Below are 72,089 nucleotides of genomic sequence, written 5' to 3'. Positions count from 1 at the left end.
TAACTGACCTAAGACAGGGAATTTTTACAAGGATTAAATGTCAGGAATTGTGAAAAACTGAGTTTAAATGTATTTGGCTAAGGTGTATGTAAACTTCCGACTTTAACTGTAGAAAAGGGAGGTTGGAAATAGGCCTGTAGTTAGAGAGGTCTTGATCAAGGAATGGTTTCTTGAGCAAGGGGGTGATTGCAGCGATGTTGAACAGTGACGGCACCTGCCCAGTGTGGAGAGAATTGTTGAACAGGTTGAGAGCAACTGAGCATGTTTTGAACAGTGATGTTACAATAGGGTCGTGGGGGCCACTGGTAGTCTTCCTTTTTTAGATGATTTCTAACACAGCAGCAGGTGAGACCAGAGCTAAATCACTTAGAGGAGGGTCAGATATGGGTTGTGGGGTAGGAGCCAGAGTGGGGTTGAGGTTGGAGGATACAATGTTCTGTCGAATGGTGTTGATTTTAGCCTTGAAGAACTCAGCAAAATCGGTTGCATTGTTCTGTACTTCCTGAAGAAGTGAAAGAGAAGACGGTTAAATTTTTTTGCAATGGTGAAACCACCTAGCAGCATAACCTGATCAAGTGATAGTTCTCTAGTCTAGTTAATTATGTTGTGCAATGATACTGACATGATCATTTTACCATATAGAAAACTTAAAAGATTGGTTCTCTGTTTTGGTTTCAGTTGTTATTCCAATCTCTCTACCTGTGCTGTTGTGTGCAAATAAATCAGCTAAAAAATCGAATAGACTTCTGAAACTGATTTCCAGAAATCTGCAATTGATTGAATACCGGCCTAAGTGTATGTTTTGTTTGGATTGACATGACACAATTTGTGCATGCTTTGTCTCTGTGTATTCAGGAAGAGGAGGCAGAAGAGGAGGAATACCCAGGAGAGGAGGATGAGGGAAACAGTAGCAGGGAGGGCAGAGAGAAGGGCCACTCAAACGGAGAGTGTGATGGGGACGAGCTAGAGGACCTTCCCAGCTACCGGGGCCGGATGGCCGGGGGCCGATGGAAGGGGCCCATCTCCCGTAAGGCCAGCCAGACCAGTGTGTACCTGCAGGAGTGGGACATCCCCTACGAGCAGCTGGAGCTGGGGGAGCTCATTGGCAAGGTGAATGACTACAGCTTTACATAGTGCTAAATATACACTCAGTGGTCAGTTTATTAGGTACACCACCTCATTCATGAAAATGGTTAGCTCCTACAGACAGTGAGTCACGTGGCCGTGGCTTGCTATATAACGCAGGCAGACAGGCATCGAGTATATCTACAAATAGGTGGGGTAGTAGGGCTCATATTCAAAGTGAATTGGTATCTGCATGTCTCCTTTAAAAATAAAGGCCAATGGACTCAATTAGAGTTCCTTGAACAGGAACAGAAAAAAATAGGCTACAAGGTAGCTAATAACACAAGTACCCATACTGTACCTCCCTATTCCAGGGCCGTTGGGGGAAGGTGCATAAGGGGCGCTGGCATGGAGAGGTGGCCATCCGGCTGCTGGAGATAGATGGTAATAACCAGGACCACCTGAAGCTGTTTAAGAAGGAGGTGATGAACTACAGACAGACCCGCCACGAGAACGTGGTCCTCTTCATGGGGGCCTGCATGGCCCCACCACACCTCGCCATCATCACCAGGTTAGGGGGAGGGAAGGGGAAAAGGGAGGTGGGGATGGTTAGAGGAGTTGAGTAGGGAAAAGCTGGAACCCGTGAATCAATCTATGAGAGGTATTAAATGTGTCTTGGTTTAACAGACGAGGAAACCAGGAAAGGCTTTGTTTTGAAAAACGAGTTGATCCAGTGTTATATTTTTACTCCCTTTCCCCCCTGACATTTCCTCTTGTTTCTTTCAGTTTCTGCAAAGGTCGGACACTATTCTCTGTTGTAAGAGATGCCAAAAACACGCTAGACATCAACAAGACAAGGCAGATCGCTCAGGAAATTGTTAAGGTGTGGTACTACTCGACTTCTCTTGAATTGTAAGTAGCTTACATTTCCTTTCACTGAAAGAGACTCAACTCTGACCTCTTCCTCAGGGTATGGGCTACCTTCATGCTAAAGGAATCGTTCACAAGGACCTGAAGTCCAAGAATGTGTTCTATGACACAAACAAAGTGGTAATCACAGACTTTGGTCTTTTTGGAATATCCGGAGTGGTACAAGAGTACCACAAGAGGTAAGCAAAAACACACTTTTTAAAAAGTTAAACACTGAGGAGTATACTTCTACACCTTTTGAGTCCATCTGTGGGTGTCTGTTTGTGTGTCTGGATCTGTGTCTGTGTGTGTGTCCAGGCGAGAGAACGAGCTGAGGCTCCCTCATGGCTGGATCTACTACCTGGCCCCTGAGGTCGTCCGCAGGATGGGCACTGGGAACCATGAGGACCGCCTGCCTTTCTCCAACACTGCAGACGTCTACGCCTTTGGGTGCACACCACTTATCTTACATCCTGCCATAATAATACTGCATTTACTTAAATATAGGACATCTGAATGCTTTTAGAAAATTTAGCTCAAAACAAACAATACTGGATTTTTGGGGAGACATACAGTGGGGAGAACAAGTATTTGATACACTGCCGATTTTGCAGGTTTTCCTACTTACAAAGCATCTAGAGGTCTGTAATTTTTATCATAGGTACACTTCAACTGTGAGAGACGTAATCTAAAACAAAAATCCAGAAAATCACATTGTATGATTTTTAAGTAATTCATTTGCATTTTATTGCATGACATAAGTATTTGATACTTATGTCATGCAATTCCGTCTCTCACAGTTGAAGTGTACCTATGATAAAAATTACAGACCTCTACATGCTTTGTAAGTAGGAAAACCTGCAAAATCGGCAGTGTATCAAATACTTGTTCTCCCCACTGTACATTAATCGGTTGAAATGTGGCTCCCCATGAAATGAATGTGTGAGTAGGTGTATGCTGTTTGTATAAAGGGTTAGGACTGAGGGGCTAACATACAGTATATTTCAATCCCCAGCACCATTTGGTACGAGCTGCAGGCCCGTGGCTGGCCACTCACCAACCAGCCGGCAGAGGCCACCATCTGGCAGGTGGGCAGCGGAGAGGGCATCAAGAAGGTCCTGGCAAAGGTCAGCCTGGGAAAGGAGGTCACGGTAAGGTTAAAGGTCAAAAAGCAGTTTGCGACAGTGTGATGTCCTCTGGGAAGCTTAGTGTACTGTATTGACATGATAATAAACCAAACAATATTATTCTCAGTGTGCGAGTGATATCATAAAACAGACTGACACCAGTGCCAAAACCTTTGAATGGATTATTATCTACATTGTGTGTATAGCTATAATGATGGATGTAGGATTAGATAAATACCCCCCCCACCACCTGTCCTGTAGGAGATTCTGTCTGCCTGTTGGTCCTTCAAGCCGGAAGAGCGTCCCTCCTTCACCCAGCTGACTGACATGCTGGAGAAGCTGCCAAAGCTCAACCGCAGGCTCTCCCACCCAGGACACTTCTGGAAGTCAGCCGAGTATGTATCCTAAAGACCAGGATCCCATTCGAGATATACTGTATATACTCACTGTATATATTTATGATACTTCTCCTACGTCTATGGGGATGCCACTCTGATGGCTTTGGGTTCACTCATGGCTCACAATGTACCTGTTGATCCCTGTCCCTCCAGTGATGTCACATTGGATGGAGCCAGGAGAACATGGGGTGTTTGTATGAGTGTGTGAATAATGTGTTTATGGTGGAGGGGGGTAGCCCTCTGACAACCCTGGGCCTACTGTATGTTTTCTTGATTTAAATAACTAAAAGGGATGACTGTGATGCAAATCACCAGCTTTATACAGTGAGAAGAAATGTTGTCTTCAATAGAGAATCTTTGCTAAAAGATAGAAATGTGATCATTTTTAAGTAAAGGTTGAACAGGACAAAAGGTGAAATAGCCTGTTGAAACTGTTTGGTTTGTGACTGTTCATTTCAGAGCTGATTGTTTTGGTTCCCTAAATCTGTCCATGTTTTAAAAGAGAGGATACTTTATAATAGCACCACCCACTACCCTTCTCCCTGTCTCCATGCTGTCCATCTCTGTGGGCAGTGATTGGAGGCTTGAGTGTCCCACCTCTCCTGTGTCCCCCTTTCTGTGAATATTTCTGTCATACCTCTCTCTTGACATCTCTGTTTGGGTCTCACTCACTCCCTCCCTCCCTCTCGTCTTCTCTGGGTGCTGCTGCTCTCTCCTGGATGACCACTGACTGACTTCACCTGTTCCTGCTCCTCTTCACCCTCCCTGTCTCCCTTGGACCCCTCCTCCTCCTTCTCCACCTCCTCTTTACTGCCAACCCCCTCAAACCCCCTCCCCAACACCAATGTTTATTTCCCCATATTATTTTTTCCATCCTCCGTGCACATCTTCTCCTGTTGAATCATCCCTCCTCCGCTCCTCTCCTTGATCTGTCCCATCATCCTTCACTCCTTTCTCTCCGTGTGAAGGCCCTGGGTTCATCATCATTGCCTGCGGGACCATTGCAGTCAGGGCCTGCAGTCTCGCTGCCCCTACATATACAAATAACACATCTCTCAGTGGCTACTTGTGCTTATCAATCATCAGGAATAGCCTGTTTGGTATTAGATTCAGAGGAATGGACTACCCTGCAGAAGGACATCAACTGGTATCACAGCCAATAGAGTAACCAATATATAGAGTCATGTATCTTTGTCAACTTGCTTAATGTACCATAATGGGTTGTTTGTTAGTTTCTTGTTCTTGGACTAACTGCAGTTCATGTATTGACATTTTGGTAGTAGTAGTGGCTAATGCAAACAGTCTAGTCTAACCGCTTTCTTTAAATTTTCCTCTCTCACGCTCTCTTTCCCTCTCTCTCTCTCGCTCACTCTACAACTTAGGTTCTAGCATTCAGTATGCAAGAGGAAGTAATAATATGAGGTTCAATGTAAAATGTTGATTTGCCTCATATGCACTCTTTGTGTGCCTGTGTCAGCATGCCCTGTGTGTGTGTATAGGGACATGTGTGCATGCTTGTTTGATTGGTAGCTGAATGTAATGTGCTGGACATCCAGAGGTTAACCCTGTGAAAGACTGCAGTGATTGAATGTTAGCAGTGATAACAAAGAAATGTATCTGATATATACGTATATATAGAATTGTTTTATTTAATGTACAGATAACATTTATTTTACTATGTGTACAAAGTCTTTATATTACATTGTACGTTACATTATAGGTACTTCACATCTAATTATGTAGAGCTTTAAAACACTTTTTTCCCCCACAAACACTGTGTAAACAAATTGTACATTAAAGATGGGTTGGTGTTTTTTATGTCATAAGAATTTATATTTTTGTACAGATTGTGGCTACACTAAAAGTGTTTCTGGTTTCCTCAGTGAAAGCCAATAAAACTAAACTCAAGTAATTTGGTTCAGTGTCTTGTTTTGGAATGCTTACAACAGTTTGAATGTAATATAAGTTAGATCAAAAAAGGGATCACTTTACATTAAGGATTCAAGCAGCTAAATAACAAGCACACAATTTCTACTAGACACCATTTATACAGTTGATTTATTTCCAAGTGTTTGATTTGATTTAAAGGGGCAATCTGGGTTTCAAAACTTTGACCTCAAATATGTGTGTCACCTGACTCACCAGTTCCCAGGAGCAAGAGGAAATGCAGAGAACAGACATGTTCATGACTCCCATGATGACCGAGACAATGGTGGTCTTCTGGTGGTCCCAATACACTTCTGCTACCTATATGCAGGATTACATCAAAAAGTGTGTAGTGCAATATACAGTATGTGCAAAATGTCAGTACAAACGTAATACATGGTTATTTCTCTTCTAGAACATTTTGAGACAAATACAAATACATGTGTGTCTATTTAAGGCATTATTACTAAAACACCAAAATTAGAAAGATCCTCACCGAATCCAGGAGAGACAAATGTAAGTGTCTAAAGCAGGGTTCTTCAATTCCGGTCCTGGAGGGCCGAAACACTTCTGTTTTTTATTTCTACCTGGTAGTTAATTACACTCACCTGGTGTCCCAGGTCTGAATTAGCCCCTGATTAGAAGGAGAGGATGAAAAACAGAGGTGTTTCGGCCCTCCAGGACTGGAATTGAAGAACCCTGGTCTAAAGGACAGTGGTAGCTTACAGTTAGTTGTCTCGGTTTGAGGTGACAGTCGGGCAATTAATTAGGATATGGAATAAGAAATGATTAGAAATTAAAAAGGCGCCATTAGGATTACATTTTACATGGTGATGTTAGCGTGCGTGCGTGGAGACAAACTGACCTCTATACACAGCAAACTCTGTCCAACTCTGAGTCAACTTCGATAACGTCACCTGACTGTTGAGTGATTGCTGGTTAATTATTGAAAAAGCATAAAAATATATCGGCGCGCATCGTCTCTTGATAAGTTTATGTGTAGGCCTACCAATTAGGGCAAGACCGATATTGCGCAAATGCAGCAGATATATTTCGAGAGAGATAACGTTATTCCCTAGGGGAAAAAACTCAATTTAATCAGGGCATTGTAAACTAGGCTACATTGTAACTTCCTCCGCCGTCCCCTTCAATGCACGAAAAAACGAAACTAAACTTCTCTGAAATTCACTCAGAGGAGAGAGTTGAGCAACTGAGAAGACGCTTCGATTTACAGTGAGATTTGTCGAAATGGCATTTTATAACCAGGAGCCTTTTTATAATCCGGTACGTTTATTATAACCATTTATGTGATTTGTTGTGTTATTTAAAATGTAGGAGAGTTGGCCGTCTACTTACGGTCAAATATGGTAATCAAAATGCGCTCCCATCTGCTTCTCAGTAATATTATATTTTCACAGTTATAGTCTGCCTTTTTCTGTTCACAGATTTAATGCTAAAATCAATAGATCCATAGCTAGACATTCATAGTATGAATTCATGCTATGCTATTGTGCCAATTTAACATTTATGTTATAAGGCTACCTAGGCCTATTACCACACAAGCAGTTATAGTGGATGTATTAAAGAGGAAAGAGTCAATGGCCTCCATCCTACATAATAGTTGTTTTCATTTCATTTATCCATTCATATTCAATTCAGTTTATCATCAATGATTCTGCTCAATATCTGTCCCAGAGACTCCCTTTCACCGGCTCTATCCAAGGTGGGCTTCAGGAGGGGAAGACCATCACTATTACTGGGAGAGTTCACCATGGGGCGGACAGGTGGGTCACCACTCACCTATATAAGATTTGATAACACATTTCCTTATTCTGTCTTCGAGAGATTCAGTGGGTGATTTCCAGTCCAGATAATTCCTACTATACATTTTCTGCCCAGATTCAAAACTTTGGAGAACTGTTTAACATCTCTGGAACCACATGATCTCTCTCTCTCTCTCTTGCACTCTCACTTTCTCAGGTTCCATGTGAATTTGAAGTGTGGTTCTAGGGCAGGGGCCGACATTGCCCTTCACTTCAACCCACGCTATGACAGTCACCCTGGATATGTGGTGGCCAACACCTTGCAGCAGTCCAGATGGGGGACAGAGGAGCGAAAGCAGCAGTCCCCCTTCCAGCATGGCTCCGGCTTCAGCCTCGTGATCACCGTCCAGAGGGACGCCTTCCAGGTCACCCAAACCCTCCCCTATGATCGTATATGGAGGATACAGATGTAGGATCTTAATTTGAGCCAGTTTGTTACAGCAGGAAAATAATCCTGCAGCAACAGGAAATGTGAATTATTATAATTAATGGGCTTGATACATTTTTCGTTAGGGCAAATTAAGTCTGACATTTTTAAAGGGGAAATTACAAACAGAAGCCTTTTTAAACCTTGAATACACTTTGAATCTGCGCAGAAAAGTTAACATTTCCTGTAAGCAGGAAAATTCTCAGCAACAAAATAGTGATCAAATTAAGATCCTACATATGTACATTCCGACTACACAAGAACCTTTTCAGTCTGTGACTGTAAAAGATTATGCTTACAGAGCTCCCCCATGATTCCAATGAAGTCCGTGACTCATGATCTAACATGGTGGTTCACTCTTGTTTTCTTGAAATTATATGTTATGTATTGTATCTTTATTCTCTTTTTATCTATTTTACAGTGTGACTCTATTTATTCTAGTCTGTTTAGGAGTTAAAATGGATTTCAATTCATTGGCTGGAAAATAACTTAAATAGTTGTGAGTGACACTTGTTCTCTCATTCACTGTCCTCAGGTCAATAATGACTCTGCTCATGGTCGTTCTCTATTCTCTGTCTTCAGTTGAATGCGAATGGGAACCATTTCATGACCTTCAAGCACCGTATCCCGTTTTACGCCGTGGACACCATCTCAGTCGAGGGGAAAGTGGAGGTGACCTCCATCGCCTTTCAGAACCCTGCGGTGAGTAGTACCTAACATATTAGATGGACAGAGAATTTGAAGACAGTTCAACTGATATTAAGTGATGTAATGTCCTTCAGCCCGCCTTTCCTGCACAGCTAGGATTTCCGGCACAAGCTGGATTCCCTTATATGGGATTTCCGGCACAACCAGGATTACCTTATCCGGGATTTCCGGCACAACCAGGATTTCCAGCACAACCAGGATTTCCAGCACAACCAGGATTCCCTCCTCACCCGGGATTCCCTCCTCACCCGGGATTTCCTTCTCATCTGGGATTTCCCGCACAACCAGGACGTCCAGTGAGTTAATCTGGATCTGAATCAATAATGATAATTTATTGGCCAACCACTTCTTGGTTATCGGACTCATTTACATTTTTTTTGTCAGATCTGTGATTTGTATTCCTTTCACTGTCTTTCAGAGTCTCTAGATGTTGGTGCTCTTTCAGTCGACTTGGTTCGAACATCTCACTATGGGACATGCCCTCTTTTGTCGGTCATTGGTTAAAGCCTTATTCAATCACGCCTAACAGGCCAATCAGAGTTTTGTGGGTGTACACCCCCCGTGTCTATATAACACCCTGCACTGCTCTGGTTTCCTCATTCTTCACATCTTCATGAGTCTATCTGGTTACTTGCCTGTTAAGCAGTTACCACCCCACCACAGAGCGTTGAATGGCTTATTTTCAGTAAGTCTGCTAACTTCAGCAGTTAGCTGTTACCTCTGTTAGCTTGTTAGCAGTGATTTTTGTCGTTGGCTAGCTACAGTACACCTGTTGCCTGGCCTACACACAATTGCTGTTGTTAGCTAGCTAGCTCCACTGCTTTAGCATCCCGCTAAAAGCAAGTTCCCACAAATTTTAGCTAGTCACATCGCAATTGTAGCTAGTCACCTTCACACAGGAGATATCTAAGGTTCGCCTTTGAGGGCATAGCCTGCGACTATCTCACCTTACCGTTCGGTCTGTCCCTTGCCCCACTGACATTCACGAAGTGTGCCGAAGCTGCCCTAGCCCCCCTTCATACATTTTATATTTTAGTCATTTAGCAGACGCTCTTATCCAGAGCGACTTACAGTTAGTGAGTGCATACATTATTTTAATTTTATTTTTTTCATACTGGCCCCCCGTGGGAATCAAACCCACAACCCTGGCGTTGCAAGCGCCATGCTCTACCAACTGAGCTATATCCCTGCCGGCCATTCCCTCCCCTACCCTGGGCCAATTGTGCGCCGCCCCATGGGTCTCCCGGTCGCGGCCGGCTACGACAGAGCCTGGATTCCAACCAGGATATCTAGTGGCACAGCTAGCAATGCGATGCAGTGCCTTAGACCACTGCGCCACTCGGGAGATAAATGAGAGCGGCTTAAGAGTCCTGACGTACATCAACGACTGGTTGATCTGCACGGACACCCTGGCTCAGGCAGCGGAGCACACAGCCTAGCTGTTTGCTCTAGGCTTCAGGATAAATTGTGCCAAAAGCTCGCTCTTACCGACCCAGCAGAAAATATTTTTGGGATTGTCTCTGGACTCTGTAGCCTGTCGAGCATCCCTCACCATGGAGAGAGCGACAGATTTTCGCCACTGCCTCAGTGTTTTGCCCGGCAACATCAGTCACGTACTGGATGTGTCTGAGGCTTCTTGGGCTCATGACCTCCATGATTGTGGTAGTTCTGCTTGGTCTCCTCCTCATGAGAGGCTTCCAGCGTTGGGTGACCTCACTCCGCTTGGACCAGTCTCTCCCCACAGGCGCGTGCTTCTTTCTGCAAAGTGTCTATCGGCACTTCAATGCTGGAGAGACCATCCCTCTTGATGCGGGGCTGCCCTACTGGGAGAGTCTTCATGTGCAAAGTACAGACAACGGATGCATCACTACAGGGATGGGGGGGCAGTCCACGAAGGGCGTAAGGTGAACAGACTCTGAGTACAGCCCATATCAACATTCTCGAGCTCTACACTGTGTTACTAGCCCTTCCTACAGGGCCAACATGTCCTGGTCAGGTCGGACAATACGTCATGGTGGCGTATGTCAACCGCCAAGGAGGAACGCGCTCCTGTCAACTTCACTCTCTGGCGAGAGAGATCTTGCTATGGAGCAGCGAACATCTGTCTCTCAGAGCAATACATGTGCCAGGCAGACTAAACTCCGCCGTGGATTTACTGTTGCGGGGTAACCCCCAACCAGGGGAGTGGCGACTTCATCTCGAAGTCGTCAAGGAGGTGTGGGGGCATTACGGCAGGCCTGCTGTCGATCTGTACGCATCGCAGGACAACACGATCTATACGCATGAGATCACAATGCTCCTCTAGGCATGGACGTGCTGGCCCACAAGTGGCCAGACGTGCTTCTGTACGCCTTCCCTCCAGTGGGCCTGATCCTCCCCCTACTTTGGATAGAGTGAGAGCGAACGGTCTATCCCTCATCCTGATACCTCTCCTGGAGGGCTGGACGATATGGCCAAATTATGATATCACAGTATTTTTAAAAATTGGACGGTATGACAGTATTTTATGGTATTTTATGTTTTTTAATAATTAAAGTTCAAAATTTGCTTTATGTGTAGTGCGTGACACTAGGGTGGCAAAACATACATTCTAAGTGATTTCAATGGGTCTTTCTCCATTCTGATTGTTTTAAACTGTTAAATACAACAAATTTAACAATTTCTGCATTTCCTGCACTCATTTGAGATAATTTCCACACTGCCACATAGGGTTGCATGATATGGGCAAACAATTTAGGCTTTATTTTTAACCAAATGTTGCAATTGCTATTTGACTTTTAGAGCAAAACACTTGGGTGAACTGTTGGAATCATGGAAATATAAGGATTATTCTAATTCTATAGTTAGAATATAATATTCGGCACTTTGAATACAGTGTTGTTTGACATGACAACGAATGAAAATGCCAGGGAGGAGTTATTGTGACAGATTAGGAACCAAATTGTTGGTAAGTGTTTCCTAGGGGACCCTAAAATCTTTGGCTACATTGAATGTTTTCCCTTCGCTACTTCATGTAGCTAACATATTCATGCTTTGCGTATTCCTATGTCGTCATCAACATTGTTGCATCTGCTGAATTGGCCATGCAGACTGAATGCAAGTGTCTCGTGATAGAGGAACAACAAATGCTCTCCTCGAGTGACGGGGCTTTGCTAGGTCTGTGTGGAAAGTGGCGTGGCGAGAGAGAGAGAGAGGACTCAAGTAGTGAAGTAAACTATAAAAATGGATGTTACACACGGCGTATCACATTTAACAAACCAAACATTCAAATATCGTTATAGAAGGTAAAGTAAAAACCCAAACCGGTCCGTCCATCAATACTGGTATATCGTAAAATACGGTATACTGCCAAGGGTGAAATATTCCACCCTCATCCGGAGCTGATGGATCTCTGGGCCTGGCCCGTGAGAGGTCCAACTTAGACTCCGTGGGCTTGCCTCCGAACGTGGTTGCCACAATTCAGAGCGCCAGAGCCCCCTCGACAAGGGCAATGCCTTTTCCACCGTTAAGGTCTACTTGGCGGCGATATTAGCCTGCCATGTAGGACTAGGTGAGACGACAACCGTCGTTTTATGAATGGAGCGCGCGGTCTCCATCCGGTCTCCAAGCCACTTGCCCCATCATGGGACTTGGCGCTGGTTCTGGATGTACTTACAGGCGATCACTTTGAACCCCTGGAGACAGTGGAACTTAAGACTGTCTTATAAGATGGCCCTGTTGCTCGCCTTGGCCACAGCCAAGCACGTTAGCGACCTTCATGTGCACTCAGTTCATCCTTCATGCACTGTTTGCCCCCAACTACTCAAAGGTTATGAATACGTGCTAACGCTGCGTTCATTCCTAAGGTCATTCCCATGACTTCTAGTAGTCAAGCCCCTGACCTCTTCCCCTCCGCCGTTCTCTTCTCCAGAGCAGTGGGGCCTTAACACGTTGTGTCTGGTGCACACACCGCGCATCTACATGGACAGGACTAGGCCATTCTGGAATTGTGACCAACTGTTTGTTTGCTTTGCCACCCCGCTCAGGGTAGGGCTTGGTCCAAACAACGCCGCTCCCATCGGGTAGTGGTGGCTGTCGCCAAGGCGTACAGTTGTCGGGGATTGCAGTCTCCACTGGGTGTCCGTGCACATTCCACTATAGGAATTGCCACGTCATGGGCACTGTTCAGGAGGCATCTCCGTCTTGGAGATTTGTGTGGCGGCTAGTTGGGCTTCCCCTCACCTTTTGTGAGGTTCTATCATCTGGACGTTACTGCACACAGTCCTTGGCGCTGGAGCTGAGTAGGTTGGATCAAGTACATTACCATGTACCACAAAAGGCTTCTCAGGAAACAGGCTATTGGCAATCGGGGTGTTTTTGCAAGTGTCCCATAGTGAGATGTCGAACCGAGTCGACTGAAAGATAACTTTGAGTTACGGCATTTAACCCCGGTTCTCTGAAGGAGATGAGGGAGATGTCTCACCAGATTTCCCCTCATGCACAACTCGTGTAAGAGGTAGTTCTTAGAATGAGGAAACTAGAGCAGTGCAGGGTGTTTCTATAGACACGAGGGGCGTACACCCACAAAGCTCACATTGGCCTGTTAGGTGTGATTGAATAAGGCTTCAACCAAAGTCCCACAAAAGACGGCATGTCCCATAGTGATATGTCTCCCTCATCTCCTTCAGAGAACCGGGGTTACATACCATAACCCAAAGTTTTATGCTTAGTAGTACTGATAGTGCCTGTGATGGGGAATTTTAAGATCACTAAAGTTCATATTCTGTACACTGACTATATCGTTCTGTGAGTGTAACCCTTGTCATTGTCTTTAGGCAGATTGTGACAGAGTTATAGTAAATATACAGTAACCTGTTTACAGGGAAATGTAGTACTGTAATTAACATGCAGTCAAGATCCCTCTCTTGCTCCTCACAGGCCCCTCCTCCATATGTCCAGCCACCATTCTTTGGAAATGACCTTCTACTTTCTTACTTGTACTGTAGTGTTGCTGAGCAAATTTAGTTAGTTGTTCTATCGCATCAATGTCTACTGGTCATAATGAGTGATTCATTCAAATCTTCAATTTTCATCCAGGCTGTTCCATACAAGAACATGATCAATGGTGGACTCCACCCTGGACGCACCATCAACATCCAGGGAGTGGTTAACCCCAATGCCAATAGGTCTGATCCTGCCTTATTGTCTTTACAGTAACGGGGAACAACAGTGAGAAATACACTTCCCCTGGAGTTATAGGCACAATATAAAATCATATATACAGTACCAGTCAAAAGTTTGGACACACATACTCATTAAAGGGTTTTTCTTTATTTTTACTATTTTCTACATTGTAGAATAATAGTGAAGACATCAAAACTATGAAATAACACATATGGAATCATGTAGTAAAAAAGTGTTAAACAAATCAAAATATATTTCATATTTTAGATTCTTCAAAGTTGCCACCCTTCGCCTTGATGACAGTTTTGTACACTCTTGGCATTCACTCAACCAGCTTCACCTGGAATGCTTTTCCGACAGTTTTGAAGGAGTTCCCACATATGCTGAGCACTTGTTGGCTGCTTTTTCTTCACCCTGGTGTCCAACTCATCCAAAACCATCTCAATTGGGTTGAAGACGGGTGATTGTGGAGGCCAGGTCATCTGATGCAGCACTCCATCACTCTCCTTTTTGGTAAAATAGCCCTTACACAGCCTCGAGGTGTGTTGGGTCATTGTCCTGTTGAAAAACAATTGATAGTCCCACTAAGCCCAAACCAGATGGGATAGTGTATCGCTGCAGAATGCTGTGCTAGCCATGCTGGTTAAGTGTGCCTTGAATTCTAAATAAATCACAGACAGTGTCACCAGCAAAGCACCCCCACACCTTCACACCTCCTCCTGCATGCTTCACGGTGGGAATCACACATGCGGAGACCATCCGTTCACCTACTCTGCGTCTCACAAAGACACGGCGGTTAGAACGGAAAACCTCCAATTTGGACTCCAGACAAAAGAACAGATTTCCACCGGTCTAATGTCCATTTCTCGTGTTTCTTGGCCCAAGCAAGTCTTCTTCTTATTGGTGACCTTTTAGTAGTGGTTTCTTTGCAGCAATTCGACCATGAAGGCCTGATTCACGCAGTCTCCTCTAAACAGTTGATGTTGAGATGTGTATGTTACTTGAACTCTGTGAAGCATTTATTTGGGCTGCAATTTCTGAGGCTGGTAACTCTAATGAACTTATCCTCTGCAGCAGAGGTAACTCTGGGTCTTCCTTTCCTGTGGCAGTCCTCATGAGAGCCAGTTCCATCATGGAGCTTGATGGTTTTTGCGACTGCACTTGAAGAAACTTTTAAAGTTCTTGAAATGTTCCGTATTGACTGACCTTCATGTCTTAAAGTAATGATGGACTGTCATTTCTCTTTGCTTATTTGAGCTGTTCTTGCCATAATATGGAATTGGTCTTTTACCAAATAGGGCCATCTTCTGTATACCACCCCTACCTTGTCACAACACAACTGATTGTCTCAAATGCATTAAGAAGGAAAGAAATTCCACAAATTAACTTTTAACAAGGCACACCCGTTGATTGAAATGCATTCCAGGTGACTACCTCATGAAGCTGGTTGAGATAATGCCAAGAGAGTGCAAAGCTGTCATCAAGGCAAAGGGTGGCTACTTTAAAGAATCAAATCAAAATATAATTTAACACGTTTTTGGTTACTACATGATTCCATGTGTTATTTCATAGTTTTACATTTTTTAGTCATTTAGCAGACGCTCTTATCCAGAGCCACTTACAGGAGCAATTAGGGTTAAGTGCCTTGCTCAAGAGCACATCGACAGATTTTTCACCTAGTTGGCTCGGGGATTAGAACCAGCGACCTTTCGGTTACTGCCACAACGCTCTTAACCACTAAGCTACCTGCCGCCCTGTCTTCACTATTATTCTACAATGTAGAAAATAGTAAAAATAAAGAAAAACCCTGGAATGAGTAAGTGTATCCAAACTTTTGACTGGTACTGTATATTTAAATGAAAAAAAGCATAGAAGAAATTTAGCAATTCTAGTTCACCTCATTTCCATGGTATTGCAAGTGTGTGTCAATTAGTCCTTGGCTTAGAAAGAGGTAGGCCTACAAAACATACTGGAGGGTGAAACTATAGCAGTTCTCCGGTCATGGTTTCTCCCCAACACTGATCTTATCCTTTTCCCCTTGCCTATAGGTTCCACGTTAACCTACTGTGCAACTCTGGGATTGCGCTGCACTACAACCCCCGATTTGACGAGACCCTAGTGGTACGCAACACCAAGCTGAGAGACCAGTGGGGAAAGGAGGAGCGCTCTGGTGGAATGCCCTTCCACAGGGGCCAGGCCTTCACGGTAAACCATCCACTTTCATCTAAGACTGGCGTTACACGACGCAGCTTGTATACAATCTCAGTTTCAAGGATGAATAATTATTTATTGTTTCAGCACCAAGCATGCCACTTATCTTTCTGTCTAGCTAAGCCCTTTCCTGATACTGATTTCCTTGCTGGTTTAGTCACTCACTGTGGCATGACATTCATTAGAGAGATGATCCACGTTAAAGATGCTGGACTGTTTCTCTCTTTATATCAGAGACTGAGTACTAATATGGCTAGTTTGGTCTTTTCAGCTGTCTATTTACTGTGAGGCTCAGTGCTACAAGATAGTGGTCAACGGGAATCAGACGAGCAACTACAAACACCGCCACACCCTCCTCCAGCAGGTCAACGTCCTGGAGGTGGATGGAGACCTCAGTTTGACCTCTGTGATGGTTTAGTGCTGTGGGTCACAACTTTCTTCGGTGACCTAGCCACTAATTTCGTTTTGTGTCACCTCTGACCCAAACCATTTGTGTTTTTTTAATCTGTTCTTGCTGCAAAAAAAATTACATTCACTTTGTTTCTTTACTGCAGGCACTGCCTGTTAGACTACCTAACTTGCTAATTTATTATTAGTGAGTGCCGTGCCATCGACTTCAAGGATGAGAAATGTGTTCCTGTTTATTATAAATCACAGTAGAAAGCCATTAGAAATCACATTGATTGCTTTAGCCATGTTTCTTGCTACAAAAATTCTTGAATCATTATTATTTAGTGATATAATGCCAGATCTGACGTTATCTACCATGAGAAGTACCCTGAGGACAATGTCTGGTAATGTGTAGCCTAGTTCATCACCAGTGGTCTCTATACTCTTTTTAAACATTTTAAGATATATATATTATGTGTTCTTTTTTTTTCAAATGTGAAAATATGTGTAGTAAGACTAGCTATGCCTCTAAATCAGGGCTCTCCAACCCTGTTCCTGGAGAGCTACTGTCCTGTAGGTTTTCACTCCAACCCTGTTCCTGGAGAGCTACTGTCCTGTAGGTTCTCACTCCAACCCTGTTCCTGGAGAGCTACTGTCCTGTAGGTTTTCACTCCAACCCTAATCTAGCACACCTGATTCTAATAATTAGCTGGTTGATAAACTGAACCAGGTTAGTTACTGGGGTTGGAGCGAAATCCTACAGGAGGGTAGCTCTCCAGGAACAGGGTTGGAGACTCCTGCTCAAAAGCCTTGTTCTCACTGCAGGACTTAATGCTGAAATCAGTTTTGTTTTTAAAATCTGTTTTTGTTATACTGACTGTCCAAACAGCAAGTTACAAGTGACCAAATAGGATTTGTGTGTGTTCAGACACTAGTGAGTTGCTGACATGTGACCGTTCCTGGTGCAAAAACAATGTCCTATCCCGGCGCTTCAGTAAATGACATTACTAAGCTGCTCCCGAATGTACTACGTCAGGACATAGAAATCGATTCTATCGTAGTCCATGTGGGTTTTAGTTACATTATGAAGGGCAGCTCTGAACAGTTGAAACTGGATTTTAAAGAGCTGATTGACTCTCTGCTAGACACTAACAAAATACCCATCATATCTGTCCCTGTGCCCTCTCTGAATAGTGGCATTGAATGCTTTAGCAGGATTCTTTCTCTTCCCAACTGGCTACGTGATTATTGCAACTCAATGGGTGTAACTTTTGTTGACAATTTCGATACCTTTTGGAAACAAAACACGTTTTATAAGGAGAATGGGATCCACCCAAATCATTTGGGTTCCTGGATCCGTTCACAGCATTATAAGGCTGTGTTGAGACAACGACTTATCAATGACCCAAGCCCAGCTCAGCTAATCCCTACCATTGTGATGCAGTTGTCATAATGCTTCAGCAAATGTACATTACATTGTCTACCAACACCCCTGGTGTAAGTAACCTAAATTATGTCCCTCTAACTGCCCTGAATGCCTCTGCTGATCCTACAGCTATTGTATGCAGTAATCATGTGCCTATGAACCAGATTTATACTGTTAGCACTGAGGCGGTGTGCCCTAATAGGAAGTCCACTGTGTGCAGCTCACTCTGCACTAACATAAATAACATGTGAATATCTACTTCCGCTAAGCTTCCCAGTAAAGCAATGAAAACAAGTAAGCATCCCAGAAGAAAAGTGCTCAAAATAGCCCACGTTAACATATGTAGCTTAAGAAACAAGGTTCATGAAATCAATAATTTGCTAGTAACAGATGACATTCATATTCTGACTATCTCTGAATCTCACCTAGATAATACCTTTGGTGATACAGTGGTAGCAATACAAGGTTATAACATTTACAGAAATGCCAGTGGTGTAGATGTTGCTGTTTACAGGTAAAAGTCAGTAAATTAGAATATTTTGAAAAACTTGATTTATTTCAGTAATTGCATTCAAAAGGTGTAACTTGTACATTATATTTATTCATTGTACACAGACTGATGCATTCAAATGTTTATTTCATTTAATTTTGATGATTTGAAGTGGCAACAAATGAAAATCCAAAATTCCGTGTGTCACAAAATTAGAATATTACTTAAGGCTAATACAAAAAAGGGATTTTTTAGAAATGTTGGCCAACTGAAAAGTATGAAAATGAAAAATATGAGCATGTACAATACTCAATACTTGGTTGGAGCTCCTTTTGCCTCAATTACTGCATTAATGCGGCGTGGCATGGAGTCGATGAGTTTCTGGCACTGCTCAGGTGTTATGAGAGCCCAGGTTGCTCTGATAGTGGCCTTCAACTCTTCTGCGTTGTTGGGTCTGGCATTCTGCATCTTCCTTTTCACAATACCCCACAGATTTTCTATGGGGCTAAGGTCAGGGGAGTTGGCTGGCCAATTTAGAACAGAAATACCATGGTCCGTAAACCAGGCACGGGTAGATTTTGCGCTGTGTGCAGGCGCCAAGTCCTGTTGGAACCTGAAATCTCCATCTCCATAGAGCAGGTCAGCAGCAGGAAGCATGAAGTGCTCTAAAACTTGCTGGTAGACGGCTGCGTTGACCCTTGATCTCAGGAAACAGAGTGGACCGACACCAGCAGATGACATGGCACCCCAAACCATCACTGATGGTGGAAACTTTACACTAGACTTCAGGCAACGTGGATCCTGTGCCTCTCCTGTCTTCCTCCAGACTCTGGGACCTCGATTTCCAAAGGAAATGCAAAATTTGCTTTCGTCAGAAAACATGACTTTAGACCACTCAGCAGCAGTCCAGCTCTTTTTTTCCTTAGCCCAGGTGAGACGCTTTTCACGCTGTTTCTTGGTCAACAGTGGCTTGACACGAGGTATGCGGCAGTTGAAACCCATGTCTTTCAAGCGTCTCTTGGTGGTGGATCTTGAAGCCCTGACTCCAGCAGCTGTCCACTCCTTGTGAATCTCCCCCACATTTTTGAATGGTTTTTTTTTCACAATCTTGACTAGGGCGCGGTGATCCCTATCGCTTGTACACTTTTTCTGACCACAGTTTTTCCTTCCCTTTGCCTCTCTATTAATGTGTTTGGACACAGAGCTCTGAGAACAGCCAGCCTCTTCTGCAATAACCTTTTGTGTCTTTCCCTCCTTGTGCAATGTGTCGATGGTCGCCTTTTGGACAGCTGTCAAATCTGAAGTCTTCCCCATGTTTGTGTAGGCTTCAGAACTGGACTGAGAGACCATTTAAAGCCCTTTGCAGGTGTTTTGAGTTAATCAGCTGATTATTTTGTGGCACCAGGTGTCTTCAAAATGTAACCCTTACACAATATTCTAATTTTGTGACACACGGAATTTTGGATTTTCATTTGTTGCCACTTCAAATCATCAACATTAAATGAAATAAACATTTGAATGCATCAGTCTGTGTGCAATGAATAAATATAATGTACAAGTTACACCTTTTGAATGCAATTACTGAAATAAATCAAGTTTTTCAAAATATTCTAATTTACTGACTTTTACCTGTATATTCAGAACCACATTCCTGTAAAGATTAGAGAGAATCTCATGTTAAATACTGTTGAAGTAATATGGCTACAGGTTCATCTGCTTCACCTAAAGCCCATTCTGGTGGGAAGCTGCTATAGACCACCAAGTGCTAACAGTCAGTATCTGGATAACGTGTGAAATGCTTGATAATGTACAGTTGAAGTCGGAAGTTTACATACACTTAGGTTGGAGTCAATAAACCCGTTTTTCAACCACTCCACAAATGTCTTGTTAACAAACTATAGTTTTGGCAAGTCGGTTAGGACATCTACTTTGTGCATCACACAAGTAATTTTTCCAACAATTGTTTACAGACAGATTATTTCACTTATAATTCACTGTATCACAATTCCAGTGGGTCAGAAGTTTACATACACTAAGTTGACTGTGCCTTTAAACAGCTTGGAAAATTCCAGAAAATGATGTCATGGCTTTAGAAGCTTCTGATAGGCTAATTGACATCATTTGAGTCAATTGGAGGTGTACCTGTTGATGTATTTCAAGGCCTACCTTCAAACTCAGTGCCTCTTTGCTTGACATCATGGGAAAATCAAAAGAAATCAGCCCAGACCTCAGAAAAACAATTGAGGACCTCCACAAGTCTGGTTCATCCTTGGGAGCAATTTCCAAACGCCTGAAGGTACCACGTTCATCTGTACAAACAATAGTACGCAAGTATAAACAACGTGGGACCACGCAGCCGTCAAACCGCTCAGGAAGGAGACGTGTTCTGTCTCCTAGAGATGAACATACATTGGTGCGAAAAATGCAAATCAATCCCAGAACAACAGCAAAGGACATTGTGAAGATGCTGGAGGAAACAGGTACAGAAGTATCTATATCCACAGTAAAACGAGTCCTATCTCGACATAACCTGAAAGAAATAAAAGCTGAAAGAAATAATTCTCTACTATTATTCTGACATTTCACATTCTTAAAATAAAGTGGTGATCCTAACTGACCTAAAACAGGGGATTTTTACTAGGATTAAATGTCAGGAATTGTGAAAAAGTGAGTTTAAATGTATTTGGCTAAGGTGTATGTAAACTTCCGACTTCAACTGCATGTGATATCAACAGAGAGGTATATTTTCTGGGTGATTTAAATATTGACTGGCTTTCATCAAGCTGCCCACTCAAGAAAAAGCTTCAAACTGTAACCAGTGCCTGTAACCTGGTTCAGGTTATCAGTCAACCTACCACAGTAGTTACAAACAGCACAGGAATGAAATCATCAACATGTATTGATCACATCTTTACTAATGCTGCAGAAATGTGCTTGAAAGCAGTATCCAGATCCATCGGATGTAGTGATCACAATATAGTAGCCATATCTAGGAAAACCAAAGTTCCAAAGGCTGGGCCTAATATAGTGTATAAGAGGTCATGCAATACGTTTTGTAGTGAATCCTATGTTGTACTCCTGAGTGGCGCAGTGGTCTAAGGCACTGCATCGCAGTGCTAACTGTGCCACTAGAGATCCTGGTTCGAATCCAGGCTCTGTCGCCGCCGGCCGCGACCGGGAGACTCATGGGCGGCGCACAATTGGCCCAGGGTAGGGGAGGGAATGGCCGGCAGGGATGTAGCTCAGTTGATAGAGCATGGCGTTTGCAACGCCAGGGTTGTGGGTTCGATTCCCACGGGGGGGCAGTATAAAAAAAATATGTATTCACTAACTGTAAGTCGCTCTGGATAAGAGCGTCTGCTAAATGACTAAAATGTAAATGTAAATGTTGATGTAACTAATATTTGTTGGTCCGTGGTGTGTAATGAGGAGCAAACAGATGCTGCACTTGACACATTTATGAAATTGCTTATTCCAGTTACTAATAAGCATGCACCCACTAAGAAAATGACTGTAAAAACTGTTAAATCCCAGTGGATTGATGAGGAATTTTAAAATTGTATTGTTGAGAGGGATGAGGCAAAAGGAATGGCAAATAAGTTTGGCGGAACAACCGATTGGCAAACGTATTGCAAATTGAGAAATAATGTGACTAAACTGAATAAAAATAAGAAGAAACTACACTATGAAACAAAGATAATGACATAAAGAATGATAGTAAAAAGCTTTGGAGCACCTTAAATTAAATGTTGGGGAAAAAGGCTAACTCCATCATTCATTGAATCAGATGGCTCATTCATTACAAAACCAACTGATATTGCCAACTACTTTAATGATTTTTTCATTGGCAAGATTAGAAAACTTAGGCATGACATGCCAGCAACAAACGCTGACACTACACATCCAAGTATATCTGCCCGTCAGGAAGTCCAGGATCCAGTTGCAGAGGGAGGTGTTTAGTCCCAGGGTCCTTAGCTTAGTGATGAGCTTTGTTGGCACTATGGTGTTGAACGCTGAGCTGTAGTCAATGAACAGCATTCTCACATAGGTGTTCCTTTTGTCCAGGTGGGAAAGAGCAGTGTGGAGTGCGATTGAGATTGCATCATCTGTGGATCTGTTGGGGCGGTATGCGAATTGGAATGGGTCTATGGTTTCCGGGATGATGGTGTTGATGTGAGCCATGACCAGCCTTTCAAAGCACTTCATGGCTACCGACGTGAGTGCTACGAGGCGGTAGTCATTTAGGCAGGTTACCTTCGCATTCTTGGGCACAGGGACTATGGTGGTCTGCTTGAAACATGCAGGTATTACAGACTCGGTCAGGGAGAGGTTGAAAATGTCAGTAGACACTTGCCAGTTGGTTTGCGCATGCTCTGAGTACACGCCCTGGTAATCCGTCTGGCCCCGCGGCCTTGGGAATGTTGACCTGTTTAAAGGCCTTGCTCACATCGGCTACGGAGAGAGAGCGTGATCACACAGTCATCCGGAACAGCTGATGCTCTCATGCATGCTTCAGTGTTGCTTGCCTCGAAGCAAGCATAAAAAGGCATTTAGCTCGTCTGGTACGCTCGCATCACTGAGCTGCTGGCGGCTGGGTTTCCCTTAGTAGTCCGTAATAGTTTGGGAGCCCTGTCACATTTGACGAGTGTCAGAGCTGGTGTAGTAGGATTCATTCTTAGTCCTGTATTGACGCTTTGCCTGTTTGATGGTTCGTCTGAGGGCATAGCGGGATTTCTTATAATCGTCCGGATTAGTGTCCCGCTCCTTGAAAGCGGCAGCTCTAGCCTTTAGCTCGATGCGGATGTTGCCTGTAATCCATGTCTTCTGGTTGGGATATGTACGTACGGTCACCGTGGGGACATCGTCGTCGATGCACTTATTGATGAAGCCGGTGACTGAGGTGGTATATTCCTCAATGCCATTGGATGAATCACGGAACATATTCCAGTCTGTGCTAGCAAAATAGTCCTGTAGCGTAGCATCCACGTCATCTCACCACTTCCGTATTGAGCAAGTCACTGGTACTTCCCGCTTTAATTTTTGCTTGTAAGCAGGAATCAGGAGGATAGAATTATGGTCAGATTTGCCAAATGGAGGGCGAGGGAGAGCTTTGTATGCGTCTCTGTGTGTGGAGTAAAGGTGGTCTAGAGTTTCTTTTCCTCTGGTTGCACATGTGACATGCTGGTAGAAATGAGGTAAAACAGCTTTAAATTTGCCTGCATTAAAGTCCCCGGCTACTAGGAGCGCCGCTTCTGGATGAGCATTTTCTTGTTTGCTTATGGCCTTATACAGCTTGTTGAGTGCGGTCTTAGTGCCAGCATCGGTTTGTGGTGGTAAATAGACGGCTATGAATAATATAAATGATTACTCTCTTGGTAGATAGTGTGGTCAGGCGAGCAATACCTCAAGACTTCTTTAACATTAGACATCACGCACCAGCTTTTATTGACAAATAGACACACACCCCTGCCCCTCATCTTACCAGACGTACAGTGGGGAAAAAAGTATTTAGTCAGCCACCAATTGTGCATGTTCTCCCACTTAAAAAGATGAGAGAGGCCTGTAATTTTCATCATAGGTACACGTCAACTATGACAGACAAATTGAAGAAAAAAAATCCAGAAAATCACATTGTAGGATTTTTAATGAATTTATTTGCAAATTATGGTGGAAAATAAGTATTTGGTCACCTACAAACAAGCAAGATTTCTGGCTCTCACAGACCTGTAACTTCTTCTTTAAGAGGCTCCTCTGTCCTCCACTCGTTACCTGTATTAATGGCACCTGTTTGAACTTGTTATCAGTATAAAAGACACCTGTCCACAACCTCAAACAGTCACACTCCAAACTCCACTATGGCCAAGACCAAAGAGCTGTCAAAGGACACCAGAAACAAAATTGTAGACCTGCACCAGGCTGGGAAGACTGAATCTGCAATAGGTAAGCAGCTTGGTTTGAAGAAATCAACTGTGGGAGCAATTATTAGGAAATGGAAGACATACAAGACCACTGATAATCTCCCTCGATCTGGGGCTCCACGCAAGATCTCACCCCGTGGGGTCAAAATGATCACAAGAACGGTGAGCAAAAATCCCAGAACCACACGGGGGGACCTAGTGAATGACCTGCAGAGAGCTGGGACCAAAGTAACAAAGCCTACCATCAGTAACACACTACGCCGCCAGGGACTCAAATCCTGCAGTGCCAGACGTGTCCCCCTGCTTAAGCCAGTACATGTCCAGGCCGGTCTGAAGTTTGCTAGAGTGCATTTGGATGATCCAGAAGAGGATTGGGAGAATGTCATATGGTCAGATGAAACCAAAATAGAACTTTTTGGTAAAAACTCAACTCGTCGTGTTTGGAGGACAAAGAATGCTGAGTTGCATCCAAAGAACACCATACCTACTGTGAAGCATGGGGGTGGAAACATCATGCTTTGGGGCTGTTTTTCTGCAAAGGGACCAGGACGACTGATCTGTGTAAAGGAAAGAATTAATGGGGCCATGTATAGTGAGATTGAGTGAAAACCTCCTTCCATCAGCAAGGGCATTGAAGATGAAACGTGGCTGGGTCTTTCAGCATGACAATGATCCCAAACACACTGCCCGGGCAACGAAGGAGTGGCTTCGTAAGAAGCATTTCAAGGTCCTGGAGTGGCCTAGCCAGTCTCCAGATCTCAACCCCATAGAAAATCTTTGGAGGGAGTTGAAAGTCCGTGTTGCCCAGCGACAGCCCCAAAACATCACTGCTCTAGAGGAGATCTGCATGGAGGAATGGGCCAAAATACCAGCAACAGTGTGTGAAAACCTTGTGAAGACTTACAGAAAACGTTTAACCTGTGTCATTGCCAACAAATGGTATATAACAAAGTATTGAGAAACTTTTGTTATTGACCAAATACTTATTTTCCACCATAATTTGCAAATAAATTCATTACAAATCCTACAATGTGATTTTCTGGATTTTTTTCCCTCATTTTGTCTGTCATAGTTGACGTGTACCTATGATGAAAATTACAGGCCTCTCTCATCTTTAAGTGGGAGAACTTGCACAATTGGTGGCTGACTAAATACTTTTTTTCCCCACTGTAGCTGCTCTGTCCTGCCGATGCACGGAAAATCCAGCCAGCTCTATATTATCCGCGTCGTCGTTCAGCTACGACTCGTGAAACATAAGAGATTACAGTTTTTAATGTCCCGTTGGTAGGATAGTCACGACCGTAGATAATTGAGTTTGTTTTCCAGTGATTGCATGAATCCTCACAAGGCACCCCGACCTTCTGCCTCTGTATCTCCGCCATTTCTTAACGCGAATGACGGGGATTTGGGTTGGTCTCTGGAAAGCAGTATGTCCTCCGCGTCGGACTCATTAAAGAAAAAATTCTGATGTCCAGAAGCTCTTTTCGGTTATAAGAAACGGTAGCAGCAACTTTATGTACAAAATAAGTTGCAAACAATGCAAAAAAACAAACAAGCTCCAGCACCGTTATTATCTCATCACATCCAGGTAGAATCAGGAATTCCCCAGGGCAGCTGTCTAGGCCCCTTACTTTTTTGAATCTTTACTAATGACAATCCACTGGCTTTGAGTAAAGCCAGTGTGTCTATGTATGCGGATGACTCAACACTATACATGTCAGCTACTACAGCGACTGAAATGACTGCAACACTTAACAAAGAGCTGCAGTTAGTTTCAGAGTGGGTGGCAAGGAATAAGTTAGTCCTAAATATTTCTAAAACTAAAAGCATTGTATTTGGGACAAATCATTCACTAAACCCTAAACCTCAACTAAATCATGTGGAAATTGAGAAAGTTGAGGTGACTCAACTGCTTAGCGTAACCCTGGATTGTAAACTGTCATGGTCAAAACATATTGATACAACAGTAGCTAAGATGGGGAGAAGTCTGTCCATAATAAAGCGATGCTCTACCTTCTTAACAGCACTATCAACAAGGCAGGTCCTACAGGCCCTAGTTTTGTCGCACCTGGACTACTGTTCAGTCGTGTGGTCAGGTGCCACAAAAAGGGAATTAGGAAAATTGCAATTGGCTCAGAACAGGGCAGGACGGCTGGCCCTTGGATGTACACAGAGAGCTAATGTTAATAATATGCATGTCAGTGGAGTAGAGATTGACTTAATCACTACTTGTATTTGTGAGAGGTATTGACATGTTGAATGCACCGAGCTGTCCGTTTGAACTACTGGCGCACAGCTCGGACACCCATGCATACCCCACAAGACATGCCACAAGAGGTCTCTTCACAGTCCCCAAGTCCAGAACAGACTATGGGAGGCACACAGTACTACATAGAGCCATGACTACATGGAACTCTATTCCACATCAAGTAACTGATGCAAGCAATAAAAATAGATTTAAAAAACAGATAAAAATAAACCTTATGGAACAGCGGGGACTGTGAAGCAACACTAACATAGGCACAGACACATGCATACACACACGATAACATACGCACTATACACACACGTACACATGGATTTTTGTACTGTAGATATGTGGTAGTGGTGGAGTAGGGGCCTGAGGGCACACAGTGCCCCAGGAAGAGTAGCTGCTACCTTGGCAGCAGATAATGGAGATCCATAATAAATACAAAATACAAATAGTAACGATGTGTGTGTGCCCTGTGGTGTTGGCTGATTGGTGGTGGTGCTGATGTTTCCTTTCACTCAGAAGTTATGTAGCAAGCTAAGGTGACAACAATGCCTGCCATGGACGTTTCCCAGTTGCTTTGAATGTTCAAAATCATAGTGTAAGAACACTTTTAAAGCCTTTTAAAGCCTCAAAGGACAAGATGATCCAACTTTCAAAACGAGTCCTTTTTGGCTAGCCACAGCAGTCAAGCTAGGTAAGTAGCTGTTTAGTTTTCTTCCACATTCAGCTATTTGTTTGTTAACAATTAACAAGCTAGTTCCACATGTTCTTGTCAAACTGTCAACAGAGTAGCTAGCAACAAGATATGCCAAATAACGGTCTAAAAACCACTTGAGGGCAAATAAATCAGATTGTGTCTGATTGTGTGGCTTGAAACATCCGATTCCATGTGCTTTTTGGCTGTTAAGACTTCAGGAAAAAGAACCGATTCGAATCGGATATGCAAAAAGATTGTCACTTCAAACTGCCTATATGAACAAGGCTTAAAGGAAAATAAAACATGTTGTGGCCTAGATTAAGCCTTGTGTCTGTGTTTCAGCCCAACAGTTTCAGCCCAACAGTTTCAGACCAAGACAGCTTAAATACAGCTGAGAGATGGGACTGACTGGGGAAATAGGCAGTAGTCTCAAATTCATAGAAAGGGCAATTGATGAAATGCAAGAACTGACAGTCCATAAGGTTGACATGTTAGCTTCAAACATTGTGATATGTCATGGCCTACTTATTAGTTTATGAGACATTAAGAATAAGAAGATATTATTCCAGAATCAATATGCTATCACTAATTGAAATGTCCATTGTCCAATTAGGCCTACATGTGCGTGTGCTGTTCACATTAATGCAGAACATGGTGCAGACAGTCAGGTGATTCCTGCAGTTTTGTACTAAATAGACCTAACTGTCTGTATTTCATTTAGCCCAGTTGTCTGTAATCTCATGTTTGGGAAAAAAAAGAGAACATTTCAGACAGCACACCTTCGCCCATGGACATGGGCAGCAAGTAGTGCACAGATAGGGCTCTCCCTGTGCAGAACACTTTTTTTTAAATATATATATATTTGTTTTTGTCGTTGTCCTGAACCCGCTGCCCACAAGTCGTCATTAAATTAATGATCATGTGATGGGTGGTTTGTAGGAGTAAGACGCAGAAGGGTAAATCACAGAATACAGAGTTTATTCCGGAATACAGAGTTACGCTATATAGCGTCGAACAGTCCAGTGCGCAAAACAGGCGCACAGGAAAAATATACCCCGGCAATACAAAATACACGTAGCTCAACCAAGCTACTCTCTCCTCACATTAAACAATCACCCACAAGGACAAGGGGGCAGAGGGAACACTTATACAAGTACTAATGAGGGGATATGAACCAGGTGTGTGTAATAGACAAGACAAAACAAATGGAATGATGAGATGAGGAGCGGCAGTGGTTAGAAGGCCGGTGACGACGAACGCCGAAGCCTGCCCGAACAAGGAGAGGAGGCAGCTTCCGAAGAAGTCGTGACATATCATCTATGCTTCAGAGGCAAAACGTGCCGCTTCTTGACTGTTAACCAATGTCATCAACGTTGGTGCACAAAGGCAGGCGTACATATCCAGATAGTGACCAGAAAGAACTTGTTTCATTTCCTCCAGTTTTGTCTGGCAAAAACAGAGTAGGCCTACGTTTATCGTCCATATAAAATACAGTTTAGCAATCTACTACTGACTCATCTTTGCCAGAACAATAGGCTACCTGGCGATTTGATTGATCATTTCAGATAGCCGGGTAGCTACTGGCAATATGCCTAAAGATAAGCAGCTGTAGCCTTCAGGATTCTTTTTTTTCACAACTGGCTACGTGATTATTGCAGCTCAATGGGTGTAACTTTTGTTGACAATTTTCGATACCTTTTGGAAACAAAACACATTTTATAAGGAGGATGGGATCCACCCAAATCATTTTGGTTCCTGGATCCTTTCACAGCATTATAAGGCTGCGTTGAGACAATGATTTATCAATGACCCAAGTCCAGCTCAGTTAATACCTACTATTGTGTCGCTGAGTCATCATAATGCTTCAGCAAATGTACATTACACCAGGGGCATTGGTAGACAATGTAAGTAACCTAATTTATGTCCCTCTTACTGCCCTGAATGCCTCAGCTGATTGTACAGCTATTGTATGCAGCAATCATGTGCCTATGAACCAGATTTATGCTGTTAGCACTGAGGCGGTGTGCCCTAGTAGGAAGTCCATTGTGTGCAGCTCACTCTGCACTAACATAAATAACATGTGAATATCTACTTCTGCTAAGCTTCCCAGTAAATCAATGAAACAACCAAGCATCCCAGAAAAGTGCTCAAAATAGCCCACGATAACATAGGTGGCTTAAGAAACAAGGTTAATGAAATTAATAACTTGCTAGTAACAGATGACATTCATATTCTGACTATCTCTGAAACTCACTTAGACAATACCTTTGATGATACAGTGGTAGCAATACAAGGTTATAACATTTACAGAAAAGCCACTGGTGTAGATGTTGCTGTTTATATTCAGAACCACATTCCTGTAAAGATTAGAGAGGATCTCATGTTAAATAATGTTGAAGTAATATGGCTACAGGTTCATCTGCCTCACCTAAAGCACATTACATTTACATTTTCGTCATTTAGCAGACGCTCTTATCCAGAGCGACTTACAAATTGGTGCATTCACCTTATGATAGCCAGTGGAACAACCACTTTACCATTATTATTATATGTTTTAGCTGCTATAGACCACCAGTCAGTATCTGGATAACATGTGTGAAATGCTTGATAATGTAGCCTATGTGATATCAACAGAGAGGTATATTTTCTGGGTGATTTAAATATTGACTGGCTTTCATCAGGCTGCCCACACTAGAAAAAGCTTCAAACTGTAACCAGTGCCTATAACCTGGTTCAGGTATCAGTCAACCTACCAGGGCAGTTACAAACAGCACAGGAATGAAATCAGCAGCATGTATTGATCACATCTTTACTAATGCTGCAGAAATGTGCTTGAAAGCAGTATCCAGATCCAGATGTATTAAATTGCTTATCCCAGTTACTAATAAGCATGCACCCATTAAGAAAATGACTGTAAAACGGTTAAATCCTCGTGGTTTGATGAGGAATTTAAAAATGGTATGGTTGAGAGGGATGAGGCAAAAGGAACGGCAAATCAATCTGGCTGCACAACCGATTGGCAAACGTACTGCAAATTGAGAAATCATGTGACAAACCTGAATAAAAAGAAGAAACTACACTATGAAACAAAGATAAATGACATAAAGAATGATAGTAAAAAGCACCTTCAATTACATTTTGTACGATGTAAAAGGTGGATTTTATGATGTAATATACATTTTATTAATTTCTATCCCGGGACCATTCAAATTTCAATTTACCCAGAATCCCATACCTTTATCACTGAGTGACAATGTAGACACACTAATCTACCAGGAGGTGGCATAATACTCATTTTATGCAGGAATTTAACAATTTAATTACGCCGTTACATAGGCAAGTCAGTTAAGAACAAATTCTTATTTACAATGACGGCCTACCAAAAGGCCTCCTGCGGGGACGGGGGATTAAAAATAAAAATATAGCGCAAAACACACATCACAACACTACATAAAGAGAGACCTAAAACAACAACACAGCATGGTAGCACCACAACATTGCAGCAGCACAACATGGTAGCAGCACAAAACATGGTACAAACATTATTGGGCACAGACAACAGCACAAACGCAAGAAGGTAGAGACAACAATACATCACGCGAAGCAGCCACAAGTGTCAGTAAGAGTGTCCATGATTGAGTCTTTGAAGTTTTGAGATAAAACTGTCCAGTTTGATTGTTTTTTGCAGCTCGTTCCAGTCGCTAGTTGCAGCGAACTGAAAAGAATAGAGACCCAGGGATGTGTGTGCTTTAGGGACCTTTAACAGAATGTGACTGGCAGAACGGGTGTTGTATGTGGAGCATGAGGGCTGCAGGAAGTATCTCAGAAAGGGGGGATGAGGCCTAAGAGGGTTTTATAAATAAGCATCAACCAGTGGGTCTTGCGTTGGGTATACAGATACACTGTATCAGGAACGCGAGCATACTGTCACAACTTTGGCGGAGGCTGCCTCCCCTCCTTGTTCGGGCAGGCTTCGGCGTTCGTCGTCACCGGAGTACTAACCACTGCCGCCCCAATCATCATCACAATTGTCTTGTCAATCACACACACCTGGTTCTAATCCCCTAATTAGTCCTTGTATAAGTGTTCCCTCTGCCCCCTTGTCTTTGTGGGTGATTGTTAATTGTGAGAGTATGTAGCTCTGTGGAACTACACATAACATTGTGTTGCCAGGGTAGATCCCGTGCCTATGTATTGTTTGTGTGTCAACGAAGGAATAAACTCTGTATTCGGTGATTACCCTCCTGCGCCTGACTCCTTTCGCCACACTCACCACACATACCATAGAGAGGTGCGTGCATTCGGAGAGCGAACAAAAATCAAAACTTCAGACGCACTTTTATTGGAGCGCGCCAAAGGTCCTTTCTACATCCACACAGCCTACGGAAGTCATTCAGCCGATTCATTTTCATCAGGAAACTACTCGAAGTGTAGTTATGTGTTAAAAAATAAATCTGTGCATTTGAACGATAGAATGTACAGATAGCTAGTGAGGTTACTAAGGAAACGCATCCAGAGCTCTTTAAAAAATCCTTGAAGATTACACAAAGTATTATAGGCTACCCGTGTCTGTCATCCACATAAGAACACTTTGAGACAAACGGGTATGTTCATTTTCTTTTGCTACTGCAAAAAAAGAGAGTTTGCAACACACTGAGTCGTGTATACAGTGTTTTATAAGCCCATTGCCCATGTGAACTGGGCATTCTGAAGATGCAAGACACTAATAATAAATTAAATCAAAGCAGGTATGCCTACAGTTACAGTATTCCTAAACTATTCGTTTTGTGTTTCTCTTAGGCTACCTGCTGATTTTGAAAATATGGAATGACATTTTTGGTGTGTTTTTAGGTCTTTTCAGAAGTGAAAGTGCATTGTTCCCATGGCCACCCAAGGTCTTGGATTGATTGGCACTGGCTTAGGAAAGGTGATCATGACCGAGGCCATGACATTGGTGCCACATGGCCATAATGTCAACTTTGACGTGAAGTCTCTGGATGAGACAGTGGTGGTGGGGCAGATCAGTAAGCAGTGGGTTGGATTCCTGTGGGAATCCTTCACAGATGCAGATAACTTTGGAATCTCCTTCCCCGTGGACCTGGATGTGAAGGTGAAGGTGGTGATGCTGGTAGCCTGCTTCCTCATCGACTTCATGTACTTTAAGAGAAGTAGAGGAGACGGATCACATTCCCATCCCTATGGGTGACATTTTCTGCCCAATGAACAACACCAGGATTAAAATGAGACAATAACTGTGTGACTTGAGGACTTCCATGTTCCATCCATTGATGCTCAACGTACAGCATGTTGAAATGTGATGTTAATAGAATGTTAAAGTTATAATCTGGGGTATTACCTGTTGCATTTATTCACTGAAAAGAGGGGTTACTATGTTCTGTTGTCCTTTGTTTGCTAAATCATAAGTTGTTAACTGAAAGTGTGTTATTTTACTTATGAGTTTCAAATAAAGTATTTAGTGCGGACATCAACCTTGGATCCTGAGCCTATGTACCCTGAGAAGGTGCACCTATGATAAATTGTACGTAAGAACAATAGAGTCCATTAAAAAAACACTCAGTATGCACAAAAATGTTAAAGAGAGGATATGAAAAGAATTGTCAGTAAATCCCCCATCAATATTCTCATTCATTTATTTCCCACCCAAGAGTTCTCATAGTCCATTAAGAGTAGAAAGTGTGTGAGTAAAAGTCCATTTGGGACTTGAGGAAGCAGGCTCCCAGCAACACAGCCTTCATCTTCACTTCCAGGTCCATAGGGAAGGAGATGACAAGATGCAGATAACTTTGCAAACTTCCTGCAGCAATCCTACCCATTTCTTACTGATCTTCCCCACCACGTTTTCTCACCCAGTGACTCCTCTCATTATGCACAGTGAGTTTGGGCAGGTAAGGGTGCCACTCCTGCACCACATACCCTATGGGGTTACCAGGGGGACTCTGCACCTCCAGCTCTTGCAGGCAGCAGGAGAAGCAGCAGGAGTCACACCTCAAAGGGCGTATCAGGGTCATCACTTCCTGTCCCAGGTTGTCCTGGATGTGAAGGGTGAAAGGTCGGTCGGGGCCGCAGAACTGTAGAGTGCAGCAGTTGTTCTCCTCTGCTACAGCAAACACTTGCTGCCTGACACTGTTCTTTACAATGTAGTTATCATTCACCTCCCAGCCCAGAACCACTTCAGACAGATTAACTCTCTGATGGACGAGGAGCTGGTCAATCTGAGTCAGGTATTCCAATCCTGGAGGGCAACCTAGTGGTCTGAGAGGGGCAGGCATCATCACAGGAGCCTGACGGGGCACAAAGGCTGGGGGTAGAGAGACAGCATTATGGCCCCTACACGGAGTAAACGGGTGCCTGGGGTATCTGAGGAAATGTCAATCCATCCTTGAGTGACCATATGGAACAAGGCACTTCCACTATTGAAACTCGACCTAGCATTAAACATACAAAATGCAAAAATTAGTTTTCAGCTATGATGATGACATCACGATCAGCATGAACATTTACTAGACAATTTAGGAAATTGTTGTCCAAACTAAACATCAGCTTGTTTCAAACTCCTTTGTGAGTCTACAGAATCCAAGGGCCCTCTCTTTCACGTAGGTCAAGTTACAGCATGACACAAATAACTATCCCCCTTAGCAACGCTGTCTTACCAGTAATGGAGTAACAGTCTGGCATATTCATCTCCTGCATTTTACAGTCAAGATGTAAGCTTCAAATAAGCCTAGGCCTACTGTTTAATAAAGGTTGTTATAACTTACCTTATAGTTTATGACTCTATCATGCATAATGTTTCCACCTTCCAGGCTTACAGTTGATGCAGCAGCCAAACGTAGAGGCAAACAGTTCACATCACATGAGCGAAGGTGTGGTGTGAATTTCCACTACTGGTAAACCTACACCACAGAGGCGGCAAGTGCTATAAGCAAAATAAACAACTGCTTAGGGCCCACTTCAATGGCCAGGGGCACCCCACAAACTGTGAGGGTGGACCCTAAACAGGATCCTGCTTAGGGCCCCCAAAAAGCTAGGGCCGGTGATAAAAGTATTGGTAACCTGGTACCAAATGGTGCTTAATAGTGCTTGTTTGAATGAATCCCAAATAAACAAACAAGTCACTCCTAGGTTATTTACTGTGTATGTATTAATACTTTACCCAGAAAATATAAAATGAAACCGCAACCAATAGAAATCTATCATCATAGAGTGATAATGTAATCTTTCATAAGTAGTACATCCTGTGTCCAACTTGCAATAAACCCAACTGGCCAGCAGGAATCACTATTCGATATATTTTCAGTGATGTTGCATGCATGCTGTAACGAGCCATCTAGCTAATCATATACAGTCAACGCAGCTGCTTTCTAGCGCGAGCTGCATCAACACAGCTCTCTCGGATTCAAACACACCAGTGTCAACCCACCGACAGTGGAAGAACACACTGAAAACGGTGAGTCATCCATCATTTCATGAAGATGTTAGAATATCTCAAAATGAATCGATGCACCAATTTGAGCTAAACAGTGAAAGCAGAATGGCTTAGCGAGATAGCTATAGATAGAGGTCTCTCAGAAATCCTAAAATATTTTCCCAGTGATGTAGCAGCTAGCTATCCTAGCTGATAGGCTACACCAGAATTAATGTGGGCAAAGAACAGAGGTTTGGGCTGCCAGCTAATCGTGTAAGCTTACTAAAGGCGTATTGGTAGTTTCAAAATATCACTTTTCTCAATGAAATCTAAAGCCATGGCTTTTCTGTGACAGCCAGGTTTAGAGGAAATTACTTTAGCTAGTAGCTTTCTCGCTTTTTGTCCTCCCCTGTCCATTGAGGGAATGGGGAACGATGACACCTCACTCGCTAGCGTAGTGGAGCATGCCTTCTATTTCAGCTGCATTTCATTGTGTAACAAAAAGCCTTGATGTAAGTGGCAAAATTATGTGCCCATAGCATCCCTGCTGTGGTGGGGGAAAAAAAGTGTAAACATCTGGAGCAACAAGGAAGCTTGGCTATAACCACGAAAGTGTATGACATTTTCAGCTAAAAATTAAGCTGTTGGGGAGCTTCATGCAACTATGATTCTATGGCATATTCTTTGCTCACATTATGCCAAATAGTGAGCAATATGTGACTATACCATTATTAATAATTAATTTCCATCAATACATCAAATTATTAATGATTTAATAATGAACTGTCTTTACGCTAGTTTACTTAGGCTACTACAGGTCTCCTGTAAAAAGGGTGACTGATGTGAAGTGTTGCACTTGCCAGTATATTTTTAACTGTGCATGTTGTGCTAGCTGCCAAGCCCTTTATTAGAAATGAATAAAGCTTATACCTATTGTGCAGGATATTCACATAGCTAGGGTATGTCCATCATGCTAGTTGTCAGATGGTCCTTTGCTCCTACAAGGAGGACAATTTGATTAATTTTTAATTTTTCTGTTTGTTGTTCTCTTCCAGATCATTTATAGCTAGTCCAGAAAATGCCTTGCTTCCTGTTTTTTGGGGGGGCAAGAATCTGGCCCCTTGTTAATGAGGCTTGTTTATATGTAGGGGTATCCTGCTGCTGGGAACTCTGGGAACATCAGATAGAACTGGAACTTTGACACCAAAGTTTCACCCAGTGACTACCAGAGTGGACTGTGTGGATTCTGACCCATTTTGAGCGCCCCATCTGTCACTGGAACAGCAGTTAGGCTAGGCTAAACAGTTATTTCACATTCAAAATGTCTGCTATCACTCAGGTAGAGGAGGTAGGTATAAGCCTATTTGGGCTTTGACTTACATCGAATGTGATTTACACATATGAAACAGAGACTGAAATATAGCTTAGGCCTAGCCTACATCATTTGGGGATGAAGGCTGTTTGGGATTCCGCGCTATGCTACCCCATGTAGAGGGGAGTCCGAGTAGCTCCTCTGAGGCAGAAAAATAGTAATAAAACCCAGAAATTGGGAATGTGCTCCTGCCTGCCTTCTGCAGTATGTTGAGTGTCTCTTTGGCAAAAATATCTTCCTTGATGTTTGAGGTTTTGGCAAACACAGCTGTAATGGAGGCTAGGAATGTTGTCTCTTTTGCCAAGATCACTTAAACTGTTCCTTGGTTGTGATGTGTGTAATATTTTTTCCATGTTCACTTTATCGGCTAGTGCTTTCTGTGGCGTGCTAATGGTCTGTTGCAAGGTGTTAAGTAGTGGGTCGCTCTATCTATAGTCCTACTCAAAAGGCTTTGAAAGATGTTTGGTTAGGATAATTAAAAATTGTGTTTATTAAATGCACAATTTTATTTTCTGTGACAAATTCCTCACTCGTCATCTGCAATGGAAGTGATATATTGTGTGTGATCTAATTGTATTTATGAAATATAATAAGCGCTGTTCCTCATTCTCTCATGCCAGATGTGAAGATTGACTGAAGGTGTTTATTCTCTCCCTCAGGGCATTTTAATTAGTGGCAGCTTAACCCCTTTTTGGAGGTTACAAAAGACTGGACACACCCCCCAAAAAACTGGACCTCTGCCTCTGTATGGAAAAATCCCCCTTGCCTGCGGAAACAGGAGCCAAACCGGTTGGAGGACCCACTGTGTTGAGCAACACAGCAGGCACACCACCATGTTCAGTCTGATCAAAAAGGACAAGGATGGAGGGAAGAAGGAGAGGATGTCTGCGGCGGAGCTGCGCAGCCTGGAGGAGATGAGCATGAGGCGTGGCTTCTTCAACCTCAAGAGAGAGTCCAAGCGGGATTCCAAGAACAAGCTGGAGATCTCCAACCCCATCCCCATCAAGGTGGCCAGCAGCCATGAGCTCAGCCTCACTGACATCGAGTCAGACGGCCTGAGCAACCGCAGTAGCATGGTGCTTGACGCAGACGGCCTGAGCGCTGCCAGCTCCACCGACGACCTGAAGGGCGAGGGGGTCGGCGGTCTGGACAAGGACCGGGGCTCGGTGCGTGACCGTGTGGCCCAATTCGGCTCGATGGCCAAGCACAACTCCTCTCAGGTCATGAAGCGCTTCTCCTTCTCCCAGAGGAGCAAAGAGGAGAGCCCCTCGGAGACCTCCACGCCCTCGGGACAGAACTCAGCCACTCCGTCCCCGCAGGTGGAGAACAAGGTGTTCGACCCGCAGCGCAAGCACAGCCTCCAGCAGCAGAAGCCGGGGCCGGGGCTAGGGGTGGGGGTCGGGCCAGCACCTTGGCCAGTGCCGGTCAAGAAGGCCCGCATCCCTGAGGTGGTGGACAAGACCTTCCCTGCTGACCTGAGGCTCCCGGTCGTCATCCCTCCTCAGTCTCCGGAGCCAAGGGAGCTGGAGCTCCAGCGCCGCAACACGGGTGACTTCGGGTTCTCCCTGCGCCGCACCACCATGCTGGACCGCGGGGCCGACGGAGGGGTCTACCGGCGGGTGGTGCACTTCGCTGAGCCCGGGGCCGGCACTAAGGACCTGGCTCTTGGGCTGGTGCCGGGAGACCGTCTGGTGGAGATCAACGGGCTAAACGTGGAGAACAAGACCAGGGACGAGATTGTGGAGATGATCCGTCAGTCTGGGGACACGGTGAGGCTGAAGGTGCAGCCCATCCTGGAGCTGAGTGAGCTGAGCCGCTGCTGGCTGAGGAACACAGACGGCCAGCGCCGGGAGGCCCTGGATGTAAGTTATTCCCCAAATCACTCCTCCCCTTATCACCTAGATAGACATCCCATTCATGCCTACAACTTCTAGAGAGGCAACCCACGGGCTGGTTTGGCTCTTCTATACTGTAGGGGTGAATTGGACCCAACCCTCCCAACACATCACTCGTTGGTGTGGGTGTGTGCAAAGGGTGTGTGCAAAGTCAGTGTGTTGTTAACTTGGTGGAGTGATTCACCAATGCCAAGGTTATGTTTCATGTTTTAGCATGATGGGTGTTGTAACTCTGGAACTGTCTGATGATGATTACTGTTGCTAACAGACAACCACATTTCCCTCCCATTTCCCACACAACTCGTTTACAGGTGACCTAACCTATGGAGTGGCCCAGACACTTAAGTCTCTCATTGTTTCCACAGCACACTTCAATTCAAGTCCAGTGTGTTTTTTGTGTGAAGTAACAGAAAGCTCTCCAAGTAAAAAAATATGTTCTGTTGGGAAAAGTTAGTGACGAACTTACCACAGCTCTGACGGATTGAAGCAGTTTTTATGAGGCTCTTCTTGCCATGTTTCTTCCTCTCCTTATAGACCTTCTGTAATGTTTAGGTTTCAGCCATGCTTTCCTGTGGGTGTCTGGGCTTAATGTAGGAATGTCACCTTGATATGTGCAGCCCAGCCCCACATGGAGTGGTGGACGGAGTCAACTTCTGGCCGGACCGCCCGGTTGATATCAAATGGAAGCTGTTGAGGCTAATCTTGTATTTTATGCTCAGCTTGTTGGTTTTATCAGATAAGAAGGGCATTCTGCCCAGGTTTGAGCTTCTGTGAGGGTAGATACGTATGCAAGTGTGTGTACGTGTGTGCTTCAAACACTATGTCTGCATGCTTCTATAAGTAGAATGTGTGTCTGTATGAACAGGCTACTGTTCTGGAACTGCTGTCCAGTTCAGAGTTCAGACAGATGAAGTGTGGTCGAGGCAAACAAGGCTCTACAACTCCAGCTGTGTGTGTGTGTGTGGGGGGTGGGGGGTTGGATAAGACTTCTTTAATCACATTAGGGTTAGAGAAGATGGGCCACACCCTCTTCATGCTAACTTGCAACTTGCAACAGTTGGAATTTAAATCCGTTTGTGATGATATCCGTTTATTACACTGCTATAAAAAGTGTGTGTGTTTGTGTGTTCACCATGTCCTGTAACCACTCAAGAACAGCAGACAATGTATCATGTTTGTTCAGTCATCTGCAAATAGTTATACTGCTGCATAAGTTATGTATCAATTATTATTTTTTAAAGACTTTTGAAAATGATATTCCTTTCCAAGAATTTTCCAACAGCTAGACCTAACCGCAGTCCTTGGAGCCAAGTCCTTGTTTGTAATATTGTTGACTGGATGTTTGTGATGTTGGTTAGTAAGACGGTTATGTTACTGTTCCAGTGCAATAGTGGATTGTTGTGGAGCGGTGAAAAGGGTGTGTTTTGGGTTGTGTGTGTGCGCAATTATGTGTGTGTCTGTATACTTGCAAGTGTGTGGTGTGTGTGTGTATGTAGTGTGGTAGGCCTTGTCCCTGATTAGATGGCACACAGTGGTCTGATTGCAGTCAAGGTCAGGGAGTGTTTGGATACATGAAGGATACTCTGTGCCTAATAATTAGGTTTACAAAATGGGCACACATACACTAGCAATTCATGGCCATTTCTGTTGTCATCCAACACCAAACTGCTCCTCTTGATTTTTGTATCTGACCTTCAGCCTGGAATAATTGGTTATTTGAAGCTTAAGGGCATCAAATGGGCCAGTCTTAATGCACAGGTGAAAAGTCAACACTCTTTGAAAAAAGGGTTCCAAAAGGGTTCTTCAGCTGTCCCCAAAGGAGAACCCTTAGTCGTTCTTTAGTTTAGTCTGTGAAAGGAGACCGTGTGGTGGAGATCAACAGGCTAAACAGGGGGTCAGTATGAAAATGTATGCACTCACTAATTGTAAGTCGCTCTGGATAAGAGCGTCTGCTAAATGACTAAAAAAATGTAAATTGGATCACTAAAAAATACAACTTTGTGGTCCTTCGTAGCTCAATTGGTAGAGCATGGTGCTTGTAACGCCAGGGTAGTGGGTTCGATCCCCGGGACCACCCATACGTAAAAATGTATGCACGCATGACTGTAAGTCGCTTTGGATAAAAGCGTCTGCTAAATGGCATATTATATTATATTATATTATTAAAGGACATGGAATAGCAAGGCACAAGCTTGTCTTAGCACACCTGTCTAAGCTACACAGAGAAGACATGGTCGACTACTGAGAACCTCGGGTCATGAGAAATAAGATGCCTTGGAGAGACTTGAAAAACACTGGGGAAATGATCCAATCCACCAAAATGTGCTTTTCTCACAAATGGGTGACATGGTAGCACCGCAGAACCCCTCGCACTCCACCAACCCTCCTTTCTTCCTCACTCCGGAATTTTCGGCATTGTTCTATTTTGGAATTTACCAATAAACAAAGAAGGACTTGCTTTGCTGTGCTGTTCAGTTTGAGGCCAGCCTCCCCTTTGTGCTTTTCCTGGCAGTGTGCCTCCCTCCCTGTGTAGTGTAGGCTAACCCACTGCTGTCTCCCAGAGCAGAAACAGGGAGAGTAGATCAGAATCAGATCCCAGGCGCTGACTGACTTCCACTAATGTGAGAGGGTTAGAGTCTCAATCTGACAGATCATGATGATGCAGTCAACACCCTGAGAAGGGTGCTTTGGAGTAGGGCTGGGAATGGTCATGGACCTCACGATACGATATTAGCAAGATACAGTCCCTTGCAAAAGTATTCATCCCCCTTGCCGTTTTTCTTATTTTGTTGCATTACAACCTGTAATTTAAATGGATTTGGATTTCATGTAATGGACATACACAAAATAGTCCAAATTGGTGAAGTGAAATGAAAAAAAGAACTTGTTTCAAGAAATTCAAAAAAATAAATAATTGGAAAGTGGTGTGTGCATATGTATTCACCCCCTTTGCTATGAATCCCCTAAATAATATCTGGTGCAACCAATTACCTTCAGAAGTCACATAATTAGTTCAATAAAGTCCACCTGTGTGCAATCTAAGTGTCACATGATCTGTCACATGATCTCAGTATATATACACCTATTCTGAAAGGCCCCAGAGTCTGCAACACCACTAAGCAAGGGGCACCACCAAGCAAGCGGAACCATGAAGACCAAGGAGCTCTCCAAACAGGTCAGGGAAAAAGTTGTGGAGAGGTACAGATCAGGGTTGGGTTATAAAAAAATATCAGAAACTTTGAACATCCCAAGGAGCATCATTAAATCCATTATTAAAAAATTTAAAGAATATGGCACACAACAAACCTGCCAAGAGAGGGCCGCCCACCAAAACTCACGGACCAGGCAAGGAAGGCATTAATCAGAGGCAACAAATAGACCAAAGATAACCCTGAAGAAGCTGCAAAGCTCCACAGCGGAGATTGGAGTATCTGTCCATAGGACCACTTTAAGCCGTACACTCCACAGAGCTGGGCTTTACGAAAGAGTGGCCAGAAAAAAAGCCATTGCTTAAAGAAAAAAATAAGCAAACACGTTTGGTGTTCCCCAAAAGGCATGTGGGAGGCTCCCCAAACATATGGAAGAAGGTACTCTGGTCAGATGAGACTAAAATTGAGCTTTTTGGCCATCAAGGAAAACGCTATGTCTGGCGCAAACCCAACACCTCTCATCACCCCGAGAACACCATCCCCACAGTGAAGCATGGTGGTGGCAGCATTGTGCTGTGGGGATGTTTTTCATCGGCAGGGACTGGGAAACTGGTCAGAATTGAAGGAATGATGGATGGCGCTAAATACAGGGAAATCTTGAGGGAAACCTGTTTCAGTCTTCCAGAGATTTCAGACTGGGACAGAGGTTCACCTTCCAGCAGGACAATGACCCTAAGCATGCTGCTAAAGCAACACTTGAGTGGTTTAAGGGGAAACATTTAAATGTCTTGGAATGGCCTAGTCAAAGGCCAGACCTCCATCCAATTGAGAATCTGTGGTATGACTTAAAGATTGCTGTACACCAGCGGAACCCATCCAACTTGAAGGAGCTGGAGCAGTTTTGCCTTGAAGAATCCCAGTGACTATATAGCTTATAGATACATACCCCAAGAGACTTGCAGCTGTAATTGATGCAAAAGGTGTCTCTACAAAGTATTTACTTTGGGGGGTGGGGGGGGGGCTGGGGGGTGAATAGTTATGCACGCTCAAGTTTTCCGTTTTTTTTGGTCTTATTTCTTGTTTGTTTCACAATAAAAAATCCATTTTAATTCCAGGTTGTAAGGCAACAAAATAGGAAAAATGCCAAGTGGGGTGAATACTTCACTTAGCCTCTGTCCTTAGGTGCCAATACATTTACATTTACATTTTAGTCATTTAGCAGACGCTCTTAACCAGAGCGACTTACAGGAGCAATTAGGGTTAAGTGCCTTGCTCAAGGGCACATTAACGTCATTTAGCAGACGCTCTTAGCCAGAGCGACTCACAAATTGGTGCGTTCACCCTATAGCCAGTGGGATAAGCACTTTACAATTTGGGGGGGGGGGGGGGGGGGGGGGGGGGGGTTAGAAGGAATACTTTATCCTATCCCAGGTATTCCTTAAAGAGGTGGGGTTTCAAATGTCTCCGGAAGGTGGTGAGTGACTCCGCTGTCCTGGCGTCGTGAGGGAGCTTGTTCCACCATTGGGGTGCCAGAGCAGCGAACAGTTTTGACTGGGCTGAGCGGGAGCTGTGCTTCCGCAGAGGAAGGGGAGCCAGCAGGCCAGAGGTGGATGAACGCAATGTCCTCGTTTGGGTGTAGGGACTGATCAGAGCCTGAAGGTACAGAGGTGCCGTTCCCCTCACTGCTCCATAGGCAAGCACCATGGTCTTGTACGATTTGTATTGCTTTTTAGTTTATTTGATCATTTAAAACAAGGTGCACTTGATTAAGAATCATTGAGGATAAACACGTTTCTGAATTTTATGATGGCATTTGGCAAGTTTGGCATACAGTGCATTCGGAAAGTATTCAGACCCCTTCACTTTTTCCACATTTTGTTATGTTACAGCCTTATTCTAAAATTGATTAATTTTGTTTTTCCCCCTCATCAATCTACACACAATTTTTCCCATTCTTCTCTGCAGATCCTCTCAAGCTTTGTCAGGTTGGCTGGGGAGCGTCGCTGCACAGCTATTTTAAGGTCTCTCCAGAGATGTTCGATCGGGTTCAAGTCCAGGCTCTGGCAGGGTCACTCAAGGACATTCAGAAACTTGTCCCGAAGCCACTCCTGTGTTGTCTTGGCTGTGTGCTTAGGGTCGTTGGCCTGTTGGAAAGTGAACCTTCGCCCCCAGTCTGAGGTCCTGAGCGCTCTGGAGCAGGTTTTCATGAAGGATCTCTCTGTACTTTGCTCTGTTCATTTTTCTATTGATCCTGACTAGTCTCCCAGTCCCCGCCGCTGAAAAACATCCCCACAGCATGATGCTGCCACCACCATGCTTCACCGTAGGGATGGTACCAGGTTTCCTCCAGACGTGACGCTTGGCATTCAGGCCAAAGAATTCAATCTTGGTTTAATCAGACCAGAGGATCTTGTTTCTCATGGTCTCCGAGTCCTTTAGGTGCCTTTTGGCAAACTCCAATCGGGCTGTCATGTGCCTTACTGAGGAGTGGCTTCCATCTGGCCACTCTACAATAAAAGCCTGATTGATGGAGTGCTGTAGAGATGGTTGTCCTTCTGGAAGCTTCTCCCATCTCCACAGAGGAACTCTGGAGCTCTGTCATTGACCATCGGGTTCTTGGTCACCTCCCTGACCAAGGCCCTTCTCCCCCGATTGCTCAGTTTGGCCGGGCGGCCAGCTCTAGGAAGAGTCTTGGTGGTTCCAAACTTCTTCCATTTAAGAATGATGGAGGCCACTGTGTTCTTGGAGACCTTCAATGCTGCATACATTTATTGGTACCCTTCCCCAGATCTTTGACTCGACACAATCCTGTCTCCGAGCTCTATGGGCAATTCCTTCGACCTCATGGCTTGGTTTTTGCTCTGACAAACTGAGGAACCTTTATATAGACAGGTGTGTGCCTTTTCAAATCATGTCCAATCAATTGAATTTACCACAGGTGGACTCCAATCAAGTTGTAGAAACATCTCAAGGATGATCAATGGAAACAAGATGCACCTGAGCTCTATTTCGAGTCTCATAGCAAAGGGGCTGAATACTTATGTAAATAAGGTATTTCTGTTTTTAATTTTTTATAAATTTGCGAAAATGTATAAAAACCAGTTTTTGCTTTGTCATTATGGGGTATTGTGTGTAGATTGGTGAGGAAAACAATTAATTTATTCCATTTTAGAATAAGGCTGTAACGTATCAATGTGGAAAAAGTCAAGGAGTCTGAATACTTTCCGAATGCACTGTCTGTATGTATGTATGTATGTATACATACATACATACATACATACAGTTGAAGTCGGAAGTTTACATACACTTAGGTAGGAGTCATTAAAACTCGTTTTTCAACCACTCCACAAATGTCTTGTTAACAAACTATAGTTTTGGCAAGTCGGTTAGGACATCTACTTTGTGCATGACACAAGTAATATTTCCAACAATTGTTTACAGACAGATTATTTAACTTATAATTCACTGTATCACAATTCCAGTGTGTCAGAAGTTTACATACACTAAGTTGACTGTGCCTTTAAACAGCTTGGGAAATTCCAGAAAATTGTCATGGCTTTAGAAGCTTCTGAAAGGCTAATTGACATCATTTGAGTCAATTGGAGGTGTACCTGTGGATGTATTTCAAGGCCTACCTTCAAACTCAGGGAAGTCAGGAACCAATATACACAATCAGTTAGGAAAGCAAAGGCTAGCTTTTTCAAACAGAAATTTGCATCCTGTAGCACTAACTCCAAAAAGTTTTGGGACACTGTAAAGTCCATGGAGAATAAGAGCACCTCCTCCCAGCTACCCACTGCACTGAGGCTAGGAAACACTGTTACCACCGATAAATGTACGATAATCGAGAATTTCAATAAGCATTTTGCTACGGCTGGCCATGCTTTCCACCTGGCTACCCATACCCCGGCCACCAGCTCTGCACCCTCCGCCGCAACTTGCCCATGCCCCCCCGCTTCTCCTTCACCCAAATTCAGATAGCTGATGTCCTGAAAGAGCTGCTAAATCTGGACCCCTACAAATCAGCTGGGCTAGAGAATCTGGACCCTTTCTTTCTCAAATTAGCCGCCGAAATTGTCGCAACCCCTATTACTAGCCTGTTCAACCTCTCTTTCGTTTAGTCTGAAATCCCCAGAGATTGGAAAGCTGCCGCGGTCATCCCCCTCTTCAAAGGGGGTGACACTCTAGATCCAAACTGTTACAGACCTATATCCATCCTGCCCTGCCTTTCGAAAGTATTTGAAAGCCAAGTTAACAAACAGATCACTGACCATTTCGAATCCCACCGTACCTTCTCCGCTATGCAATCTGGTTTCCGAGCTGGTCATGGGTGCACCTCAGCCACGCTCAAGATCCTAAATGATATAATAACCGCGATCGATAAAAGACAGTACTGTGCAGCCGTCTTCATCGACCTGGCCAAGGCTTTTGACTCTGTCAATCACCGCATTCTTATTGGCAGACTAAATAGCCTTGGTTTCTCAAATGACTGCCTCGCCTGGTTCACCAACTACTTCTCAGATAGAGTTCAATGTGTCAAATCGGAGGGCCTGTTGTCTGGACCTCTGACAGTCTCTATGGGGGTGCCACAGGGTTCAATTCTCGGGCCGACTCTATTCTCTGTGTATATCAATGATGTCGCTCTTGCTGCTGGTGACTCTCAGATCCACCTCTACGCAGACGACACCATTTTGTATACATCTGGCCCTTCACTGGACACTGTGTTAACAAACCTCCAAACGAGCTTCAATGCCATACAACACTCCTTCCGTGGCCTCCAACTGCTCTTAAACGCTAGTAAAACTAAATGCATGCTCTTGAATTGAACGCTGCTTGCACCCGCCCGCCCGACTAAAATCACTACTCTCGGCGGGTCTGACTTAGAATATGTGGACAACTACAAATATCTAGGTGTCTGGTTAGACCGTAAACTCTCCTTCCAGACTCACATTAAGCATCTCCAATCCAAAGTTAAATCTAGAATCAGCTTCCTACTTCGTAACAAAGCCTCCTTCACTCATGCTGCTAAACATGCCCTCGTAAAATGGACTATCCTACTGATCCTTGACTTTGGCGAATAGCTTCCAACACTCTACTCAGCAAATTGTATGTAGTCTATCACAGTGCCATCCGTTTTGTCACCAAAGCCCCATATACTACCCACCATTGTGACCTGTACGCTCTCGTTGGCTGGCCCTCACTACATATTCGTCGCCAAACCCACTGGCTCCAGGTCATCTATAAATCACTTCTAGGCAAATCCCTGCCTTATCTTAGATCATTGGTCACCATAGCAACACCCACCCGTAGTATGCGTTCCAGCAGGTATATCTCACTGGTCATCCCCAAAGCCAACACCTCCTTTGGCCGCCATTCCTTCCAGTTCTCTGCTGCAAATGACTGGAACGAACTGCAAAAATCTCTGAAGCTGGAGACACTTACAGTGGGGAGAACAAGTATTTGATACACTGCCGATTTTGCAGGTTTTCCTACTTACAAAGCATGTAGAGGTCTGTAATTTGTATCATAGGTACACTTCAACTGTGAGAGAAAATCACATTGTATGATTTTTAAGTAATTAATTTGCATTTTATTGCATGACATAAGTATTTGATCACCTACCAACCAGTAAGAATTCCGGCTCTCACAGACCTGTTAGTTTTTCTTTAAGAAGCCCTCCTGTTCTCCACTCATTACCTGTATTAACTGCACCTGTTTGAACTCGTTACCTGTATAAAAGACACCTGTCCACACACACAATCAAACAGACTCCAACCTCTCCACAATGGCCAAGACCAGAGAGCTGTGTAAGGACATCAGGGATAAAATTGTAGACCTACACAAGGCTGGGATGGGCTACAGGACAATAGGCAAGCAGCTTGGTGAGAAGGCAACAACTGTTGGCGCAATTATTAGAAAATGGAAGGAGTTCAAGTTGACGGTCAATTACCCTCGGTCTGGGGCTCCATGCAAGATCTCACCTCGTGGGGCATCAATGATCATGAGGAAGGTGAGGGATCAGCCCAGAACTACATGGCAGGACCTGGTCAATGACCTGAAGAGAGCTGGGACCACAGTCTCAAAGAAAACCATTAGTAACACACTAAGGCGTCATGGATTAAAATCCTGCAGCGCACGCAAGGTCCCCCTGCTCAAGCCAGCGCATGTCCAGGCCCGTCTGAAGTTTGCCAATGACCATCTGGATGATCCAGAGGAGGAATGGGAGAAGGTCATGTGGTCTGATGAGACAAAAATAGAGCTTTTTGGTCTAAACTCCACTCGCTGTGTTTGGAGGAAGAAGAAGGATGAGTACAACCCCAAGAACACCATCCCAACCATGAAGCATGGAGGTGGAAACATCATTCTTTGGGGATGCTTTTCTGCAAAGGGGACAGGACGACTGCACCGTATTGAGGGGAGGATGGATGGGGCCATGTATCGCGAGATCTTGGCCAACAACCTCCTTCCCTCAGTAAGAGCATTGAAGATGGGTCATGGCTGGGTCTTCCAGCATGACAACAACCCGAAACACACAGCCAGGGCAACTAAGGAGTGGCACCGTAAGAAGCATCTCAAGGTCCTGGAGTGGCCTAGCCAGTCTCCAGACCTGAACCCAATAGAAAATCTTTGGAGGGAGCTGAAAGTCCGTATTGCCCAGCGACAGCCCTGAAACCTGAAGGATCTGGAGAAGGTCTGTATGGAGGAGTAGGCCAAAATCTCTGCTGCAGTGTGTGCAAACCTGGTCAAGACCTACAGGAAACGTATGATCACTGTAATTGCAAACAAAGGTTTCTGTACCAAATATTAAGTTCTGCTTTTCTGATGTATCAAATATTTATGTCATGCAATAAAATGCAAATTAATTACTTAAAAATCATACAATGTGATTTTCTGGATTTTTGTTTTAGATTCCGTCTCTCACAGTTGAAGTGTACCTATGATACAAATTACAGACCTCTACATGCTTTGTAAGTAAGAAAACCTGCAAAATCGGCAGTGTATCAAATACTTGTTCTCCCCACTGTATCTCCCTCACTAACTTTAAGCATCAGTTGTCAGAGCACCTTACCGATCACTGCACCTGTACACAGCCCATCTGTAATTAGCCCACCCAACTTCCTCATCCCCATATTGTTATTTACATTGTTATTTATTTTACTAATTTGCACCCCAGTATCTCTATTTGCACATCATCTTCTGCACATCTATCACTCCTACTACATTTGCACACAATATATATAGATTTTCTATTGTGTTATTGACTGTACGTTTTGTTTATGTTTATTCCATATGTAACTCTATGTTGTTGTTGTTTTTATCGCACTGCTTTGCTTTATCTTGGCCAGGTCGCAGTTGTAAATGAGAACATGTTCTCAACTGGCTTACCTGGTTAAATGAAGGTAAAATAAAATAAAAAAATAAAAAAACTCAGTGCCTCTTTGCTTGACATCATGAGAAAATCAAAAGAAATCAGCCACGACCTCAGAAAAAAATGTGTAGACCTCCACAAGTCTGGTTCATCCTTGGGAGCAATTTCCAAACGCCTGAAGGTACCACGTTCATCTGTACAAACAATAGAACGCAAGTATAAACACCATGGGACCAAGCAGCCGTCATACCGCACAGGAAGGAGATGTGTTCTGTCTCCTAGAGATGAACGTACTTTGGTGCGAAAAGTGCAAATCAATCCCAGAACAACAGCAAAGGACCTTGTGAAGATCTTGGAGGGAACAGGTAGAAAAGTATCTATATCCACAGTAAAACAAGTCCTATATCGACATAACCTGAAAGGCCGCTCTGCAAGGAAGAAGCCACTGCTCCAAAACCGCCATAAAAAAGCCAGACTACGGTATGCAACTGCACATGGGGACAAAGATCGTACTTTTTGGAGAAATGTCGTCTGGTCTGATGAAACAAAAATAGAACTATTTGGCCATAATGACCATCGTTATGTTTGGAGGAAAAAGGGAGTCCCTTGCAAGCCGAAGAACACCATCCCAACCGTGAAGCACGGGGGTGGCAGCATCATGCTGTGGGGGTGCTTTGCTGCAGGAGGGACTTGTGCACTTCACAAAATAGATGGCATCATGAGGAAGGAAAGTTATGTGGATATATTGAAGCAACATCTCAAGACATCAGTCAGGAAGTTAAAGCTTGGTCGCAAATGGGTCTTCCAAATGGACAATGACCCCAAGCATACTTCCAAAGTTGTGGCAAAATGGCTTAAGGACAACAAAGTCAAGGTATTGGAGTGTCCATCACAAAGCCCTGACCTCAATCCTATAGAACATTTGTGGGCAGAACTGAAAAAGTGTGTGCGAGCAAGGAGGCCTACAAACCTGACTCAGTTACACCAGCTCTGTCAGGAGGAATGGGCCAAAATTCACCCAACTTATTGTGGGAAGCTTGTGGAAGGCTACCCGAAACATTTGACCCAAGTTAAACAATTTAAAGGCAAAGCTACCAAGTACTAATTGAGTGTATGTAAACTTCTGACCCATTAGGAATGTGATGAAAGAAATAAAAGCTGAAATAAATAATTCTCTCTACTATTATTCTGACATTTCACATTCTTAAAATAAAGTGGTGATCCAAACTGACCTAAGACAGGGAATGTTTACTAGGATTAAATGTCAGGAGTTGTGAAAAACTGAGTTTAAATGTATTTGGCTAAGGTGTATGTAAACTTCCGACTTCAACTGTACATGCATACATACATACATACATACATACATACATACATACATACATACATACATACATACATACATACATACATACATACATACATACAGTACCAGTCAAAAGTTTGGACACTCCTACTCATTCAAGGGTTTTTCTTTATTTTTGCTATTTTCTACATTGTAGAATAATAGTGAAGACATCAAAACGATGAAATAACACATGAAATCATGTAGTAACCAAAAAAGTTTTAAACAAATAAAAATATATTTTATATATGAGATTCTTCAAATAGCCACCCTTTGCCTTGATGACAGCTTTGTACACTCTTGGCATTCTTTCAACCAGCTTCACCTGGAATGCTTTTCCAACAGTCTTAAAGGAGTTCCCACATATGCTGAGCACTCGTTGGCTGCTTTTCCTTCACTCTGCCGTCCGACTCATCCCAAACCATCTCAATTGGGTTGAGGTCGGTGGATTGTGGTGGCCAGGAAATACGATGCAGCACTCCATCACTCTCCTTGGTCAGATAGCCCTTACACAGCCTGGAGGTGTGTTGTGTCATTGTCCTGTTGAAAAACAAATGATAGTCCCACTAAGCCCAAACCAGATGGGATGGCGTATCACTGCAGAATGCTGTGGTAGCCATGCTGGTTAAGTGTGCCTTAAATTCGAAATAAATCACAGACTGTGTCAACAGCAAAGCACCCCCACACCATAACACCTCCTCCATGCTTTACGGTGGGAACTACACATGCAGAGATAATCCGTTCACCCACACCACGTCTCACGAAGACACAGCGGTTGGAACGGAAAACCTCCAATTTGGACTCCAGACCAAAGGACACATTTCCACCGGTCTAACGTCCATTGCTCGTGTTTCTTGGCCCAAGAAGGTCTCCTCTTCTTATTGGTGTCCTTTAGTAGTGGTTTCTTTGCAGAAATTCAACCATGAAGGCCTGATTCACACAGTCCCCTCTGAACAGTTGATGTTGAGATGTGTCTGTGACTTGAACTCTGTGAAACATTTATTTGGGCTGCAATTTCTGATGCTGGTAACTCTAATGAACTTATCCTCTGCAGCAGAGGTAATTCTGGGTCTTCCGTTCCTGTGGCGGTCCTCATGAGAGCCAGTTTCATCATAGCGCTTGATGGTTTTTGCGAATGCATTTGAAGAAACTTTCCAAGTTCTTGAAATGTTCCGGATTGACTGACCTTCATGTCTTACAGTAATGATGGACTGTCGTTTCTCTTTGCTTATTTTTAGCTATTCTTGCCATAATATGGACTTGGTCTTTTACCAAATAGGGCCATCTTCTGTATACCACCCCTACCTTGTCACAACACATCTGATTGGCTCAAATGCATTAAGAAGGAACGAAATTCCACAAATGAACTTTTAAGAAGGCACACCTGTTAATTGAAATGGATTCCAGGTGACTACCTCATGAAGCTGGTTGAGAGAATGCCAAGAGTGTGCAAAGCTGTCATCAAGGCAAAGGGTGGCTTTTTGAAGAATCTCAAATATAAAATATATTTTGATTTGTTTAACACTTTTTTGGATACTACATGATTCCATATGTGTTATTTAATAGTTTTGATGTCTTCACTATTATTCTACAATGTATAAAATACAAAAAATCAAGAAAAACCCTTGAATGAGTAGGTGTGTCCAAACTTTTGACTGATGGTGTATATAATTTGTAGAAATCAATATTTGGAGTCAAAGAATATAACTGTATCGATTTCCTCACTCCCAAATCACTACTTTGGAGCTGCTAAGACTAAATTCATTTAGTGACTTCTTTGTTTTCTGCAAACAACCCTGCTCCATTCCTGTTCCACACCCCTGCCAGCACTCTCCCTCTCCCCTCTGTCGTCTTCCAGCTGATGCCCCCTCTACAATACTGAGTCTTTGTTATCGCTTGTCATGTAGCTCTATCACGTAGCGAGCAGTCCTGTCCCCTAAGGGGGGTAGGGAAGCCAATTTGGAGCTTTTTGTTTGTGTCCCTCAATTGGCTGAGATTCAAGGGCCCTTGTGACACAAAGTCCTAATGAAAGGCTAATCTGCCCCAGCGAGCCCTGTTCTGGCCACATGTTGTTCTCTGGAGTTTTGGGGAGAAATAGTGACTCTGGGACTGTGGGCCCTCCCTCCTTGGGCCCTAGAGTTGGTTTCTTGGGAAAAGCCCCTTTGAGTCACAGTATGGAGAAGAGAGTTGTTTTTTGACCAAGTGGCCGAGCGCTCTGTTTCCATCACGCAAACAGGAAGTGAGGGCCGGTTGGGGTGTGGGTGCATTTTTGCGTGCGTCCCTTACTGATTTTATATGTCCCAGTTTCATTAAGCAGCAGGCCAGCTCTCCATCCTTTTGTCTTCTAAAACAAACATCAACAGCTTGTACGGTTGGGTCATCCGTTCAAATGAAGGAGAACCAACAGAACGGTAATTTCTCAGTTCAACAAAGGCTGTAATTGAGCAACACAGCCAGGAGGCACGCTTCACAGGGACACAAGCAGCTGCTCTACTCTCGTCTCCAGATTTATAAGCACTCTCCAGACCAATGGTAGATAGACATTCAATGCAGAGTCTGTTTCATAAACATGAACTATTTCATTTTTTTTATTCAAATAAAAGTTGTGGAAATATCCAGTGTGCAGGGCAGGCACCTCAGCAGTATGGATGAAAGGAAAGACTGTTGTCAAGCCTAGAGTAGGGAATATGAGCTTGTACCATAACTGTCGAAGTACCGTAGAGACACTAAATGGACATATGTGCTATATTTAATTAGTTGAAAGTCACATAGAGAAAGAAGTAATTCCAGTATTTGTGCTGTTTAGGGAGTGTACTGCAACTGTCCCCTGGATGCTACTGTGACACCTACAGAATGACCCTCTATCCGCCATCGTCTTGGAGCCAAGTAGCTCTTGGAGCGGGGGCGTTGGTCGGGCGCTAGGTTTGAGTAGGGTCTGGGTGTGTGGGTGTTTTTCTATTTTTAAAGTTTCCCCAAAAATATTACGTCCAACATTCCTTGGCAGAGAACAACATGTTGAAATTCTCCTCTTCCATAGCTAAGGAATGTGAGGAGGACATGGGTCAGGAGGCTGCCGGGGAGTATGCTCTGACACACACACACACACACACACACACACACACACACACACACACACACACACACACAAAAAAGGGGATTTACCAGTGCCCCAGACAGACAGGAAGCTCCCAGTCAGTGGCTCATGTAGACAGGATATCCTGCGACGAGCACCAGGATGGGGAGAAGGGATAAAGCATTGCGGTTCACAGGAACAAACATGATACTTAGGTCTATTTTGGCCCTGGATAAGACTGAGGAGGGTCCACCCAGACAATGGGCCCATATAGGGGTGTGTGTGCATATGATTTAATTCTAAACTTAGGTAAAATACAACAGGGGGATTAACTTGTTTGAGGCTGCCAGTTTGTTGGAAAATGATTCATCCTCCCATGATGGACCGCTCTCTTGGCCTCAGCTGCCCATTTCTCTTAAACATGCCTTATTGCTCTCCCTGAGCATCTCTCAGAGCTTAACCCCAAGGCATCCCAAATTTACTGTACCTGGATCCATGTCAAACCTGAGCAGTAACGCACGCCATGCCACGCCAGCATCCAGACATGTAGCCATGTCTGCTCCTCTCTCTCTCTCCTGCCTCCTCAGCAGATACCTCTGAAAACGCTGCACACGCAAAAAACCCACAGCAACCCCAACCAAGCCCAGCTGGAGTCATTTCAGTCCACGATCCAAAGTGGCTAAGGGATCCAACAATTGTTTTTTCTATTGTATATTATTAAATGTATTAGTCAATTGTTTACGTCTGGGTTTTATGATGCACATTAGTTTAATAGCTTCATGGCTGCCGTTTCCTTTCCTCTCCAGTCCTAGTTTCTAGATGTGTTGTGACTGTAGAGCAACGTTGTGAGTCAGTATGTGGATGAGGCCCAGTACCTTTTTAGTAGGCCTCTCTGGACTCGGGTGTAATATCCCCTGTGAGAAGAGTTGTTCTGTGACCTGTCTGGGTGGGCCCCAGGCTAGCTGGCTAGTTCTCCACAGTGGAGGTAGGAGACTGCTGAGGAGAGGAGACTCACTACCTTGTAAAGATGCAGCATGGCTTGTTACTGCAGTAGTGCCCACGGAGAGGTTGTCTAGGACTGCGGCTGGTCTCTCCACCCACAGCTGTGTACCAGATGTGGGCAACACACACTCACGTGTATATACACTCATGCACGCAATACAAACTTACATACACACACACACACTGGCTGAATCTACAGTGCATTCGGAAAGTATTCAGAGCCCTTGACTTTTCCCACAATTTGTTACATTACAGCCTTATTCTAAAATGGATGAAAAATATATATCATCATCAATCTACACACAATACCCCATAATGACAAAGCGAAAACAGGTTTTTAGACATTTTTGCAAATGTATATAAGTATTCAGACCCTTTGCTATGAGACTCGAAATTGAGCCCAGGTGCATCCTGTTTCCATTGATCATCCTTGCTGTTTCTACAACTTGATTGGAGTCCACCTGTGGTAAATTCAATTGATTGGACATGATTTGGAAAGGCTATATAAGGTCCCACAGATGACAGTGCATGTCAGAGCAGAAACCAAGCCATGAGGTCGAAGGAATTGTCCGTAGAGCTCTGAGACAGGATTGTGTCGAGGCACAGATCTGGGGAAGGGTACCAAAACATTTCTGCAGCATTGAAGGTCCCCAAGAACACAGTGGCTCCATCATTCTTAAATGGAAGAAGTTTGGAACCACCAAGACTCCTTCTAGAGCTGGCCGCCCGGCCAAACTGAGCAATTGGGGGAGAAGGGCCTTGGTCAGGGAGGTGACCAAGAACCCGGTGGTCACTCTGACAAGGCTCCAGAGTTCCTCTGTGGAGATGGGAGAAGCTTCCAGAAGGACAACCATCTCTGCAGCACTCCACCAATCAGGCCTTTATGGTAGAGTGGCCAGACGGAAGCCACTCCTCAGTAAAAGGTACATGACAGCCCGCTTGGAGTTTGCCAAAAGGCAGCTAAAGGACTCTCAGACCATGAGAAACAAGATTCTCTAGTCTGATGAAACCAATATTGAACTATTTGGCCTGAATGCCAAGCGTCACGTCTGGAGGAAACCTGGCACAATCCCTACGGTGAAGCATGGTGGTGGCAGCATCATGCTGTGGGGATGTTTTTCAGCGGCAGGGACTGGGAGACTAGTCAGGATCGAGGCAAAGATGAAAGGAGCAAAGTACAGAGAGATCCTTGATGAAAACCTGCTCCAGAGTGCTCAGGACCTCAGACTGGGGCGACGGTTCACCTTCCAACAGGACAACGACCCTAAGCACACAGCCAAGACAACGCAGGAGGGGCTTCGGGACAAGTCTCTGAATGTCCTTGAGTGGCCCAGTCAGAGGATCTGCAGAGATGCCAAGCTTGTAGCGTCATACCCAAGAAGACTCGAGGCTGTAATTGCTGCCAAAGGTGCTTCAACAAAGTACTGAGTAAAGGGTCTGAATACTTATGTAAATATGATTTCAGTTTTTTATTTTTCTAAATGTGCAAAAATTTAGAAAAACACGATTTTGCTTTGTTATTATGGGGTATTGTGTGTAAATTGATGAGGGGGAAAAACACATTTAATCAATTTTAGAATAAGGCTGTAATGTAACAAAATGTGGAAAAAGTCAAGGGGTCTGAATACTTTCTGAATGCACTGTATGCTGAATACACCTAGAATGGTTATGGGTAATCCCTGGAGGGTCCATAGTCCCCTTTGTTGGCATCTTCTCTGTTGTCCTGGAGAGGCCTTGTTGTTCACAGCCCTAGATCCCCAGCCTGGACAGCAGAGCATCTCTGCTATAGGAACGCAACAAAAGCACCTCATTACAGTAACGACTCACTGCCACAAACACTCCACTGACTAACTAGTGTGTCCCACTCCCAGCCCAGCCAGCTCTTCTCTAGCCATGCTGCTGTTTGTTGTCAGTGTGAAGTCAGCCCAGCAGAGAAATGGCTTCTCTTGGGAGCGGCCTGGTGTGTGTGTGTTTGTGTGTACTAAACACAGCTCTAGAGGACTGGCCTGCCATGCCACTGACCCGCAACACAAAGCCTTCTGGGAACTTTCCGCCACATTCCACCACGGCCAGTCGGCCACGCTGTGTTGCTCTGCTCTGAGGCTGAGGAACAATACCAGCAATGGTTATTATTTTGTGATTGGGCCCAACGTTTTTTTGGAACAGTGGAGAGCTTGTTTAGCTCTCCACTGGTCCTCTGTAGCTCAGCTGGTAGAGCACGGCGCTTGTAACGCCAAGGTAGTGGGTTCGATCCCCGGGACCACCCATACACAAAAATTTATGCACGCATGACTGTAAGTCGCTTTGGATAAAAGCGTCTGCTAAATGGCATATTATTATTTATTATTATTTAGAAGGAACTGTTGTTTAGTGTTGATCTTCACTGGAGAACAATATGCTCCCAAATGCCATAGTGATCAATGAGAGAATGCTGAGTGTGTTGCGAAATGTAAGAGTTAATGGGTACAGTGCAGATTTATCTTCACCCTGCAGGGATATGTACTTCTATTTCAGTCCCATCATGCAGGCTGCGGGCTGCAGTCCCACCCCTAATGTACTACAGCCTTGGTTCAGGTTTGGTTTTGATGTTGTTTTCACAGTCACCTCTGGTGGATGCTGTTTAGAAGGAACATCCTAAGCCGACTTGCTTCTTTATCCCCTCAAACAGTCGCTAGCTCACTGGCTGTTAGAATTCACAGATTTCTACACAATACAGTAGATCTTCTTCATCAAATTGAAACAGTCAGACTATGCCTATTTCTGTCCCTAGAAAGGCTGAAGTGATTTGGCTCCATTTGGCTTTATCTTGGTGCACTCCGTGAGTTTGTGTGTTTACTTGAATGTTACAGTTTAGTGGCAGACTGGCAGCCATCTGTGATAAATCAGTAGCTCTTCTCTCCTCTCGTTGGTTATCATCCATTTCAGAGCCTCACTGTCTGTCTGTCTTGCTTCTTATTACCACCTCTTTCCTTCCCCGTTCCTCCCCCTTTCCTTTGATTCACCCCTGGTTGTCCTTTCCTCCTTTCTCCCTCACCCTGCAACCTTTTTCTCTCTCTCTCTCTCCCCCCCTTGTGTTCTTGGGCTCTTCCTCTCAATCTACAGTAGCTTTGTGTTTCTCCCCCTTTCCCTCTTCCTAACCCCAAACTCTACACCCCTCCCTCTCTCTCTCTGTTTCTGCCCCCTTCCTCTCTCTCTTTGGCAGTGGGCTCTGGTATTTCCCGTTAGCTTGGCATCAGTTCTAAACTGTCTGGGAGCCATTTTGGTACATTTGAATATTTAATATGTACTCTGAAAAACAACAACCTCAGTCAGACCTAGAGGAACCCCTGTAAAAGATTAGAGAAGAGCGCTCTGTAGGGTGGAGAGGAGCCCTAAAGCATGGATCTGTGTGTGCCCTCGGTTCACTGCCTCTGTAGGGTGGAGATGTGCCCTAAAGCATGGGTCTGTGTCTGCCCTCGGTTCCCTGGCTGGCTTGGAAATAGATTCCCAGTGACAGAATCGATGCATATCATCCACAGGGCCTTGCTGGTGTGTGGGTGCCTGTGTGTTTGTCACAGTCTTTACTGGTTCGTGTTGGTATGCTTTAGCATACATTAAACGCACACACACTCACACACACACACACACACACACACACACACACACACACCTCTCATTACAGTGTACCCATGCTGCTGACATGTTATTTGACTCCGTTCAGGAAGCAATCTTGATTTGATTGGCTCCCATTTTATCTAAACCTTCTCAACATTTCTGAACATACTTTTTCCGGACCCCCCCTCTCTTTTCCCTACATCCACCTAAACACTGACTGAGCTCCAATAACAAACCCATAGACATTGGCAGGGAGTTGGAAAGTGACTGTCTTGTGTTTTTCATTCTACTTGAAAAGAGACTTATGCCACATAGCAGTACTGACTGGATGATAACAAATCCAGAAATCTGACTTGGTATTTTCCCCTTCTTTTCTCCCTGGAGGTAGAGAGACCTTCTGTATATCCTGCCTGCAGTATTTTCCCCTTGGTGCCAGCGTGAGCTGTTGACAGGGCTGCTGTGAGTTCTGAGTCTGTGTGAAGGACAGGACATGATATGAACTCCCTCCTCTCCGCCTCATTGCTCCCATCATGCTTAGTACTTAGAGAGTGCCTCCCACTGAGCTCGAGGTCATAAACTTGTATGGCGCCCTGGTTAATTTGGCACAAGCTCAAGTTAAGTACGATTAATGAGATTCTTCTGACATGTGTTTTAACACCAGTCCTCATTAGTAGGAAAGATTCTATAGCCAGCTATATCAGTATGCTAACTACACTAGCAAAATATGTAATGAGGCCTTTAGGCTTAATTCAGAGATTTGCATTGTGTTATGAACCCCCTACAACCTCCCTCCCCATACAACACCTCCCTGCCTCAGGAAGTTTCATCCTACTCCTGATATCACAGCTTGCCTCCTGGCACCATTCCTGAATCCAGGGACGTATCAGAAACGGGTCACCTTACAACTTCCCCTGCGCCACGCTTACAAATGAAACTCCCTGGTTTTATCGCTATTAAACTTTTGGGAAAGTGTGTTAATACAACAGCATGGGGTGTGTCGGGCCCAAGCGTGCAGAGGAGGAAGCAATAGAGGCTGGACAGGAAAGCCTGCCACAGGAACTGGCAGCCAGATTGATTCATGGGTCAAGGGCTGTGAAGTACAGTACTGTACCTTCTTGGGTCAGTGTCTGTCTAGTGTGTGTTGTAAGTTGGACTGTACTGTACTCTACCTGCTACATTGACTAGGCATCTGGTCCCAGAACCATAGGGAACTTGTAAAGTGACGCTCAGATTGGTCTAACACTGCTTTCCTTCATAGCCTCTGAATAGAAGGTGATGATCGGTGACGGCAACATATTTGTGCACAGACAAAGACAGAGGAGATCAAGAGGAGAAATGGGAGAGTATTGGGACACAGCCTGCGTTGGATCACTACTATACCTCTCTGTACTGGTGTACTGTACATAGCCTAATTCTTGGGCTAGACGCCCACTGTTCTACAGTAGAAGTAGTCTGGATGTGTGGGAGGAGAGGAGAGGCTAGTCTGAATAGAGTCTGTCTGACATGTAGCTGCCCATGCAGGTTACACAAGGTTTCCATGGAAATGAGCACCTCAAGCCTGACTGACAGACCAGCAATGTGAAACCAACTGCCTACATCACAGGAGAGACACAGACTCCTTCTAAAAACTCTGCACTTTCTGAAAACTCCCTTATTTACCGCACATCATAATTCACTTATGAAGGAACTATTTGAGGCATTTGTGTTCTCACATATGATATATGGTGGAATAGTACCACTGTAAGTCCATACCCTTACACGTATGACATTGATTTGTATGATGCATATATTCTCAGAAACTAAAAGCACATAACAGGATTGTAAATCCTCTCCAGGGACTGTACTGTACATCAGATCAGCGCGGAGATGCATTGGAACACATCTTGGCTTGTAAAATCCTCAGGGGCCAGAGAGTTACCTTTTTGAAGTTGTTGTGTTTCTGCTTGGAGTCTAGCTGTGGGAGTAGAGATGGAGGGTAGGCTGTGAGAGAGATAGGAAGGAGGGGAGGCTGTGAGAGAGATAGGAAGGAGGGGAGGCTGTGTGAGAGTTAGGATGGAGGGGAGGCTGTGAGAGAGATAGGAAGGAGGGGAGGCTGTGAGAGAGATAGGAAGGAGGGGAGGCTGTGTGAGAGTTAGGATGGAGGGGAGGCTGTGAGAGAGATAGGAAGGAGGGGAGGCTGTGAGAGAGATAGGAAGGAGGGGAGGCTGTGTGAGAGTTAGGATGGAGGGGAGGCTGTGAGAGAGATAGGAAGGAGGGGAGGCTGTGAGAGAGATAGGAAGGAGGGGAGGCTGTGTGAGAGTTAGGATGGAGGGGAGGCTGTGAGAGAGATAGGAAGGAGGGGAGGCTGTGAGAGAGATAGGAAGGAGGGGAGGCTGTGAGAGAGATAGGAAGGAGGGGAGGCTGTGAGAGAGTTAGGAAGGAGGGGAGGCTGTGAGAGAGTTAGGAAGGAGGGGAGGCTGTGAGAGAGATAGGAAGGAGGGGAGGCTGTGAGAGAGATAGGAAGGAGGGGAGGCTTGAGAGAGATAGGAAGGAGGGGAGGCTGTGTTAAAGATAGGAAGGAGGGGAGGCTGTGAGAGAGTTAGGAAAGAGGGGAGGCTGTGAGAGAGATAGGATGGAGGGGAGGCTGTGAGAGAGTTAGGAAGGAGGGGAGGCTGTGAGAGAGTTAGGAAGGAGGGGAGGCTGTGAGAGAGTTAGGATGGAGGGGAGGCTGTGAGAGAGATAGGAAGGAGGGAAGGCTGTGTGAGAGTTAGGAAGGAGGGGAGGCTGTGAGAGAGATAGGAAGGAGGGGAGGCTGTGAGAGAGATAGGAAGGAGGGGAGGCTGTGAGAGAGTTAGGATGGAGGGGAGGCTGTGAGAGAGTTAGGATGGAGGGGAGGCTGTGAGAGAGATAGGAAGGAGGGGAGGCTGTGAGAGAGATAGGAAAGAGGGGAGGCTGTGAGAGAGATAGGAAGGAGGGGAGGCTGTGTGAGAGTTAGGATGGAGGGGAGGCTGTGAGAGAGATAGGATGGAGGGGAGGCTGTGAGAGAGATAGGAAGGAGGGGAGGCTGTGGGAGTAGAGATGGAGGGGAGGCTGTGAGAGAGATAGGAAGGAGGGGAGGCTGTGGGAGTAGAGATGGAGGGGAGGCTGTGAGAGAGATAGGAAGGAGGGGAGGCTGTGAGAGAGATAGGAAAGAGGGGAGGCTGTGAGAGAGATAGGAAGGAGGGGAGGCTGTGTGAGAGTTAGGATGGAGGGGAGGCTGTGAGAGAGATAGGATGGAGGGGAGGCTGTGAGAGAGATAGGAAGGAGGGGAGGCTGTGGGAGTAGAGATGGAGGGGAGGCTGTGAGAGAGATAGGAAGGAGGGGAGGCTGTGGGAGTAGAGATGGAGGGGAGGCTGTGAGAGAGATAGGAAGGAGGGGAGGCTGTGGGAGTAGAGATGGAGGGGAGGCTGTGAGAGAGATAGGAAGGAGGGGAGGCTGTGAGAGAGATAGGAAGGAGGGGAGGCTGTGAGAGAGATAGGAAGGAGGGGAGGCTGTGAGAGAGATAGGAAGGAGGGGAGGCTGTGTTAAAGATAGGAAGGAGGGGAGGCTGTGAGAGAGATAGGAAGGCGGGGAGGCTGTGAGAGAGATAGGAAGGCGGGGAGGCTGTGAGAGAGATAGGAAGGCGGGGAGGCTGTGAGAGAGATAGGAAGGCGGGGAGGCTGTGAGAGAGATAGGAAGGAGGGGAGGCTGTGAGAGAGTTCTGGCTGTTCCATAGGGGAGTTCTTAAAAAGACAGTCCTACATTTCAGAATCAATGGGTATGATTCATTTACAGTAAATTACCATTGAACATCAGTATTGTAGATTGTACCATTAACTACCACAGCCAGGTAGGAGTTTCAACTTCCTTGCCTCCATCCACCAGTCAACCGTCTGGTTTGACCGAATGACTGGGGGGAAGTAGGGAAGCAGACTCCTCCCTGAAGTTCCACTCTGGTATTTATGGAATCTGCTTTTGGTGCAAACATGACACTTCCTGACCCAGTCCCTGGAGATTGTTACGCAAAGGAGGAGGGGGAGGGAGGAGGAGGAGGAGGGGGAGGGAGGAGGAGGAGAGAATAACAGTTTGATGTCTGGTATGTAGAACAACAGAGTTGGTCACAGAATGAACACAGCTTACTGAGTAAATCAGTCATGTATTTAACCCACATAATTTAGTGTTGGAACCTTAGCCTCAAACCGTTCTCCAACCCAGTCATGCGTGAGGCTTTGTTTGCATTAGTGTCACCCTAACCTCACCCCACTTTCTTTGCCAACTGACCGACCAACATCTTTGACTCCTTCCGGCAGATTGAGTACATTGACTTCCTTCCTCATTCCCTGGCTGCTTGTGCCACCTGTTGTTTCATTCACAAAGCTCCCATTTAAGAGGGGAAGTGTGTGGAGGAAGAGGGAGAGAAAGGCCGGGAGCGGAGTGGAGAGGAGAGCAGCCATTCCCCCAGTGGCCCCAGGTCAGTCTGTGGCTCCGGCCTCCAGTCTCGTTAGAGCAGACATGGCTTCCTCTCAGGATGGACCTTTCATCCATGTCATGAGAAAATATTCCCCTGGTCCCCCTGCGACTGGCTGGCTGCAATCAGACCCTACCCATCCCGTCTACTCCCCCCAACCCCCTCGGTCTCCTCCCTCCTCCTCCCTCCCCAGGACTCAGACTGAGGCCTTCCCTGGAAAACCCCTGCCTCATTAACTCCCCATGGAAATTCTCTCTATCTGACACCCCCTCTCTTTGGAATCATGGAACAGTCCACTCTCAGATACAGACAGACGGAGCTCTCCATTAACATTTTGCTCATGTGTCGCATGCATACAGTATTCTGTCCTCCCCTCTGTTTCCCCAGGACAAGGCCTTGTTTTGGCTCTGGCTGCTGACCTGCAGTGATCCTTACGGCAGACACAGAATGGCTCCTCTGAGCTCGCAGCATTCCCTTCAGCCCTCTCTCTACTCTCTACGCCAGGCATCGAAGAGACCAGCCCACAAACTGGTTAATCAAGCTGAAATGAGGGAGGGAGGATAGAGGGATGGATGAAGGGTTGATTTGGTGGTCTGCAGGCTGATTGATAGATAGGGTGTTTCAGTGTAATGACGAGTAGAACAACAGGGATTTCTGCCTATCAGCAGCTTGCTGATAGAAATGTCATGCAATCCTCTACCTTGCCTCCTGCATGTTGACTACTGCTGTGTCTGTGTATGCGTGTGTGGACCTCCTGCTCCAACACAGATGGCATGAGCACAGACACACCCCGGCCTGTAACACAGCAGTAGTTTCAGAGCAGCCTTATACAACACTAACCAGTCTATTCAACCTCACCATCTATTAGCAGGCAGGAATACATTGTGTTACTCTAACTTACTTATGGCTCCTCAGAATAGAAACAACTTAGAGGGAAAGGATTGAATGGAATGCTTTTTGTCTCCCAGGGGCTGAATGAGATTGAGTTTCCTTTACTCCACTGTGAGTCCACACGGTCCCATATATAGTGATTGTGGTTAGAGTTGGATATTTGGTTTGAATTCCTCTGATTCCTGATGCTCTGATCTGTTTATTGTAACCTTTTGGCTGCACAGTCTGCTACGGATCAAGCTTGTGGACATTTTTCTCTAATGCTCCCATTATATGCAGTTACCTAATAGAGGTGTGTGTGAGTAGGAGTGTTCTAGTGTTTATGTTGTGAATCACTCTCCTATCATTTCAGCAGCAGCATTTTACAGCAGATCAGATCACAGGACATACTTTGTGATCTCTAAAAGGACTCTTTTCATCCTCTGTTGTGAGAGGCTCTCCCAGCTGGGACAGACAGAGGATTGTAATGGGGATGTGATAGGGACAGACAGACAGACAGACTGACCGACCGACAGAGGCTTGTGATGGGTTAGGGACAGACAGACAGACTGACAAACAGAGGCTTGTGATGGGTTAGGGACAGACAGACAGACTGACAAACAGAGGCTTGTGATGGGGATGGGACAGAAAGTCAGACAGACAGACAGAGGCTTGTGATGGGTTAGGGACAGACAGACAGACTGACTGACTGACTGACTGACTGACTGACTGACTGACTGACAAAGGTTAGGGACAGACAGACAGACTGACTGACTGACTGACTGACTGACTGACTGACTGACTGACAAACAGAGGCTTGTGATGGGGATGGGACAGAAAGACAGACAGACAGACAGAGGCTTGTGATGGGTTAGGGACAGACAGATAGAGGCTTGTGATGGGGATGGGTTAGGCATAGAGTGAGTAATGGATGACTCACCATGACAATGTCACTCTGTCTGTCTTTCAGTCTGTTATGCTACAATCCTAGTGTCCTCTCCTACTGATACTTCAATAGAGGAACTCAACTGTCCACTGATCTTTATGGGCCAGTTTCCCAGATTAAGCAACATCTGTATCAAAAATGTTTTTTAGTCCAGGAATAGGCTTAATCTGGTTTTGGGAAACCCTGCCCTAAAGGGCATAACCCCCCCCACCCCCCAACCCTCCAAAAATCCCCCCAACCTCACCAACCCCCCTCTCCATAATAAAGACCACCATAACTAACTAGCCTCCTCACCCCACCAACTTCCCTCTCCATAATAAACCCCACCAACCCCCCTCTCCATAATAAACCCCACCATTCTCCTCTCCATAATAAACCCCACCAACCCCCCTCCATAAAAAACCCCACCATCCTCCTCTCCATAATAAACCCCACCATTCTCCTCTCCATAATAAACCACTGGTTTTGGGAAACCCTGCCCTAAAGGGCATAACACCCCCCACCCCCCAACCCCTCCAAAATCCCCCCCAACCTCCCCTCTCCTAAAACCCCACCAACATAATAAACCCCACCAACCCCCTCTCCATAATAAACCCCACCAACCCCCCTCTCCATAATAAACCCCACCATTCTCCTCTCCATAATAAACCACACCAACCCCCCTCTCCATAATAAACCCCACCATCCTCCTCTCCATAATAAACCCCACCAACCCCCATCTCCATAATAAACCCCACCATTCTCCTCTCCATAATAAACCACACCAACCCCCCTCTCCATAATAAACCCCACCATTCTCCTCTCCATAATAAACCACACCAACCCCCCTCTCCATAATAAACCCCACCATCCTCCTCTCCATAATAAACCACACCATCCTCCTCTCCATAATAAACCCCACCATTCTCCTCTCCATAATAAACCACACCAACCCCCCTCTCCATAATAAACCCCACCATCCTCCTCTCCATAATAAACCCCACCATCCTCCTCTCCATAATAAACCCCACCAACCCCCTCTCCATAATAAACCCCACCATTCTCCTCTCCATAATAAACCACACCAACCCCCCTCTCCATAATAAACCCCACCATCCTCCTCTCCATAATAAACCACACCAACCCCCCTCTCCATAATAAACCCCACCATCCTCCTCTCCATAATAAACCCCACCATTCTCCTCTCCATAATAAACCACACCAACCCCCCTCTCCATAATAAACCCCACCATCCTCCTCTCCATAATAAACCCCACCAACCCCCCTCTCCATAATAAACCCCACCATCCTCCTCTCCATAATAAACCCCACCATCCTCCTCTCCATAATAAACCCCACCATCCTCCTCTCCATAATTAACCTCACCATCCTCCTCTCCATAATAAACCCCACCATCCTCCTCTCCATAATAAACCCCACCAACCCCCCTCTCCATAATGAACCCCACCATCCTCCTCTCCATAATAAACCCCACCATTCTCCTCTCCATAATAAACCCCACCATCCTCCTCTCCATAATAAACCCCACCATCCTCCTCTCCATAATAAACCCCACCATCCTCCTCTCCATAATAAACCCCACCATCCTCCTCTCCATAATAAACCCCACCATCCTCCTCTCCATAATAAACCCCACCATCCTCCTCTCCATAATAAACCCCACCAACCCCCCTCTCCATAATAAACCCCACCAACCCCCCTCTCCATAATAAACCCCACCAACCCCCCTCTCCATAATAAACCCCACCATCCTCCTCTCCATAATAAACCCCACCAACCCCCTCTCCATAATAAACCCCACCATTCTCCTCTCCATAATAAACCACACCAACCCCCCTCTCCATAATAAACCCCACCATCCTCCTCTCCATAATAAACCACACCAACCCCCCTCTCCATAATAAACCCCACCATCCTCCTCTCCATAATAAACCCCACCATTCTCCTCTCCATAATAAACCACACCAACCCCCCTCTCCATAATAAACCCCACCATCCTCCTCTCCATAATAAACCCCACCAACCCCCCTCTCCATAATAAACCCCACCATCCTCCTCTCCATAATAAACCCCACCATCCTCCTCTCCATAATAAACCCCACCATCCTCCTCTCCATAATTAACCTCACCATCCTCCTCTCCATAATAAACCCCACCATCCTCCTCTCCATAATAAACCCCACCAACCCCCCTCTCCATAATGAACCCCACCATCCTCCTCTCCATAATAAACCCCACCATTCTCCTCTCCATAATAAACCCCACCATCCTCCTCTCCATAATAAACCCCACCATCCTCCTCTCCATAATAAACCCCACCATCCTCCTCTCCATAATAAACCCCACCATCCTCCTCTCCATAATAAACCCCACCATCCTCCTCTCCATAATAAACCCCACCATCCTCCTCTCCATAATAAACCCCACCAACCCCCCTCTCCATAATAAACCCCACCAACCCCCCTCTCCATAATAAACCCCACCAACCCCCCTCTCCATAATAAACCCCACCATCCTCCTCTCCATAATAAACCCCACCAACCCCCCTCTCCATAATAAACCCCACCAACCCCCCTCTCCATAATAAACCCCACCAACCCCCCTCTCCATAATAAACCCCACCATCCTCCTCTCCATAATAAACCCCACCAACCCCCCTCTCCATAATAAACTCCACCATCCTCCTCGCCATAATAAACCCCACCAACCCCCCTCTCCATAATAAACTCCACCATCCTCCTCGCCATAATAAACCCCACCATCCTCCTCTCCATAATAAACCCCACCAACCCCCCTCTCCATAATAAACCCCACCATCCTCCTCTCCATAATAAACCCCACCAACCCCCCTCTCCATAATAAACCCCACCAACCCCCCTCTCCATAATAAACCCCACCAACCCCCCTCTCCATAATAAACCCCACCATCCTCCTCTCCATAATAAACCCCACCAACCCCCCTCTCCATAATAAACTCCACCATCCTCCTCGCCATAATAAACCCCACCAACCCCCCTCTCCATAATAAACTCCACCATCCTCCTCTCCATAATAAACCCCACCATCCTCCTCTCCATAATAAACCCCACCAACCCCCCTCTCCATAATAAACCCCACCAACCCCCCTCTCCATAATAAACCCCACCATCCTCCTCTCCATAATAAACCCCACCAACCCCCCTCTCCATAATAAACTCCACCATCCTCCTCGCCATAATAAACCCCACCAACCCCCCTCTCCATAATAAACTCCACCATCCTCCTCGCCATAATAAACCCCACCATAACTAACTAGCCACATTAAATCGGAGACCAGATGTTCTAGTGTCCGTCAGTGAGATGTCATGCTGTGAGAGTTAATCTGTGCTGCTTTTCCACATTGGTGGATTAGACACCCCTGGGTTGATAAGAGGGAGGGTGGCAGTACTGAGTTAAATGGGTTGCTGGATATCGGAAGGTAAACAAAGGATAAAGTCACTGACAACACATGGTGGGATAGCAGCTAACCTCCTCCTCCTCCCTGTGCCGGGCCTGCCTGCCTGCCTGGCTGGCTGGTACTGCCCTATGCAAGTACGTACATGGCCACCACGTCATAGGGTGTGGTGTTGAAATGCTGTTTTTACTTATAATTTTCTTTTAAGGGGTGGAACAGCTTTAATATTGCAAATAGATTGTGGCTTCTATCAATGTAATTGTCTGCATTATTTCCAATCCCCCATATTTTTTTAATGGATATATATTATTTTAAATATATATTTGTTTTATATATTTGCCTTTATTATTTTCCCCTAACCCTACCTCCCCTCCCCTAATTGGAGTAAACTAATGGACAACAACACTTAGGCTTCTACTTCCAGCTGATACATACTATATACATTTTACGGACACAGTATATTTTACATTAGTTATATTTTGTTTGTTTTTAGTCCCATCCTTCAGCTACCCTCAACTCTTCCCATCTATCTCTGAAGACCATCCAGTTTTGATTTATATTTGCCATATATTTTTCAACTGTGCCGTGATGTTTCACAAAAGTTCTGAATCTATAGACATTTTACGGACACAGTAAATTTTATATTTAGCTATCTTGTTTTATTTATTTATTTATAAATGATTTAGTCCCACCCTTCAGCTGCTATCCCACCATCCATATATCTCTGAACATCATCCAGTTTTGATGGTTCTGAACCTTTCTTTTCTCATAGTTTCTACAGATTGTAAATTAAAGATAAACATTTTTGCTAAGACTATTGTTATATTATTGATCAATTGACTATGACTTTTCAGATCACCCAGCAGTGCTATTTGCAGAGTTAACTCCAGGTAAATGTTGCAATTCTTCAGCCATTCCATAACCTGCGACCAAAAACAAGCTACATATGGACAGTACCAAAACAAATTATCTAATGATTCTGTCTCTTCGCAGCAAAATCTGCAGAGCTGGGATGGTTGTAGCCCCCATATATACAGTGCCTTCGGAAAGTATTCAGACCCCTTGATTTTTTCCACATTTTGTTATGTTACAGCCTTATTCTAAAATGGATTAAATAAACATTTTCCCTCAGCAATCTACACACAATACCCCATAATGACAAAGCGAAAACAGGTTTTTATAAATGTTTGCAGATTTATAAAAAATTAAAAACAAAGTATTCAGACCCTTTGGTATGAGACTCGAGCTCAGGTGCATCCTGTTTCCATTGATCATCCTCGAAATGTTTCTACAACTTGATTGGAGTCCACCTGTGGTAAATTTAATTGATTGGACATTATTTGGAAAGGCACACACCTGTCTATATAAGGTCCCACAGTTGGCAGTGCATGTCAGAGAAAAAACCAAGCCATGAGGTCGAAGGAATGGTTTGTAAAGCACTGAGACAGGATTGTGTCGAGGCACAGATCTGGGGCAATCGGGTGAGAAGGGCCTTGGTCAGGGAGGTGACCAAGAACCCGATGGTCACTCTGACAGAGCTCCATAGTTCCACTGTGGAGATGGGAGAATTTCTGCAGCACTCCACCAATCAGGCCTTTATGGTAGAGTGGCCAGACGGAAGCCACTCCTCAGTAAAAGGCATATGACAGCCTGCTTGGAGTTTGTCAAAAGGCACCTAAAGGACTCTCAGACCATGAGAAACAAGATTATCTGGTCTGATGAAACCAAGGTTGAACTCTTTGGCCTGAATGCCAAGCGTCACGTCTGGAGGAAACCTGGCAACATCCCTATGGTGAAGCGTGGTGGTGGCAGCGTCATGCTGTGGGGATGTTTTTCAGCGGCAGGGAGACTAGTCAGAATTGAGGGAAAGATGAGAGGAGCAAAGTACAGAGAGGTCCTTGATGAAAATCTGCTCCAGAGAGCTCAGGACCTCAGACTGGGGCGAAGGTTCACCATCCAACAGGACAACTAACCTAAGCACACAGCCAAGACAACGCAGGAGTGGCTTCGGGAAAAGTCTCTGAATGTCCTTGAGTGGCCCAGCCAGAGCCCGGACATATGGAATTATGTAGTAAACAAAAAAGTGTTAAACAAATCAAAGTATATTTTATATTTGAGAATCTTCAAATAGCCACCCTTTGCCTTGATGACAGCTTTGCACACTCTTGGCATTCTCTCAACCAGCTTCACCTGGAATGCTTTTCCAACAGTCTGAAGGAGTTCGCACATATGCTGAGCGCTTGTTAGCTGCTTTTCCTTCCGTGGTCCTCTGTAGCTCAGCTGGTAGAGCACGGCGCTTGTAAAGCCAAGGTAGTGGGTTTGATCCCCGGGACCACCCATACACAAAAAAAATGTATGCACGCATGACTGTAAGTCGCTTTGGATAAAAGCATCTGCTAAATGGCATATTATTTATTTATTTATTTATTTATTATTTATTCTCAAAAATTTAAATATTCCAGGCATTTATATATCAATTCCAGTCGTACTTTATCAAAAACCCTTTTCAAAGTCAGGTATGAATACAGGGCCTGGTTTCCCAGATTTTTCATAGTGTTCTATTGTTTCGAGTACTTGTGTTATATTATCTCCGATGTATCGTCCATATACAAACCTGTCTTATTAGGATGAATAATATCCTAAGTACCTTTTTAATTCTATGCGCTATGCATTTTGCTAGAATTTTTGCGTCACAACACTGAAGACTGAGGGACCTCCAATTTTTTTCATGGACTGGATCTTTATATTTACCACCTGGGTCCTGTTTCCATAATAGTGAAATCAGACCTTCTTGTTGAGTATCTGATAATCTACCATTTTTATAGGAGTGGTTAAAACATGCTAATAACGGTCCTCTGAGTACATCAAAAAAGTTTGATATACCTCAACTGGTATGCCATCCAGCCCTGGAGTTTTCCCGGACTTAAAGGCTTTAATTGCATCAAGAAGTTCCTCCTCTGTAATTTGGACTTCACATGAGTCTTTCTGTACAGCTGTTAATTTGACAATATTAATAGAAAAAATTATTTACAGTTCACTTCGGTTAGTGGAGATGGAGGAGACTGAAACGAAAACATATGCTTAAAGTACTTTGCTTCTTCTTTCAAAATATGGTTTAGTGAATTATGGGTGACTCCGTCATTTGTAATAACAAGTTTAAGTACATTCTTTTTGGTAGCATTTCTACGTTGAAGATTAAAAAAGAATTTGGTTCATTTTATTCCCCATATTCCATCCAGTTCGCTTTATTTTTAATAATATAATACATTTGATATTTCTTTAATAAGTTCCTCCAGTTCTTTTTGTTTTTCCTTTAACTTATTCTGTGCCTCTATGGTATAGTTTTTATTGCTATCTATCTGTACTGTTAGTCCCTCTATTTTCTTTGTTAGTATGAACTCTTTTGACCTAAATTGCTTTTGTTTTAAAGATGAGTATTGAATTGCATGGCCTCTAAAGGCATATTTAAGTCCACCATACAATAAGGGGTCTGCTGTACCTATGTTATGTTGGAAAAGTCAGTTATAAATTATTCTGTTCTGGTTAAAAACAAGTTGTCATCTAATAGGCTTTGATAAAATTTCCAATATCCTCGCCCACGTGGAAATTCTGTAAGGGTAATGTATATGCCAATTATTTCATGGTCCGACCATATTCTGTCCCCTATCAACACTTTTTAATATTTTGGTGCCAACGAGAATGACATAAGAAAGTAGTCAAGACGACTAGCTTGATTGAGCCTCCACCATGTATATCTCACTAGGTCAGGGTATTTAAGCCTCCATATATCCACTAGTTCCAATATATCCATGATATTCGTGATTTCCTTAAGTGCATGAGAGTTATAGTTTTTAATGTGATTTCCTTTACGATCCATTGAGGTATTTAAAACCGTATTATAATCTCCCACCATAATAATAGTCTTCTATTGCTTGTAGGCTTGATAAATTATTATTGTGATGCGTGTGATAGAAGGAGTCAGGCGCAGGAGAGTAAGAAGCATCCAAAGAGTTTATTCCGTGGATAAACAGTTGCGCAAGCATTCGACAACAAAACTCAGGCACAGGGGAAATATCTACCCTGGCAACAACAAGGTAAGGGTAGCTCAACCTAGCTACACACAGCTCACAACAAACAATCACCCACACAGACAAGGAAGCAGAGGGAACACTTATGCAATGACTAATTGGGGATAAGGACCAGGTGTGTGTGATTAATTAGACAAGACAAGTGGAGTGATGATAAATGGATCGGCAGCAGCTAGTAAGCCGGTGACGACGAATGCCGAAACCTGCCCGAACAAGGAGGGGAAGCAGCCTTGGCGGAAGTCGTGACAATTATATATATTTTCAAAGAAGCGTGGATCATCATTATTTGGACCGTATAGATTAATGAGCTAAATCTGTTTATGGTCCAATAACATATTTTTAAAGAATCCATCTTCCTTGCGGATCTGTTTGGACAATTTGCAAATTTCATCAAAATTATTGTTAATTAATATCATCACCCCTTTTGAGTTTCTTTGCCCATGGGAGAAGTATATTTGCCCCCCCCCCCCCCCAGTCCTTTTTTCACACAACTTCATCTAAAATTGTTGAATGAGTTTCCTGTAAACAATAGATATTATGTTCAGCTACTTGCTGTCTCTCGTTGTTCTGCAGATGCTCTTATAGAACCACTTATCACTAGTCAAATTAGTGTGGGCTTATATCCAGTTTTTACAAGGAGGCACAAAGTAACAAGCAAATACATGAGAGATTATTTTTATGTCATTACATGCCATAACTGTAATCCATAAAACACCACTAGTCATGGTGAGTCACTGTTTGCTACACATACTGTAGGCCTATCCCTTTCCTTTCCCTACTGCACAGGACATCACGTTGAATCATATCAGCACGCTGCCGGTGTCTCACAATAAAAAAATAAAAAAATAAACTGCACAGCACTATCCTGTCCTGACTGCCATTCACAGCACCTGCCACAACAGAATACCCTGGATAACTGGGAGCAGAATTCTGTTGATGTGCCCTTGAGCAAGGCACTTCATCCTAATTGCTCTTGTAAGTTGCTCTAGATAAGAGCGTCTGCTAAATGACTAAAATGTAAATGCAACTAGGCCTACATGATCAATTAAGGACACAGACGTGGTTCCCCCTATAGGTCTGTAGAGGCCAGTGTTTTCAAACCCCTAAATCACCAGTCGTACTCCGTTTGCTAT

General features: G+C 44.4%; 3 protein-coding genes and 1 pseudogene across 5 annotated transcripts in view; 3 read left to right on the top strand and 1 right to left on the bottom strand.

The window, feature by feature from the left end:
• Window positions 1-5,372, top strand: part of LOC311101976 (kinase suppressor of Ras 1-like) — a 43,461-nt gene extending 38,089 nt beyond the window's left edge. The window contains exons 10-17 of the mRNA XM_084143201.1: window positions 856-1,110; window positions 1,440-1,636; window positions 1,852-1,948; window positions 2,035-2,174; window positions 2,293-2,424; window positions 2,990-3,125; window positions 3,363-3,496; window positions 4,468-5,372. Coding sequence (XP_083999327.1) covers window positions 856-1,110; window positions 1,440-1,636; window positions 1,852-1,948; window positions 2,035-2,174; window positions 2,293-2,424; window positions 2,990-3,125; window positions 3,363-3,496; window positions 4,468-4,546 — 1,170 coding nt within the window. The 3' untranslated portion in view covers window positions 4,547-5,372. The remainder of the gene's footprint in view (window positions 1-855; window positions 1,111-1,439; window positions 1,637-1,851; window positions 1,949-2,034; window positions 2,175-2,292; window positions 2,425-2,989; window positions 3,126-3,362; window positions 3,497-4,467) is intronic.
• Window positions 5,373-6,579: 1,207 nt separating this feature from the next.
• On the top strand, window positions 6,580-16,614 carry LOC311102262 (galectin-9-like). Of its 2 annotated transcripts, none has more exons than XM_084143543.1 (8): window positions 6,580-6,709; window positions 7,121-7,209; window positions 7,406-7,613; window positions 8,258-8,377; window positions 8,458-8,679; window positions 13,460-13,548; window positions 15,595-15,751; window positions 16,029-16,614. In XM_084143543.1, exons 1-8 carry the CDS (start codon window positions 6,674-6,676, stop codon window positions 16,173-16,175), a joined length of 1,068 nt encoding a protein of 355 aa, XP_083999669.1. In that variant the 5' UTR covers window positions 6,580-6,673; the 3' UTR covers window positions 16,176-16,614. The 2 variants fall into 2 exon arrangements, with proteins under 2 accessions (XP_083999669.1, XP_083999670.1); XM_084143544.1 differs by having other exon boundaries at window positions 8,476-8,679; window positions 16,029-16,258.
• A 15,999-nt stretch (window positions 16,615-32,613) lies between these two features.
• Window positions 32,614-33,225, bottom strand: LOC311101975 (phospholipid scramblase 2-like; annotated as a pseudogene). The gene has a single exon. The product of its transcript is annotated as a phospholipid scramblase 2-like (transcript).
• Window positions 33,226-34,306: 1,081 nt separating this feature from the next.
• LOC311102260 (unconventional myosin-XVIIIa-like) lies at window positions 34,307-37,664 on the top strand (the record flags this gene model as incomplete). The annotated part of the gene is made up of 2 exons (XM_084143539.1): window positions 34,307-34,400; window positions 36,390-37,664. The coding sequence occupies exon 2, from the start codon at window positions 36,564-36,566 to the stop codon at window positions 37,662-37,664; it is 1,101 nt and encodes a 366-aa protein (XP_083999665.1). The 5' UTR covers window positions 34,307-34,400; window positions 36,390-36,563.
• Window positions 37,665-72,089: the final 34,425 nt, after the last annotated feature.

The sequence above is a fragment of the Coregonus lavaretus genome, assembly GCF_964263955.1.
Source record: "Coregonus lavaretus genome assembly, chromosome: 26".
NCBI classification, from domain to species: Eukaryota; Metazoa; Chordata; class Actinopteri; order Salmoniformes; family Salmonidae; genus Coregonus; species Coregonus lavaretus.
The sequence above is the reverse complement of the archived record's forward strand: the minus strand, read 5'-3'. Positions and strand labels throughout refer to the sequence as shown.

Bases quoted from the DNA above. Each gene is read 5' to 3' on its own strand.
- LOC311102262 (XM_084143543.1), top strand. From the start codon at position 6,674: ATGGCATTTTATAACCAGGAGCCTTTTTATAATCCG. The intron at 8,378-8,457 runs GTGAGTAGTACC...AATGTCCTTCAG, and splicing joins TCGCCTTTCAGAACCCTGCG to CCCGCCTTTCCTGCACAGCT. The intron at 13,549-15,594 runs GTCTGATCCTGC...CCTTGCCTATAG, and splicing joins GTTAACCCCAATGCCAATAG to GTTCCACGTTAACCTACTGT.